The sequence below is a fragment of the Gigantopelta aegis genome, chromosome 6 (assembly GCF_016097555.1).
Source record: "Gigantopelta aegis isolate Gae_Host chromosome 6, Gae_host_genome, whole genome shotgun sequence".
NCBI lineage: Eukaryota > Metazoa > Mollusca > Gastropoda > Neomphalida > Peltospiridae > Gigantopelta > Gigantopelta aegis.
Window position 1 is genome coordinate 11550716 of NC_054704.1, and position 62636 is coordinate 11613351.

Sequence of the window (62636 nt, forward strand, 5' to 3'; positions counted from 1 at the left end):
AAATGTGTTGAGTGCGTCGTTAAATAAAACATTTCCTTCCTTCCATAATTATGGGAGTTGGATCCCCTTTCAACATTGCATAACCTAACAATCAAATCAATTCTCATTCCAACAACAACAACAAAAAGTTGTACTCTGTTCTGTGAATCTAAGAGGCTGCAATGGTTGTTTGATCCTTTCAAGAACAACATTTCAGAATTCAAAAAAAATATTGAGGTATAGCATCTCTTAATTAAAAATAATTCTAGGCTATAATTTATATAATTAGTTAAATTTCCTAATTTTATAATTTTAAACCAAAATATTTTAAATGAAGTTATAATTCAGGTTTGTTACACAATAACAGAAAATTACATTTGTCTTCTTGCTACATGCTCATTTAACATTTGTTTTTATTTCAGTTCTAAGTGTGTGCAGTTAGAAGATCTGTGTATTGTTCCTGGAAAGGTAAGAGTAAAGTAAGGGTATTTTGTAATATCACTTATTTGCTGTACCTGTATATATTTATTACATTTATGTCAGATGTGTTTAGATTGGTCAAAAGATGTGAGTTAACATGCACTGATGTTATTTGAATTAAATTATGTTAACAGTATTAACCTGAAGTAAGCCTTTGACACAGTATTTCTCTTACATTTCAATTAAGACAGTAATTATTCCACTTGAGATCATCATAGGTCCACCATTGTAGCTTATATATATATACAGGTATATGTACATAAAGATAATTTTGCTACATTGTCCTACATTATGTTCAATATTTAACAGTTTATAGGATGTTATAATTGATTGTTTATTTCCCAGATTCATACATATAACAGTGTAAGATTTGAGATTTTAACATTTATTTCCACAGCTTGTGTGGGTACTTCACGTTGATATGATTTGTCTCAACTATGATGGCAATGTCACCGACGCCTGTGTTTTAGCTTTACTTGCAGCTTTTAAAAATAGTGAGTATATGCCTCTTCAAGATTACTTTTTTATGTTATTTGTCAAGAGTTTTTTTATCAACAGTCTTGTAAGGCTTCCATAAATCCAAAATATTAAATAGTTTACAAATACAATAACAAATAGGCAGGACATAATACAGTATCAAATGTGGCAAAATGACGTAAAAATACAATTAAATGAGAGTGCTCTTCTTTGCACAGTTACTCGAGTCGACAAGAACCATTTAGGTTTTTTGCCAAAGGTTACTGAGAGTAAAATTATGTACCTTAAAATATTGACAATATTGACAGTGTGGTATTGTAATTATTACATCGATCATAATAAGGGAATGGTTGTTCAAATTATTTTCAAATTCCAAAACATTTCAAAGCCAGATCCACCCAGTTGCGACAGTTATGGTCAGTTTTATTTTTATTATGTATCCTGAAATAATTTTGTGGCAGAATGCTTGCTGGGGTGTCATTTTTTGTAATTTCAACAAAATGTTAATAATTAAAGTACATCTAAGTAAATTAATTATTGATAGAATCTTTAATTGCACCTGTTTTTTTCGAAGTTACAAAACAGATAGTGTTATTTTTTTTATATGAACTCGACTTCAAGATATTACAAGTTATCACATTATTTTATTAAGTATAACAAATGTGTATGTGTATTATAGACTAAAAAACGTCTGTAAATGTCATCACGTTGTTTTTTCAGCTGTCCTCCCAACCGTTGAAGTGAATGATGAGACACAGGCAATAGAAACAAAGTTAGACAAACTGCAGCCCCTCCGTGTTCACTCACACCCAGCGTCAACAACCTTCGCAATATTCGATGAGTTAGTGTGACTTAATTAAACCCATTGACATATTTGCAGTATACAAGTCAGTTACTAAGTATCAGTTAGTAGACAGTATTTAAAAAACAAGTAAGAAAATGTTATTGTGTCCATACTTTCTGACACACAAATAAAAGAAATTATGACAATTTGTGAGCTAACTCATATTATACATATTATTCTCATCATAGATTATTAGATCATCGTATTTGTGTTTGGTGTCAGAGTCAAAGGTTAAAGCATTTTAGTTTAAGTCTTTAAAATATTCTATAGGATATGGGAGAGGTTTCCCATTTTATTATGAATGTTTTAATGTTTGTACCTTGACTTTTTAGCACATGTACATGTAGGTGCTCTTACTGGGTGTAGCTAGTGGGATTATTACATGTAGTTTAGTTGGAAGACAGTAACGAATCTTGGTTCCACCCGTCATTGAATTTTTCTATTATGTCTAAATAGTTTTAATGCTTTAAACTGATGAGAACATTTCATTATAGCAACATACTGTTTGTGGATCCGACTGTTGACGAGGAATCTCTCGCTACCGGAGTGTTGACAGTTGTTACCGTGGACGACAAACTGTGCATGGTTCACAAACCAGGTAAAGTTCATCAAGTCAGGCTTCATACGGGTCATAGAATTTACTAATGTTCTTTTCCAGGTCTGGAGAGACATGGAATTTTGATATATAGTCCTTCCTAACCGACATGAACATAGTTTTCTTATAAAAATAATTTCAGTTTCATTTCACTGAAAAAAAAAAGTAAAAGCATTTTGGAAGTAACAAAAAACAACAACTATTTTTGTGTGCAATTTAAAAAACAATAGGTTCAGAAAATAGATAGATTGTAGTGCATACCGTAGTAAGAAAATAACGTTTACTGTTGGGAAGGTCATGGGACGAATGTTTAATGACACTACAGCACAAAATAATACATCAGCTATTGGGTTTCGGAAAAGGTTGGGAAGTTACAGGAAATTAGTTGCTTTTTTTCCCCCCATTTAAAAGAAATCCAGATTTAAAACATAAAAATATTGTAATATTAATAGTTTTTGTTGAGAAATCCTTGAAAAATGGTCATGGAAAATGTTTTTCAAAAGTTGGTAAATTTTGTTGGTAAAACAAATGTAGACATCAGTTAAGTGAGAGGCAATGACATCGTCTTCTGTAGATGTGCTAAAGTCGACGACAATCGCCAAAATGTGTGTGCACAGAACAGCGTGCTTGAACCTTAATTGGATATAAGCACGAAACAAAGTTGTCTTTCTGCTGGCAATTGGTAGTCTGAAACATGCATTATGCCAGAAGCCATATAAACGTATTTAAATGTGTTAAAGGGAGAATAAAACTAAAACATGAGCCTTGTGTGTTGGAAAGATGCATACACTGACCATCAACACATACTGACACTTTGACGCATGACAAACGCGTAATTGTAGCGTAAAAGGGACATTTCTGTGTTTGTTGCAAATTGTAAAATGTTATCGACTAACAGATACTTTTTAACGATTGTAATTACATATCAAATATATTTGTTGTGCATAAAATATTGGTGGCTGTATATTAAACGTGTTTCTGATCTTTCTAATATTTGTACTAGGTTAAATTTCATTTTATTTCCTAAAATTGTCTTTTTCGTACGTACGAAATTATTTGAAGACAAAATCCAGTCTGGACTTCTTACAAATATTAAGACTACCAGAAACACATTGAATATACAGACATTGATATTCTAAACAAGAAAATATATTTAGCATGTATGTTTAATCGTACATATATTTTATTTGTCGGAACTATTTTATAATGCAGCAAACCCAGGAATGTCCCTTTGATAAAAAAAAAACCGTGATTATTCCTGGCCACAGACCACAATTAATTTCGAAATATGTTTCTATATAGCTTTAGTGGCTATAACATTTTTATTAATATCAGCAGGCCCGTGGATTTTAGTATGTACCTTTGCCTGCTTGGGGGACACATACCCTGAAAAGGACAACATCTGTTGTCAAGCTGATTCTCCCAGGGTATTGTTTTAAACAAACACACCCTCTAAACCTGGCCGGACTACACCCATTTTACACAAAAGGCACTACTTTTGCATGGGCCGGAATTACCACAAACAAGTGTTCAATGTCAACAAGTTACACATGTTTACAAACTGCATGCTCTCCCCTGTCGATTTCAGTCAAATCGTTGCCACTTCATAGCTGTTTGCCATGAAATAATCACAGTCAAACAGCAGACTACTTGCGCGGACAAATTTCCTGCTAACTGGGGACAGCCATTTTCTTTTCTTTTCGATGCGTCCGGTACTGTAGCTTGGGGCGAAGGGAAGGGAAGGGAACTGTATTAACGTGCCCACATCCTTTCGGTTCAGGCACGCCCACCATGGACTCGGGTTCTGACTTCGCCAGCCATCGATTCCATGGCGGGGGGGGGGGGGGGGGGGGGGGGGGGGGGGGGGGGCTCGGGGCGAAGTGACCGCAGTTCCTGACCAACTCCTTTATGCACAGTGTAAACAAAAGAACTAATTTACGACAAGGCGCTTTTCTTTAATAAACCTGACTTGTAAAATAGCATAAATGACGTGATAATATAATAAACTATTTAAGTAAATATATTTCAAGCTGCATTAACGGAACGAAATGGGGTTATAGTATTTTTTCTCTCTTAAATAATCCAAAGAAAACATGTACAATATTAGGCCTATTGGTATGCTATGTTGGAGCATTATCTAGGTCAACTGCAAACCCAATGGCCAGCTTGTTTTTCTTCAATTAGCGGGACGCCAGTAGAACTGGGAATTTACGCGATTTGCGCAGGCTCTGAGCTTCTCACGTGAATTTGAACAAATTTAACTGTCTTGATTGAGGGGTCTTCTTATACCTCCAAAATATATTTATATCCATAGAGGTATGGTACAATACCTTTCCATGGGTCGGTGGGGTATTTGCCTTGAAATGTTGACAGTGGCCAGCGGTGGGTTTTTTTTAATGCGCGGTCGGTCTAGGATCGATCCCCATCGGCGGGATTGTTCTAGCCAGTGCGCCATGACTGGTATATAAAAGGCCATGGTATGTGATATCCTGTCTGTGGGATGGTACATATAAATGATTTCTTGCTAAAAAAACAAAATAATAAAAAAAAGTATTTTTTAAATGTAGCGGGTTTCCAAGGCGCGTGTGCAGGGATTTAAGCGGGGTTGGGGTTATAGACTGTGTTGAGCGAACTTTATATCGGGCCATGTTCCCCCAGAAAATATATTTCAATTTCCCAATTCCCTGTGCATGCTATTATTATATGGTAACCAGACACTGTAATTTTAAACAAACTTTTAATTTAAAACTGCAAGTTAACTGATTATTTTGAATTGCAGCATAAAGTATTAATTATGACCAGCATATTTAGTGAATATAGTTTCAATTTAAGTACATTAGAAATTTACATAATCGTGCCACCACTTAAAGGTGCTATATCAGAAGTTATATGTGAGCATCTGTTAGTGATAAAGATTCTCCAATAAAAATGTATTTTCTACTAGTAAATAAAATTATTTCCTATAATCATTTATGGGCATATAGTTAAAGGTGTAGTCTTTAAATGTTAAAGCAAAGTTTAATAAGAACATGATTTGCAATAGCTGTCATTATGCAACTTTGAGTTAGCACCTTTAATACCGGTGTAATAGATCACAAACTCAGAATAGTTCTTGACAGTTTTGCTCAAAAGTTACTTATAAATGTCTACAAATATTTAGTTTTGGAGAGGGATGGGGTAAACTGGCATCAGAAACAGTCCCTCACATATTGTAACAACAATGAAACTGACACACGTTGACCAAAATTTGTTATAGTCTGTTCCATTAAAGTGCACACATCACCTGTTTACTGACATGCGCAGTACCATATATTTTGCAAACGCATTCACCTGAACGCAGTTAGAAACGTTGCACCCTTTTCTGTTTACCGGAGGGTGTTTCACTTTTATTTATTAGAATGGATTTGTTTTACCACATTTGATAATCGACGAAAATAATTTTAATTCTATTTCCAACAGTACTTTAGTTGTAGTGTACTGGCTGGAACAAGAAATAGCCCAATGGACCAACTGACAGGGATCGATTCCAGACCGACGGCGCATCAGGCTGAGTGCATTAACACTGGGCTACTCCCCGTCCCACCACAGAAAACAACTCGTGATTAGCAGTAATGACCATTTCAGATTAACATCCACATAGGACTACAGGGGCCTAGTTGGAATGGGGAAATAATACAAAGGATAAGAAAAGGATTTTTTTAAACCCATCTCAGCACATTTTAATATTTGCCCATTTGCTGTCTAAGAATTATTATTTTGACACTACTGGTATATGTAAAGAGAAAAACTGCTTCTGCTAGACTCCTCATACTAAATAACAAGACAAAGGGATCTGAATTTATATGCACTAAATACAAACAGGATAACACATATCACAACCTTTGTGGTACATATCATGGAGCAAAGCTTGAGAAAGGTTAAAAAAAACTCCAGACGGAAAGTCCACAAAACACCTTATGGATACAGTTTTATTGTGTACTGGCTGCACTGATCTGTTACTTCCCTTTGGACTGGAGACAGCATTACAAAACCTAGCACCTAATATACAGAGGATTCATCACAAGTGTTTTTTAATGTGGAAAATATCAACCAAGTCTGTGTTTGTGTTAATCGGCATTTGTTGAGGCTTTGCATTAATTAATTTGATGTCACAAATTTAACTAAATCTTGTGAAAATGTTAGTCAGATATACAGGTCTTGTTGGCTTGTAAACAAATGACCCATTGACGGTAACACATTATTACCTAAAGACCTTGCAAATTTGTATATACCTTAAATTTGCATACCATTTTTACACAGGATAATATTCTAAATTATCAAATGGGTTTATGACATGGATATCATGGGTAAGTTATAGGATAAAATGGCTTATCAGATGACCAGAGCTGATGCAAGCTCTACCATCGAGCTTTAACCACTGTTAAAAATGAGAAAAGAAACTTAAATGTCCATTGTACCAGATAAAGCAATGTCTAGCTTATAAAACTTAGTCTAGAATTGTCTTTAATAATGTCTTGAGATTTTAATTTCATGGCAACACCATATAAATTGTGTGTGCAATATTATTAAAGACTTTGATCTAAGACTATAAAGTTTTACAAGTAGATCCTGAATGGCTAATTTAATTCAGCCTCTTACTATCAATACCCTTCACATTCCACTATATATTCTACATCCTCCCCACCCCCCACCCCCAATTAAAAAACAAAAACAAATCACATTGTCACATTCTGTTTTTGTATTCTTTAATAACAGCAAATTATCCAAGTCAAATTGAATTTCAATGACACCAGTTATTCAGTTTTGTTGATGCATGTTCTTTAGGTGATATTTGTAAATATCAAAATTGCAATTTTAAATAAAACTACTTGAAATATATCAACATAGATTAGATAAAATTAACAAAAAACACTAAACCTCTACACTACTACAAATGGAAATAGCCGAATGACCATGTAGAGGAAACTAGGTTATTTCACAACCAAGAACATAATACACCTTTAAAAAAAATGTAATCTAAAATAAAATAAATATATTTTAACACTTAAAACATTCCTATATTTATGTAGGTTTTTAAAAGCAGGCACTGGCTGTCATTACAGAAAGTCCCAATAACAGGCTCTAGGAGTTCATAATGTTTTAAACGTGGTTGTATTACAGACTATATTTATGTAGGTTTTTAAAAGCAGGCACTGGCTGTTATTACAGCAAGTCCCAATAACAGGCTCTAGGAGCTCAGAATGTTTTAAACGTGGTTGTATTACAGACTATATTTATGTAGGTGTTTAAAAGCAGGCACTGGCTGTTATTACAGCAAGTCCCAACAACAGGCTCTAGGAGCTCAGAGTGTTTTAAACTTGGTTGTATTACAGACTATAATGATGAACAAACCAATCAATTAAAATCTACATTGTGTTTTATGAACTCTATGTTGTACTCAATAATTAAACTGGTACTTAATTAATAGTTCAAAATTTGAACATCACCAGGTGTCTGAAATCTGATAAATGTATTTCTGACATTTAACTTTTGTTTTTTAAACAGTAAAATTTAAGAAGATCCAATTTTTAATGTTTAACGATTGATGTAACACATTTGTTTAAGCCTTTGCAAAATTATTTAAGCTTTGTACTGCAAGTATAAGCATGGTAAACACACATTTTAAAGCAATTATACTAACAGAATAATCGGTAGCCGTATTTCAGATTGCACAAATAATAGATAAACAACTATATTGTATTTCACAATCTATAACAGATCTAAACCAAGATTTTTTAAATTAACATTTCCCATAATATTCTAATAGCAATACAATTACTACTGATCTCTAAAGTTCAAATTTGTATAAAACAAAAAACATTAAAGATTACATCACAGGTATCTCATAAGCAACATGCTTTAAAAATTAAATTCTGCATTCATGTTAATATCTATTGAAAGAAAGCATGGTATTTAGATGTTAAGAAATTACTAGCTATAATCAAAAATAGTAATAGACACACATTCCAATCATAATCTGTCATGTTCCAATATTAATTGTATTATTTTTTTTTAACACAGTGTACAACATTAACTAATCTACTTGTGTATTTTAACACAAAATAGAGGCCCACTGGGCCAATTCTGACTCATATTAATGGTAACATTGCTTGAACCAAATTAAAAGTTCCACAGTCTATTGAATTGCAGAATCATTAAAATCCTTTGGTACCTGAACCTGATGAAAGACCTAAACCCAATTTGGGGCAAATCCTTAAGGAGACACCACACAGTACAAGTGCAAAGCAACTGATGAAGTCATAATGTTAGTCTTGTCAGTCAGACTCTTAAACAAGGCACTCAAATTGTGTGGCATTACCTTGACTAAAATAGTATTTTCACTAATAGCATTCTAACCCTTATCCTGCCGTTGACGTGTATACACGTCAAGCGTCATCACAATGACGTCACTTTGCATTGTTTTCATTTAAAAATCATTTTCTAAATTAATTGTTGACATTTTTGTCAAAAACAAAGTAAGAAAATGTCAATAAATAGTCTTAGAATGACATATCCAAATATTTGTTAAATTGCTGTTGTACATCTTATGTTTTTTTTAAAACAAAAATGACCCGTCAAATGGCGCGTGCTATTGTTTGTTATTGTTTCTTGTTTTTTTGGTAGCAGTTTCTTTTATCTCTACAAAGTTGTCATAATATACTATTATATATGAACTACATTATGACAGTTGCATTAAATTAGAAAAAGTATCACTTTTAATGCCTAAAAAAGGTACAAACACAATCAAATAATTGTAATCCGACGGCATAAACAGTCGTCGAAAAGCGCCATTTCCCTGTTTCTATTTATAAACAACAGGTCATGTGACAGCACATTTCCCGCCATACAATTTGACAGCAGTAGTACACATTGCTTGCATGTGCGGCTAACTGTTTTCATTAATAATTACAACGTGGTTACTTATACTACAGCAGACGATAGTCTAACTAACTATGTTTACTTGAACAGTTACGTCGACTATATGATCGAATACGCACATGTGCTCGGTGTTCGTCGTTGTTTTGTTGTGTTGTATTCCTGCCAGTTTTTCCTTTTCAACATTCACATTAGTATTAATCACTACTGAGTGATATATATTTGTTCTCATTTTTTAAAAATGAATTACAAACGATAGGTTACGAATATCTGCTGAAGTAGTCTGCAGAATACCGTGACCTACATTATTTTGAATAACCAATCACAAAACATTCTCGTTGCGTCACACATAATTATGTGGCGCCACCGGTTTTTTGTTTTTATTACTGTACCAGTCGCGGATCCAAGGATTTGGTGTGTGGGGAGGGAGGGAGGGAGGGGGTGTGTGTGTGTGTGTGTGTGTGTGTGTGTGTGTGTGTGTGTGTGTGTGTGTGTGTGTGTGTGTGTGTGTGTGTGTGTGTGTGTGTGTGTGTGTGCCGTGCATGGCTTTTTATGAATAAGCGTATATAAGCAGTGAATGTTTTGTAATAATGTTGTATGGTGGATGACAATCTTTTAAAAATCAGGCATGTGTGCTGGGATTTTAGGTAGGGGTGTCTGGAGAGCAAAGTTTATAGGGGATTTCTGTAATGCTCCGCCGGAAAAGGGGGGGGGGGGGGGGGGTCGACCCATTCCCTGCACACATATCTGCAAATGTTATAAAGATAAATTAATCATCATGAGGTAAACTGTAGTTGTGTTGCACTGTTGGATCTATTGTATTTTGATAAATTTATTAGTACCAAAATCTAAAATTTGGGCGAATATGACAAAGACATTCGGGCAAATTGAGCTGGCCTGAAACCTTTTCATCATGTACTAGTAGTTCCAACATTTCTCCCACAATACTAGTTGTAATTAAATCCATGTAAAATTGTGTAGTGCTTCGTTTGAAACCCTATATTATATACAGCTGGTTGGAAGTAACGCTAAAAGTAATAAATGTTTTTAGTTGGTGGTATTTTCGTTTAATTCGGGCACAAATTAGCCTGCCCTTCTCCCTCTCCCACCCCTACAAAACAAAACGGGATCCCGTACGCTTATGATTAGTACATCAGGCCTGTACGGTACCAATTGGTGTGGATGTGTCGGGGGTATACACCCCCTTACCGCGAGGTCCAATATTTTTTCCATGCAACAGTTATCAACTGTTTTTTAGAACATCGACACGGTCCTTTTTCGTGTTACGCAACACCCAAAAAAAATTCGTGCGGTAACTATATGGACCTATATAAAATGTGAAAATTACAGTAGGATAATGGTTTGCAATAGATTCAGAGTAAGTAATCACGTTTTTTATTTTAAAAATACGGTGATAACAATTTTTTATTTTTTATTTTAAAATAACAATTAAAAAGAAAAACATTCCACGTACTTTAGTAGGGCGGACACTGTTGTGTAGGCAACGACCCGAAACATTGTTTTTGTCTTAAAAATCGTTAAACAAATTATTTAATGCAATTAAAATGTTGTATTCTCGATCCTATATTGTTGATAAAAATATCAAAGAAAAATCGCAAAAACTTCGAAGTGTAGTTGACCTATATTATCGACCCTTGACCCAGATACAATACTTCGCGGGACCAACTGCCAGTGATTTCTTCTTCTTCTTTCACTCCGTCAATAAACATGTCAGAAGAAGTTGCACAAATATAAATTCATGATTCCGATAATAATGTTTTAAACATTTACTTGTGTGACATCTCAAGTGACCTATTGCAGTAGGGAGCACATTTTCTATGTCCGCTCGGACTACTGTGCGTCACGCGTTTCACGTTTTTGACTTCTCAATTTTTTTTAAATCAGTTCCAACTACATTTTGTGCCACACATAAACACATTCTGACCTCCCTCTCCAAGGGCCTAAGCGACAGGGCCCAAAAATAAAAAAATAAAAATATGAAGCGGCATAGGCCTAAGCGTACGGGCTCTCATTTGTGTTGGGCATGCAGGCACATTTCTGCCAGAGTTGAACGAAAATCCCTGAATCTAGATAACAACAACAATTATTATTCATATTAGCTTTACTGCCAAACAGCAGGGTCTCAGCTAACGGGTAGAGGCAATGGTGTGTGTGTGTGTGTGTTTTATTTTTTATTTAACGACACCACTAGAGCACACTTATTAATCATCGGCTATTGGATGTCAAACATTTGGTAATTTTGACATACTAGTAGTCTTAGAGAGAAAACCCCCAACATTTTTCCATTAGTAGCAAGGCATCTTTTATATACACCATCCCAAAGACAGGATAGTACATACCACAGCCTTTGATATACCAGTCATGGAGCACTGGCTGGAACGAGAAATAGCCCAGTGAGCCCACCGATGGGAATCAATCCCAAACCAACTGTGCTTTACCACTGGGCTGCATCCCGCCCCTGGTGTGGGAGGAATGCATGGGGGGGGGGGGGGGGGGGGGGGGTTGTTGTTAAAATAATAGAAAAATAGTTTATTGATACTGATGTTTTAAGTATGTAACCTTCTTGAAATGACTGCAAAATGGTGTCTTTCACCTTCCATGCTCATTGGTTCATTGTTTAAATCCTAGTTACAGCCATGAACAGCTATATAGGGTTGCAAATGAATCACTACATATTTTTACATGGATTACAACTAATATTGTGTCAGAGTAAAATGATGGAAATACATGGTTAAAAGGTTTTAGGCCAGCTCATTTGCCCGAAATGCTATACCTGGATAGAATTCAAATTATATATAAAGGCAAATAGATGACCAGTGTATATAACTTGTGAATGTCCCCTAGGTGGGGATGGAGATCACAATAGTTATATAGAAATTGCATATTCGTGACCCATTTCCTTGTGAATTTGGTCATTCTACCCCTCTCCTAAAGGTGGGGAACAAATAGGGGAAATTAAGCCAATTATCGTGTCCAGGAATACCATACAAATATCAATTTTGCAAATTTCATTAATGTCGTATCAAATTTATTTGATAGTTGCTCTCACCCATGGAAAACGCAAAACCATGAATTTCAGTGATTTTAATCACCCTAGGAAAATGGGTGCTCCGCACTCCATGTGTTTGGTAGTTGTGGTCAGCAATTTACTCAGGTGACCGTTTAGATCTATTTTGTATCATGCATAAGTGTTCAACACTGGATACACATTATGTATATGGTAAATATTGAATTTTAATTAGGGCTCACGTTTTGTTTTTTTTTACAATTGTGACCGTGTGAAGCACTATGGCAAGTATCTTGTGTCACAATAAATTACGGAAATGCAAAAAATCCTTTTTACTATTTCTATTATTCTAATATCAGTGTCCAGGGTTTCTGCCAGAGGGTATGGAGGGTAAAATTATGTACCCTAAAATCTTGGGAATTAATGGATACATTTTAATAATTTTTAGAATGATTATAGTAAGATAGCTGCTGCTTAAAGTGTGTACATGAAATATAGTGTCCAATTTAAAAAAGATTCCAAACCCCATAACCACCTAGTTGCGGCAGTTATGATGTGGAGTTTTCAAGTACCCTCAAATTATTGATTACTGGTGTCCTTTACTTTTGACCGTATGACCCAAAAGTTGCATGCACACAGCAAATAGTTTCCAGTTTTACATACCTTACCATGGTAACCAATAGTTTGCATTGGTTACCATGGTAACAGTTTCAATCTGGGTACCATGGTAACATAGTTTTGAACTGGTTACCATGGTAACAGAATTAATAAGCTTCATATATCTTTTCTACAGGCATAGTACAATTATGTCACTATACATTGTTGTTTTTTCTCAGTCCTTGAAAATGAATTTTTTTTTAGAAATTTTCTGTTTTGCATTGGTTACCGTGGTAACAGAATTCACAATTTTCACCCATCTCTTGTAAACAGCTGGGAGCTTATTATTACATCATTATACAGTGATTTGTATTCAAATAAATTCATTTAAAACATTTCATATGGGAAACGGTTCCTCTTTTTGCATTGGTTACCATGGTAACAGAATTAATTATGTTCATTTGAAAATGACAGGAAGTGAAAGGGCATATACCTTTTTTAAAATCTTGTGTCATTTGACAAAGATATATAAAGTAATAGAGATAGTATACATATTTTTAGTGTCTAGGTAATGTTGGACACAATGTCCACAAGTTACAAAAATGCGTTGATGGTAGTATGTGCATTTGACCCTATTATTCAAAAATAAAATTGGCTGTCTACTTAATTCTTTTTCTAAATCGAGTAGTATGGTTAATAGATCACACCATAGTCTTAAATTAAAAGCAAAATATTAATTTTTAATTAAAGTTTTCATAATTATTAATGAAAATATGGTATATTGAAATTTGCAGGTGTTGCCATGGTAACATAAATAATATAACCAGAGTATGACAAATATTTTGAAAAGTCACTAGCCACAGGGCTAATGGGTTAGTGAAAACCACTAGCCCACCAAGATAAAGCACTAGCCCAAATTCCTGATCAATTATAACTGGATTTTTATATAATTTTTGTAACATTACACATTTATGAGTGTAACAGTAAAATAAAACAAACACTTAAATCATGTTGTAACTTTCAGTTTTTTGTCGTGTCGTACGTTTTGTCTTTTGTCAAGTGTGATCCATCGTCATTGTCCCGTTTTTGTTTTTGCCCCCCCCCCCCCCCCCCCCCCCCCCCCCCCCCCCCCCCCGGAAAAATAATTGAGCAAACTCTTGGTTGGTATCTAAAAACACTATCAAAATAATTAAATTTAAATGAGGGTACGACAGTGTCGCCAGGAACGGTGATGCCAAATACAGGGCATTATTCCGTGTCAGACTGATATCAAAAGAATACAACGGCGACATCTAATCCGTTGTTAATTGATGAACGAAAAAGGTATTATCTTTTATCAGCAGCTGCGACGTTTTATCCAAACCGATACACGTAATAGGCCAAGCCGAGTCATTGCATATGCGGTTACCATTAAAGTCGTCGCAATTGGTGATTTCCAAGTTCTTAGCCTAAAACATGTGCGAGATTAACGACCACGTGACGTGTCTAACCAATCAAAACACGCATGTCATTAGACTTTATTTCCTGTGCCAGAAACTTGAAAGGGAAAGGTAAACAATGCATGCTGTAACTGTGACGATGTAGAGATAGCATGTTACTGCAGTTTGCAGACCTAGCTCAAGTGGATTATTATTATATACTCATTGCGTTGTTGATATTATTCGATGACAAACGTCACAATCAAATTTATGACGAGAGGAGGGGGGAAACCACTAGCCCGCAGGGGCTAGTGGTTTTGCGTTTCTCACTAGCCCGAACTTAAAAACCACTAGCCATGGGCGTCGGGCTAGAGGATTTGTCGAACTCTGATATAACTGACTATAAAATGTTAGCCTTACGTAGGTGGATATTCTTAGTATATATGTGTGTAATTTCATGCTGAAATGTCAACTGATTTTAATAATATTACCAGAAATGTATAATAGTTAATGTTGGAAATTATGTTCATAATTTACAAAAATGTGTTGATAGCCGAATGCGCATCTGACCCTATTTTTCAGAAACAACGTGGTTGTCAACTTAATTTTTTCTTTACATCAAGCAGTATGGTTAATAAATCACAGCATAGACTTAAATTAAAACAAAAATATTAGTTTTTAATTAAAGTTTTCATAATTATTAATGAAAATAGGGTATATTGAAATTTGCAGCTGTTGCCATGGTAACATAAATAATATAACTGATTATAAAATGTTAGCATTACGTAGGTGGATATTCTTAGTATATATGTGTGTAATTTCATGCTGAAATGTCAACTGATTTTAATAATATTACCAGAAATGTATAATAGTTAATGCTGGAAATCATATTCATAATTTACAAAAATGCGATGATAGCCGAATGCGCATCTGACCCTATTTTTCGGACAAACCGCGGTTGTCGACTTAATTTTTTCTTTACATCTTTTTCGTTAATAAATCACAGCATAGACTTAAATTTAAAAAAAAAAAAAATTAATTAAAATATTCATAATTATTAATGAAAATATGGTATATTGAAATTTGCAGGTGTTGCCATGGTAACAAATAATATAACTGACTATAAAATGTTAGCCTTACATATGTGGATATTCTTAGTATATATGTGTGTAATTTCATGCTTAAATGTCAACTGATTTTAATAATATTACCAGAAATGTATAATAGTTAATGTTGGAAATTATGTTCATAATTTACAAAAATGTGTTGATAGCCGAATGCACATCTGACCCTATTTTTCAGAAAAAACGTGGTTGTCAACTTAATTTTTTCTTTACATCAAGCAGTATGGTTAATAAATCACAGCATAGACTTAAATTAAAACAAAAATATTAGTTTTTAATTAAAGTTTTCATAATTATTAATGAAAATAGGGTATATTGAAATTTGCAGCTGTTGCCATGGTAACATAAATAATATAACTGACTATAAAATGTTAGTGTTACGTAGATGGATATTCTTAGTATATATGTGTGTAATTTCATGCTGAAATGTCAGCTGATTTTAATAATATTACTAAAAATGTATATTAGTTAATGTTGGACATTATCTTCATAATTTACAAAAAAGCATTGACGACAGTATGTGCATTGCACCCTATTATTCTGAAAAAAATGGCACTCTGCTTAATTTTTTCTTTAAATCAATCACTATGCTTAATAAATCACAGCATACACTTAAATACAAAAAAAATAGTAGTGTTTTATTCATGTTTTCTTAATTATTAATGAAAAAATTGTATATTGAAATTTGCAGCTGTTGCCATGGTAACATAAATAAAATAACCATCTACAAAATGCTATCATTACATAGGTGGATCATTATGGTATATATGGGTGTAATTTCATGTTAAAATGCCCATGGATTTGAATAAAATTACTAGAAATGTAGAACAGGTGAAAATTCTTTAAATTTAGCAAAAAGAATGCGGCAGGATAAGGGTTAACATATTGGTCCCATGTGTATTCCCTGTTTGTCCTACAAGTTAACGAGTGTCTTGATATCCGTGATTCTCTGGGCTCGTCTCTGCTCGGCGGTCTGCTTCTTGCCAAACGCTCCTTGCATCAACTGACGCTTCTTCTCTTGAAGCTCCATCATTCTCTCCTCGACAGAATCTTCAACCAAAAACTGGACACAAAGAAAAAAAACCCAATATACTCACTTTTGGTTTAATTTTGTTTTTTGTTTTTTTCAAACATACGATTGGTAAGCAGGCTTTACAGCCTAATAAGAAATCTCTTTATGTACGACAATAAGTTTCATGAGTTTTTTTGTTCTCAAGGAAACTTTATTAATTCTGAAAGTTTTCTTTCGTTTTTATTTTATTTTTTTTATTTTTTTACAAAATCTTTTAATATACTTTTATCATTCATGATAACAAAACAATGTTCCGACACATTTGCCAACTTCTTCTTGACATTTTTGTTGTAAATATATATATTTTTAAATCAGTCAATAACAATTGATGACCCAAATGACTTTCCAGGATTCCCATGATCTGTATAAACCCTAAATTTGGCTTTAGATATGGCAGGTTTTTGTCATTTGTGGACCATGATGCCATATACTCGTCATAAACAATTGTCTTTTGTCTGTCAACATTAAGTAAAACCTGACTGATAAAACAAAATCAGCTTTGAATATACCTTTGTGATGATGACATTTCTTGTTTGACCAAGTCTGTGGCAGCGGTCAAAACACTGTTCTTCAGTTGCTGGGTTCCATGCCTAAACATAAAAATACTGGATTAACACTGAATAACAACAATTAACATATTTCAGTCTGTTTTATTATCCAATTACATCTCCAATTTCAATTTTAAATAAGCCTTTTAAAGTGGATACTAGAGAGGACTGAGGATGAGGTGGCTAAATTGACAACAAAAACAAAGAAAAAGAAGAATAGAAAATGAAGACACACAACACAGGTCAATAACAAACTTTATACATGAGATACAATTAATTGGTAAACCGATCAAGCAAGCAATGCTTAATGAACATGATTGATCAGAACATCACTATGCTTAGAGCATCAATAAATATGTTGAATTATATGCAGTTGTTATATCGACAACCAAAAAAAAGACACCCACCCACCCCCCACCCCAAACTTACAGGGTCCATCAGGAACACTCTAGACGCAGCTGTCAGGTTGATGCCGACACCGCCTGCTTTCAGCGACAGAAGAAAGATTGTGGGAGTACCAGGTGACATGTCCATGAACTCTTCAATCGATTCCTCTCGGGCTCGCGCAGACATCCCGCCGTCAAGTCGAACAAAACTAAAGCCATTCAGTCTGAAAAGAATCAATGGTTTATACTCTGTAGTTATTGATATTCAAATCAAAAACAGAAGAATATTTCAAGGATGTACTTAATATTCAGAATTATCTATTAAGAACAATGAACTAAATATGGATGTTACTATTATGGACTTGTTCATGGAAGACGTTCTACAATTTAAGAATTATTAATGTACTACAGCAACAACAAAAGAACAACCCATTCTACTGTGAATCAACTACTGTTTAATACAATCAATGTATTGTAGCAACAAGAGAAAATCGGTACAAACTGACAAGGGCATCCTATCAATATAGCATAACAACAAAGAAGGAACCACCTATATTACTGTCAATATTGTTTTAAACATTACTTTAAAGGTATTTCCAGCAGTGTAAGCAGTGAGGTGAACTGAGACACTACGATGCTCTTTATGCCAGCGTCTTCCTCCCGCAGTTTGACCAGTGATTTCATCAGAGCATCTACCTGCAATAAAATAAAGCTAATCTTAGTACACTTGTCAGTCTTGACTTTTAGGAACATCTTGTAAGATACTTTAAGGTATCTATGGACACAGGTGCACCCGCTCAAGTACGATATAGTAAGAGGAATTTATCACATGCTTGGAGTGGGCCATAATTTTCTTTAAACACAACCTTCAATTTTTTTTTTTTTTAAACAAAGTATGCAAAAGTGGGGGAAATGTGATAGGGCCACCTGACAGAGTAATAATGATAAATACTCCCCTCCATATGATCAACTGTCATCAACTTCAAAAATTTAACATAAATACTCCAAAATGCTGTCATTTTGTAACACAATATTCTGTAAAAACATTTATTCTCTAAAAACCATGGGAGGACTTAGAAAAATAAAGTTCAGTAGGTTCTATGGTAATTTGACCAAGAAAATTCTGATTGGAAAACAGATAGACAGAAGTGTAACATGTTTAGATGGGATGAACAAGACTAATGATTCCTGCACTATTTGTGGAAAATCAAAACACTCGACTAACAATGGAATAAGAAAGTGGGACCATTAACAATTAATATTATTTTTCATTCTAATTTAAGACTTAGAGAATGAATATTACTGTTGATTTATTCGATTACCTTGGCACTTGACTGCCAGTTGTTTGGTGTGACAATGGGCTCCTCATCATTTTTGTTCATCTCTTCTGGGGACACCTCAATTAGTTCATCCTCTGCTATATTTCCCCGACAAAGTGGACATTTAGAATTTGGCTGTAAAAAAACAAAAATAGGTAAACTTATTAGCGACTAGGGGTGTCACGATACACCTACCTCATATATATAAGTATCATGATACATAACACGCGGTAGGATATGTATCACATTACTTGATTCGACATTTTTTCCCAGTAAAACAAGAAGTTGAAGCTTCAATGAAATAATTTAATAAATAATGATGATAAAAGCAACACACTGATTAAATACAGTTTTAATGTGGAAACACCACGTCATAGACATACTGACATAAGCAGGTACATATTCTGTCCACTTCACTGTTTTTCCTTGAAGGAAATAACTTGTCAATACATTCGTCTCAGTACATATTGGTGTTGGTAAATCGATAAGAAATTAAAATAGGAATAGATACATTGTCAAAATACGAATTGATACACAAGCATAGGTATCGTGTATCTATCATTGACTGACAGTGGTTTCTTATTTTCTCTGCAATACCAATGACATTAATCAGAGATTTAAGTTACCTGGTGACACAGACTAATATCAAAATTTTTAATGCTCCAATATTTTTGTTAAAAAGCTCCTACTGAAAAATTGAAATTAAAATGTGTCTTTTTAAACCAAGAACTCCTCTGGTTTTATTGCACACTAGGCTGTAATTAACAAAAAGGGATGCATTTCTCTATATAGGTACTGCTTAGAAAGGAAAAGAAATGGTTTTATTTAACAATGCACTCAACACATTTTATTTATGGTTATATGGCGTCAAATATATGGTTAAGGACCACACAGATACCGAGTGAGGAAACCCCGCTGTCGCAACTTCATGGACTACTCTTTTCGATTAGCAGCAAGGGATCTTTTATATGCACCATCCCATTGACAGGATAGTACATACCACAACCTTTGGTGTACCAGTGGTGGTGCACTGGCTGGAGCGAGTACTGCTTAGAGGTCCAAGAAACTACTTACAACTGCAGGAGTTAATTTTTTAATACTATTCATAGAAAACAAAGAAGAAATTTGTTAACACTTTTAAATTGGGTTGTTTTAGTATATCACTAAACCGCTAGCAAAGTCCCATTTGGGCGACTTAAATATTTTTTTTAAAATGGCATTAGTCGCCTAAATAATATTATTTAGGCAATCTTCTCTCTGTAATATATGAGCCACTATTAACATTTGTATGACATTTTGGTTCGCAAAACTGAACGTATTGGCTTACCATAATTTATCAACATTCATTTAAATTATAAACATGGAAGTTGTAGACCAAATGCAGTTAGGTATAGTTTTTATAAAACAAAGAAATTCTGATCTAGTTTGTAACCATTCGGAACATCTCGGTCGAATACGCTATCAAATCCGAACATTCTCAAATGCTGTTTTAGTTTTTGTCATCTGCTTCGTTGTGTTTCGATTTGTTGGGGTTTTTTAAATCTCGTTTTAATTAGGGCTTTTAATTGGCCAGTTAATTTGGTGCCTATTGAACAGACTAATGAAATGAATTGTTACCATTTATGAGTAAAATTACGATCATGATGTCCTCTGCCGGATGAAATTATCTTAAACACTGCAAGAAGCAAAGCAAAAAAGCAACCATGCCAAGAAAGTTTACGTTGTTTTTCAGTCCGGTCTAGCGCAAATGAAATTAGGTTCTGTTAGGATAAGGAGAACGTTACCCCCACTTCGTTTGTATCTATTTCTTAGAAATACTTATATAAACACTGAACACATGAACAACACTTTGCTAACATGTGAACAACAATTATGTAGCCCAGTTTGTACAAAATAAGTAAATAATTTGCTCAAGTCAAGTTTTCTTTTAATTTTTCATTTCAAGATCATATAGCAGTGTCGGGTTGGGAGCCCCGACTCACTGCTTTACATTTGTATCCATGATCTAAGCAGCAACAAACTGTTAAAAATAACAAAAGCTAATAGAAACTGATTCAGGCTGAAGTTCAATTCATGCATACAGATGCACATGGACAGTGATCTATAATATAACTATTGTTATGATCCGAGATTTAAACCGGAACAGAGAAAATATCGAATAAGGATGAGAATCAGAAAAGGATTTAGAAGAAGAAGAAGAAGAAGAAGAAGAAGAAGAAGAAAAATACAAGACAGATATAGATGGCATAAGAAGAAGGAAAGAAGTTGTTTTGAATTAAATAAGACATGAAACTCTGCGATCTCCAAACAGGCCACGCACTAAATCAATCACAATATTTATTGCTACATGTATATATGTATACATTATATTTTCTTAATATTAGTTATATCTATATTACTGTCACTCACTCATTAAAGAGGTTGAGCCATGGGGACCATTCTTTAATAAATTTTTCATAATTGCATTTTTTAAATAGAATATATCTTTCTATTTCAAATTTTTTATGCAATATGTTTTTAATGGCAGTGATTTCTAAGCATTTTTTCTGTATTTTTGTACAGTAAATATAGTATTTTATATTAATAATTAGCCAATTAAGAAAGTTATCTTTTTCATTACAGTCAAACCCGCTTATTTGCATACCCTCGGTGCTGCTCGATTTTGTGCAATTAACCGGGTTAGTCGATTAACCGATAGAGTACCGACTTTCACTTTGTAACAGCCATCCAACTACAAAGTGGCATGGGAGACAGTCTAGCATAATGCGGTACTTCATACCGGAACTATTACAGTTAACACATGTCACATACAGTTGGATATATATAAATGTAAAAAAATATATCTATCGATATATATAATTAGCATGGCGTTTTTGTTTTAATCTGCCAGACCAGAAATCATTTTCTAAAAAACCAACAACGTCCGTCACTGGGCGTCGTTTTCTAAAAACACAAACTGGCGTCGTTTTCTAAAAACACAAACTGGCGTCGTTTTCTAAAAACACAAACTTTGTGCATTAAAAAAAAAACCACTGACCATCCACTAGTGTAAACAAAGTGTATTAGCCATGTAGTTAATGAGATAAACTTGAAACAACAGAACCATCAAAAAGTTCACGTTTCATCGGTGCACGTGTTTACAAAATGATGTCAGTTTCCGGAATTACCGGGCTGTTGATTGACCGAATAGAATTACGTGAACTTGTATGCATTTGCTGGTATGGTGTTCTTTCCATCCCAAAAGATACGGCAAGCTTTGGTATTATTTGTGATCCCCAAATAATGACTTTGCTATTGTTAAGCAATTAAAGTTAAGCTCGGCTAGTGAGTCGTTATCAGTTCCAGCATTGCATGCATGACCGGTCTAACACAATTGACTGACCTTCATGGTGAGGTCCGACTGATTGGTGTCTAACAATATAGCAGAAACTTAGGGACGATCCATAAATAACGGTCTTTGTTATGTTTGTTTTTTTGACGACCTCCCCCACCAGTCTTTTTTTTTCCGCTACATTTTCCGGGAAGCAAGTGATAAATCATTTCTTTTGCGTTTAACAGATATAGCGTACACTGCATCTAATGAATAAGTGAACAACAACCCTTTCTCGGTCACATTTATTAAAAACATAACCGCCTAGGACGATTGATCTGTAATCTTTTAATTATTAACAAGGCTTCTCAACATAACGTAATAATTGATACAGAACAATGATTGCCCTGAACACGTCAATCAAATAGGGCCTCAATAGTTGAGTGCGCATGCGTACAAGCGCACAGGCGGTACTTCTAAAAATAATAGTCGGAGAGTTACTTGTTATTGAGATGGCCTCTGATTAACAGCAATATATTGCAAACAAAACATTAGGTCTTAGGTTTATTCAACTTAATTATGTCATTCTTAAATCTTGTAGTCGGGTATTGTGATTCACCAGTAGTAACGTGCACACCATCTCATTTGCATGTCACACGTCGACTCTGTAAACAGCGATTACACTTACAGTCGGCTTACCACACAGTGAGCTCAAACAAAACAGATTAATCGGTGATTTATTTGAGTTTTTTTGCCAAAGTTTGATAGACATTCTCAGTCATTTGTGACATTAATTTAGCACCCAAAAAAAAAAAATCGTTATTTATATGTGCAAATAACCGATATATAGCCTGTAGTCTGTGCAATTAACCGGATGTTTTGTAGTGTTATAAGGGCAAATGGTTCCGTGTTGGGTGAAAATAGTCGATTAACCGAATTATGCTATAAACCGATGTGCAAATAAGTGGAGTTGACTGTATTTATGAAACCAAACATGATATTATTTTTATTAAAAGTAATTATATTACACTCTACAAATAAATGTGATATGGTTTCAGGATAATTACTACATAAATTGCACATATTCGAATTGATGTAGCGAATCATATGTAAAAATGTATTAGTAGCTAAAATTCTTTGAAATAATTTGTATTGGAACCATAATAATGTTGAATCGTTCACGCATTGGAAAGGTAGCAAATAGTACTGTTCCCAATCACTTGGTGTAAAAATAAATCCTTGATTCGTGTATTTAATTTGTGATTTTGGCATTACTGATTTGAAGTTTATTATATCGTACATATCTTTACATCCTCGTCAGCTTTTTAACAATAGTTTTAGTTTAAATGGAAGAATGGGTTTATTTATTGTTGTGAAACTATCATCTTTCAAAGTATCCAAATTTTTAAGGTATGATTTTTACTGCTTTTTACCAGTGAAACATAGTACAAGAAATTTGTTGTTGTATGATATATATTTATAAATTTACCATAAGACAAAATATCACCTTGTTCATCGAATATGTCACTTATGAAAATAATGCCTTTGCTGGCATAATTTTTATATATAAATGGTTTTCGATCTATAAGTATTTCACTATTATGCCAGATGTTCGTACATAAAATATCGTTTACACTTTCAGGATTATGTTTATTTTCTATCTTTACCCAACAAAGTAATGTATCTCTCCAAAACTTATTTAGAATTTGGGTGGCTTTTCCCGTAATGAAATAATCTCCATGTATTATTAATTCATCTGTTGATACGTTTGTAACAGACTTAAAGAGATAAACCCACTTTGAATTACTTACAAACAATCTTCGTATCCACGAACTTTTTAAAGCGATCATGAAGTTACTTACATTTAACATTTTGAGTCCTCCTACTTTATAGTCTTGAGTTATTAGATCCCGTTTTAACTTTTCAGGTTTATTCTGCCAAATAAATTTAAAAAATAGTGTGTTTAGAGTTTTTAAGAACATTTCTCTTGGGTTCGGTAATGATATTAGAAGATGTGTAATAATTGGTATTATTAATGTTTTAAGAACTGTTATTCTACCTAAGACTGTTAATTTTCTTATAGACCATCTTTTCAATGAATTTTTAATTTCTAGTAGCTTAGGGTTAAAATTAAGTTCATTAATATTTTCCAAGTTCACAGGAAAGTTGATACCAAGTAAACTGAATTGAGAGCCCCATTCTAACTTCCATCGTGTATGGTGATAAACATCTTTAGAAAACTTTTTACTGCCTATCCAGATAGCTTTTGACTTGAAATATGTTCATAATAATCTAATACCGTAAGTGTACTGTACAGGGACTCAAGGGATCCATCTAAAATAAAACTTGTATCATCTGCGTATTGCGATATTAGATATTCCTCACCATCTATATTTATGCCTTTAATAGTTGGATTATTTCTAATAATAATTGCAAGGATTTCAGCACATATTATCAAGATATATGGCGACAACGGGTCGCCCTGCCTGCAGCCCCTTTCTAACAGAAGTGGTTCGGATAAGAATCCATTTTGTATTACCCTAGAAAAGGACTTATTATAAAACGTTATAAAACGTTTTAATCCAGTTTTTAACAAATGGTTTAAAATTAAAAATATCAAGTACTTGGTCTACGAATGGCCATAATATAGAATCAAAAGCTTTTTCAAAGTCTATTAATAACAGTAGGCCAGGAATGTTGTGCGTTTCGGTATGCTGCATAATATCATATATTAGTCTTATATTTTCTCCAATGTATCTTCCTTTTATGAAACCAGTTTGGTCTTTATCTATTATTAAATCTAATATCTGTTTTATTCTGTTAGCGATACAACCTGATGCCATTTTGTAAATACAGTTTAATAATGTTAAGGGTCTCCAATTTTTAAGATATTCTTTTGGTTTATTTGCTTTTGGGATACATGTAATTATACCTAACTTTTGGACGTTAGACATCTCTTTAACATAATAACTATAGTTAATAGATCGAACTATGAAATGATCCAGATCTATCCTGAAAAATTTAAAGAATTCCGTCGAAAAGCCATCCAAACCTGGGCTTTTTTCATTTTTCATACCTTTTAAATATGTTAATACTTCCGAATATGTTATTTCGCCTTCTAATTTGTTTGCGTCGTCATCACTTAATTTATTGAATTTTAAAATATCATGTTTGTTGGTATGTAGAAGTGGTTCTTCAAATCAATATTCTTTTATTGAAGTACATTTCATATGCTTACTTAAATATTTCGCTTAAAACCTGAAATATGAATATTTCGTGTTTGGGCAACCTAAAACAAGTTTGGGACACTGCAAATGAAATTTTAGTGGCCCAGATATTTGTTTTGGGAGAGTTTCGAGCCCTGCTAGCAACATTTATTTTCTAAAGGCCATCACTGTCTAAACCATTTTCATTGTTTATGAATTTATATACCAAATTTAAAACATGCTGAGGTGTCATTGAAAAAACATTCCTTTTCTTTCCACCAACCTTTTCGTTGTTGATGACGGCTTGGATGCAGGGTCGACAGTAGACATGGGCACACGATGTGATAACGGGGAACCGGAGACTCTCGAGACACACGGAACACTCCTCGTCAGACCCCGAGTTCAAAACCTCGAGCAGGCTCGCTATCAACTTCTGCTTCTTCTCCTCATCAAGACCAGAGCTGACACTTTCTTCCATTGCATCTGTGCAAAAACAGTTATTTTTTATATAACTACGGTAAAGTATTCTTATATCGAACTGCAAGGGACCATGATAGATAGTTCGTTATAGCAGTAGTTCGTTGTACACATTTGTATAAGTTGGTTATTAATGTATAGGGAGATAAAACAAGACTTTACGATCAGTTAGTTCATGCTAAGCATCTTCATTCAAAGTGTACTTTACTCTAGCTACAGTGACTGTGACCTTTGACTAAAGTTTAGTAAATGGAGAAAATTTAAGCAAAGATTACACATGATTGCAGGGCTGTAGAAATACATTTGGACGTTGCTCATAAAAATTCCTTTTGCAGTTAGTTTGAGCTGAAACAGAGTAATCCTTTACAGTTCCACAGAATGATGAATGACTGGACAAAATGAATTAATGTACAATGAGACCCGTTCAAAAATAATAGCCCAGTGTCATAAAATACAAGAACTAAATATTATTTCCAGGCCTGGAATAATAGACATGCCCATGTGGGTTTTCAAAAGTATCTAACTCACTTTCACTCGTCAGATACCTTTGGCAACCACTCCAGTGGGTACTCATATATTATTCTTTATAACCAGTGTATTAGTGGATGTATGGATGTCACAAATAATCACTATGTTTTAACTTGATTAAGGACAAATTGCTGGAAAGCAATTCAAGGTATGCAAAATGTCTTCTAAGAAAAAGATATCTGATCTTGATATCAATTAATGATGTACTGAGTTACAAGAGACTATGCTTATTTTAATGCCTATGACCACCAATTGAAGGTAAGCAAATTGGCTTCTACGATATATTTATCTTGACATCAGGTATGTGATGTACTCAGTGATGACCTACTCATAGTGTCAGCAACAGCAGCAGCAGCCTTGGCGACAAGTAGAGGATGACAACAAAGCTGTCGGAGTCGCATCAGAATGGCCAACACCTGGCCGTAGTGGTGAAGAAGAGTTCCTTGTTGGAAGTATCTGCAAGAAAGAGAATTAAATAACTATTACATACTGTCAAAATCACATCAGACTGGCCTGCTAAGAGAAATGCTGAGGGTGGGAGATATAGTGTTTTTCCTAGTTTGTTTTAGCATGGTGTGGCTCCACACCTCAATAGTCCAGCACCATCTTGCCTTAATCAGTGCCATGCTGCCCTTAGATTAAACAAGCCTTTTTCAATAATTAATTCTAAAATTGCCTGAATAAAACACCCAGAAAATTTACTATTAATTAACAACATAAGCCTGTTATGTATTTTACCATTCATTTATAAAAGCAAGCACATTAATTACATTCATTTAATTTTTTGTTTACAGTAAAAAACAAAACAAACAACAACCTGAAAATGGTGAAAATGCCCCAAAAGTGTTTAGTCTACCATGCCTTGTTATATTTAGGGAAAACACTGCTGTATGTACTTAACACATTTAGAATAACAAATGAAAGGCTTCCAATTAAAATGTATTTATGGCCATTATAAAGTAAATGCTAGATTTTCATTACAAATATTTTTGAAGGGTGGGTGGGTGAAATTTTATTTTTTATTTTATATATTTAAGGCATTAGAAATATTGCATATCAATATTAAACAAGTATAATATTGATCTGTAGACCTATTTGTCAAACATTTTAAAAGCTTGATATAATTTTTTTCAAATTTATTAACGTCAGTTTTGATTCGTTAGAAATGAGAAATTCTGTAAAATGCTATTCATAGTAACAATTTTCCCATGACTGTGGCACACCGTGGTGCAAGTTGTATATGGTGCAATGCTCTTGTGACAGGCAAACTTGGTGTTAAACTAAATCAATCGAACAGTAGCTGCACAGGTACCTTCAGATGAGCCAGATAAGGCTATGTATTGGTATGCAAAGTTAATATTAGTGATGATTTTGTCCGACACTAACAGTAGGTAATAGTTGTTAGAATGCCATCGCGTTCACTATTAATACACCCAATTCAGTCTGAAAGAAGCTATAGAAGTGTCGAACTACATGGAGAATTCACAATCAGACGACTTATTCTGATTGGCTTGAAATAGCTGTTAGAGAGATTTTCATGACACCCGTTGAAATTAACATTTTGTTTTCATTAGTTTCATTAAATTGCATCGGTATATAATATAATCTTCTATGAAACTACCCATAAAGGTTCTGTGACGTGCTTCACACACCGAATATCATAACGTCAGGACTGAGAATTTCAGAAAACTTCCATAAATTGTAAATATGTCGGTGGCATGATAACGCAAGTAATATTTTTTAATGAAAATATTCGGTGGTCGTGAAGGAAATAGCTGTTTAGAACATTACCATCAAGCACATATGACGTACATCTAGGTCAGAGATTTCCCACTGCACGCAGCTAAAACACGTTTGTTTGGATTTTCTAACGAAGGATTACAGCTTTTGCACGAACGTCGTTTATGTTGATATTGGTTTTGCAGTATCTTTCTCACATCAGTAACGAAGCCTTATTTTCTTCCAAAAACAGTGATAATTTTTTTAAAGATTTTCCGACAAATGATTATAGCTTTTACACAAACGATCTGTCATTTATGTTGATATTGGTTTTGCATAACCGACAGACGAACAACAAAATCACACATGCCAAATTTTATGCCCTGCACACACCTGTTGATGATAATCCTGCCCTCACTCTGCATGGCTGTGTAGATGTCTCGCTCCTCCTTGGACAGTGTGATGTGCTCTATGGCTATCGTCTTGTCCGGTAGACTGATCAGCGGTTTGCCATCCACCATCTGCGTCTTCGTTCGTCGCATGGCAATGTTGCCCATCAGGTGCTGAACACGTCTACAAGCAGAAAGCAAAGAAATAGTCAACAACACCTCAACATATTATAAACTATGGCTTTCTGGTGGAGTTTTTACTTATTAAATGAGTGTACTTATTAGGATAGATATCAGAATAGTTAGATTTAGTAGTGTACTAATAATGAACAGATAAAGATATTTATTTGAACAAATTTTTTTAAAGTGCACTACCAAAACACCACCCAACAGAATGGAACGAAAATAATGTAAATTAATACAAAAATAAAAGACAAAATCTTTCATCTTGTTTTACTTGAACCGTCATTACATAATGCTATATCCCTGATAGTACAGGCTATGCGAAGTGTGTGTGCGACATGTGCTCTAGTGGAGGGAGGAGAGCACAAGCACATTTATGCTTTAAAAAGTAAATAAAGTAAATGTTTGGACCACAGGTGTGTGTGTGTGTGAGGGGCACAACCCCTCCCATCCAGTTCATGTTGTAATACCTTTCCTGAGTGATCTGCAGTGTGTAAGAGTTGGTTTTGATGGATTATTGCACTTCACTTACTTAATGCTCATTTCTCGCTCTAGCCAGTGCACCACCACTGGTAAATAAAAGGCTGTGGTATGTGCTATCCTGTTTGTGGGATGGTAATATAAAAGATCCTTTGCTACTAATAGAAAAATGTAGCAGGTTTCCTCAATAAGATTATGCAAAATTACCAAATGTTTGACATCCACTAGTCGATGATTAATAATCAATGTGCTCTAGTGGTGTCGTTAACCTTCTGACTACTGCAGGCGAGATATCTCGCCCGACGTCACGTCAGTCGATATACTGTACACTGTATACAGTGCATTCCCCAATTCATATTTCCCGCCGTTTTGCACACGACACTCACCGGAAACGGAAATATAATTAAAGAATTGTTGTTGTTTTTTCAAAATGGTGGCTTTTGTTTTGATTTTTTCAATTGAAAATACCTTGAAATTTTGAGTTCAAAAAGTGGTTTTCGGCAAGTATTTTCGCTTGACAACAATGGCGGCACGTCGCGGTCTTTTTCAGGGATCGATAGCTGATTGTGACAGCTAATTTGATAATAAATTTGATCGTTTTACCAACAACGAAAATTACCAAATATTGCAATATGAATCTTAGTTCGGGTTTAAAAAAAAATTCTGGTCAGAAAACCACTGTTATCAGGAATAATGGACATAAATACTGGACAGCTGGCCACAAATGCCCGTAAGTAAATGCAACTTTTTCGATTTTTTGCCTAATTTTAATCACCATTAGCCGATCTAAAATAATAAAAATTACAACAAAAAAACACGAAAATAATACTTACCGATTAATATATGAACTTTATTTCATGTTTTTATAAAACATTTAAGTGAATATATGTGAGTAAAAATTATAAACTTGTACCCACTCAACGTGGTTTTTGTTAAAAATTAATTCAGTAGTCTAAAGGTTAAACAAAAAACAAACTTCTTCTTCACTTACTTAATAGCTGATTTATCTCCGTATCCGAGAGGTCTCTCGATGGTGCGGTGCCACCACTGTTTCTCAGTCAGTGGGGAGATGTTGAGGAAGTTCACAAGAGACCACAAGTCCTTCATGGAGTTCTGAATTGGTGTGCCTGAAATGTAGAATAGTGCATTGGAGAAATAGAACACAGGAAAACTAACGTTTTCAAGATTTATATTTTAAAATATGAAAATTTGATTTATCTTAAATAGCAGTTGTATCAATGAAGTGGGTCCAATCACATCAATAAACTGAGCCAAGACAAATAACTTAATACTGCAAGTTCTAGTGCAGATTTACAACATCATGTACTGAATGTGAGCCAAAGTATTGAAACATTTGATAGGAACAAAATTTAATGACGCAACCAACACATTGTATTTATGGTTATATGGCATCTGACATAGGTGAAGAACCACACAGATATTGAGGGAGGAAACCCGCTGTCGCCACTTCATTGGCTACTCTTTTCGATTAGCAGCAAGGGATCTTTTATATCCATAGACAGGATAGCACATACCACGGCTTTTGATATACCAGTCGTGGTACACTGGCTGGAACGAGAAATAGCCCATTGGGCCCATTGACTGGGATCAATCCAAACATTTGATAGAGACAAGATGAAACCACAAGAAGATCTCAAACTTTCATATTCCATGGTAACTGGCACACAAATGTAGTGAAAGGTTTGAGATACGACTTTGAATATGGTTTCACTAATTTGTTGAAAAGACATTTTGTAAAGTAAAAAAAAATTCCTGCCTCTTTTCCGTATATATTTTTTCTATGTTTTCTATTTCAAAGATATTATTGAAGCAAAAGAAAGTGATCCAAAAATTACAAGGGTAAGCTCATACCTGTGAGAACCCATTTCCTCTCAGCTTTTAATTCCATGATAGCCTTAGTCTGCAATGCATTTGGGTTTCGAATCATGTGACCTTCATCGAGGACAATTCGTAACCAATGGACTTTTTTAATTGGCGACTTATTCTGATACAACTGAAACCAAATATTAAAGTATAAAAAGACAAAGTTTTAATGTATTATTAGTCATTTGAGATTTTGTGTATGCAATAATACAAACATATAACTATTATAATAGCCATTTTCTAAAAAAGCAGTGCCCTAAAAACAAATAGGCAAAATCAAAAATAAAGTCCAAATAGGGTTAATAAACTGGAGCAGAACATTTAAAAATTAACATTTTTACACATCAAAAACATTAACATTTTACCGAATTGACCCAGAAACACATGGAAGTCTGTATCACATAGTGCAGGACCATTCTATCAAATAACCAATTTTCAGCCATATTAAAGTCTCCACTCATTCACATCAAGAAATTCAATACCACAAACAACATTACAGACCAGGCACTTCTCCACATTAATCTGATGATGTTAATTGCCAATAACTTCACAGAATTACGCACCTTGAAATCAGACGCTACCGTTGAGTAGGTCGTGATCACTATGTCCTGCTGGGCGAGGACGCGACTGTCGCGTTTCCGACTCGGTCCATAGTACGAGTAGATCTCCAGGTGAACGTTGGGGTGAACGTGCTCATTCAGCTGGGTCTGGAAGACAAAACAGTCATTTTAGGACAATACAATCAATAATTCAACCATGTCTAAAATCCTTTCCAAAATGCGATATCTTTTCATCTTTATAAGAAAGCATTTCCAAAATGCAATATATTTCCATCATTTTAAGAAATCATCTCCAAAATGCAATATTTTCCCATCATTTTAAGAAAAACACAATTTTTACTGCATAGATTGCATTTTGATGGAAACTCTATTGTCGTATTGCTGAGTTGTACTAACATCAGTATGCCTTCACTGTTAACTCCAACATTTGGAAATTGGTGTATATCACATTTTGAGTGTTGGCCTTAAACTGACATAAAAAATTGCCCAGAATAGTTATTCTTAAAAAAAAAAGCAAAAAAAAAAAAAGCAGTAGAACATTGTTTAATTTTTAAAGACAAGAATCATGTATGTTCTGATTATATGAACTCTATAAAAGCTACTAAAAATCATTATTTAATTGTTTTATATTAATGTGATTTATAAAATAAAGTGAAATATTTAACTTGCTGAAAATATGTGTTTGTTAAATTAAGATGTAATGCTGGTGGATATGTAATAAATTTATTATCAGATTCTGACCACCCAATTGTTCATCACAGACAGAGGACAGATGATCAGAGTAGGCCTGGGACCATCACAATTAGACCTTCCCGTCACCGCATCACAGTCGCTCAAATCTGAAAATACTTAAACATTAGTTTTATTAATATCAAAAGTTGATAAGTCAGTGTTTTCCTAGCTTGTTTTAGCATGGTGTGGCACCACGCCTCAATAATGCCATTTTGTCTTAATCAGCGCCATGCTGCCCAGAGATTAAACAAGTCTTTTTCAATCATTACTTCTAAAACTGCCCATATAGAATATTCAGAAATGTATTATTAATTAATAAAATATGCCTGTTATATATTTTTTTATTCATTTATTTGAAGCAAGCACATTAATTACATTTATTTTAATTTTAATTCTTTTCTTTTTTTCTGTAATGAATAAAGGTGCCCTGAAAATGGTGAAAATGCTCCATACCGTGCCAATTTTTTAGGAAAAACACTATAAGATATCTCAAGCATATTATATAGCTGACAATAATGAGATGAATTGTGAAGCTGTAATATTTCCTTTTTGGTTAGAGTTAGCTCTGTCACTCGCCAAATTCATCAGTTGCAAATTTTAAAAACAAGTGGCCAATTTTATTTAATTTAGCAAAAATAATTCAATGACATGTTAAGATTGATATTTTTGAAGTTTAACAGATATTTAAAAATAACCTTTTGTTCACCCAGACAATATGACAAGGCCAGTTGAGCTATCTCTGTATTACCCGAACTCCTGGTACAAAAAACCTGTAAATTAGTGTCATGCATAATCACACCCATGAAGTGGGTAAAACTCAAGGTATGTGGCCTAACAACTGTTACTTTCCATTGAGCACTCACTGTGGGTTCCAGAACTGTAACCCCCCCCCGCAAATGTTACATTACTGATGTTACATGTTGAACATCCATGTTTGGTTTCCCAGTAATAATGAGGACATTACAACTTGAATAAAAGAAAACACTCACTGGCTTCATTGAATTTCAAGGGCTCTTCAAGATCAGGAAGATCATCATCCGCTAAAAACAGAGTTCAAAAGTTACCAGCAATCTTTCATTATAGATGGATATTTAAGATGTCTATAACTAAACATGGATAAAATATTCATACAAACTATTCTTGTCAACATATGCATACTTTTTCTGCATGCAAAACACAAAAGCGAGTGTTTGAACAATAAATTACTCCTAAAGTTACTGGTATGTCACCTATGAAAACTCCATTTCATTTTAGATTACACACGAGTGGGTATAGAAACATTTGTCACATTAAGAAACAAAGAGTACCGGTGAGGTACCTTATACACCCATCAGGAGTTTGATGGAAAACCATATCTATATTAATGAATATGTTATGGGTATGTTAACAGAAGACTTAAAGGTTTTCATGTTTGCTAGCACAAGTTATAATCTTGTAAAGAATATCAATGATGTAAATTAATTTTGTTTAGAGTTTACCCTTTTGATTTTTGATTTTGTTTGCCTGTAGGTTAGTGTTAACAACTTACAGCTTTCATAGGTTGTAGATTTCTGACACTTGACTTGTGAACTACCAATGTCTGGCAAATATTCAGGATCGTCATCAACGTTAGACACCATTTTAGTCTGAAACAAATATCTGGAATTACAATACTGCATACACTGTTCTATACTGAGAGACAATGGCGGAAATCTTATGCAGAAAATGTGAACTGCCAATATCTGACCGATATTCAAGATTGTCATCAACAACGTTAGACACCATTTTAGTCTGAAACAAATATCTGGAGCTACAATACAGCATACAGTGTTCTATACTCTGAGAGACAATGGCGGAAATCTTATGCAGAAAATGTGAACTGCCAATATCTGACCGATATTCAAGATCGTCATCAATGTTAGACACCATTTTAGTCTGAAACAAATATCTGTAACTACAATACAGCATACAAGTGGCTTGATTATATATATATATATATATATATATATATATATATATATATATATAATTATTGTGACAAATATAGAATGAATGATGAGATGTTAATACTACATTTAATTTTGAACCAGCTACTGATTAAGTTTAACAAGCATTCTGAGAATACTGCTAAAGCTATACATGTCCCCTACCGAGCCCAACCAATTTTCAAATCTCTTAAATTCAAGGGCCATAACTCGGGGGAAAATGGGTAAATCGCCATCAAAGTCAAACTTGATCTGTAATAGAACATCATAAAGCTATACACAAAAGCAAAAAGTCCAGAATTTTTTTTTTCACGTCTCCTAAGTTCAAAGGCTATAATCTGTCAAAAATGGGTAAATTACCATGAAAGTTAAATTTAATCTGTAACATAACATGACAAAGCTATACCCAACATTTCAGCTCAGTATCTTGATGCTTTACAAAACAAAAATCCAAGGACCATAATCTGTCAAAAACGGGTAAATAGCCATAAAAGTCAAACTTGATCTGTAACAGTACATAATAAAGCTATACACACAATTTCAGCTCAATATCTCAAGGCGTTGTGAAGAACATCCAGAAAACCATAAGTGGGACAGACAGAGATAAAACCTGTAATCCTCTCAGGTTGGACCAGCAGGGGACTGATAACATACATGCTAATAAACAGTAACAGAGATGCCAACCCTAGTTGGAGTGTCAAAGGAATCCAGGCCTTCAAAAATAGGAATCCCACCCCCAAAATAGGAATGTTATCAGTGAGGGCGCAGGAGTGCGTTTTTCGACATTTTGGTAAAGTCAAGTTCAAGGCCATACCCAATCGGCAAACATCGGGGCTGTTCGGAAGACACGATTGCTAGACTGGTTTATTCTATATCACCACGCCCTCTATGCTCGCTATTCGGAATACATAAGTTTAAACAACAAGGCAGGAAACCAATCTATGATTGTTGATGGTGAAGAGGGGAAAAGTTCCATTTCTCCAGTGTTAACAACATTTGTGCTTTCCAAAATATGATCCAACACCAAACATGCGAAATTACGATTTTCTTTCTAAAAATCGGAATTTCAAACAAGACATTTGTAATAGTGTAATCTATGCTTTAAAGTTGTAATGATTCCGCCAAATCCGTAATGGTTGGCTTCTCTGCAGTAACATAATTACATCTCTAGTCTTTTTTCTAAAGCAGATATAATAGTGAAATTTTATATATGTATAACACATTACTTTAAACTAGTCCCAACACCAAACATGTTCATTGACATATCACAAAATGTCTTGCACGTGACAATAAAATGTTGTCAAAGAAATCTTTTTATAAACCGAAAAAATAACAGGTAAAGATCTTCAGGACTTCTAGAATTTTTATAAAATCCATTAGCCATAGGATCAGTGATTTTAAAAATTTACTAGCCACGTTTAAAAATTCACTAGCACTACTTTAAGTTGATATAATTTTACTAAATACTAGTAATAATCAGATATGTCATCTAAAAAGGGAGATAGAGCTTAAAACACTAACATTGGGGGTTGGGGCGGGGGCAGGCTATTTATACATGTATTTACAAAATATACTTGATTGCAACATTTTACTATTTTGTTTCAGTAGCCGTCGGGCATGGCAATATTAGTTATTTACTAGCCCAACATTGAATATCACTAGCTACCATAATCTAGAAGCCCTGGAACTTTATATACTGGATAGGATTTTTCTGTGCTTAGCAATTTAATCAAACCATAACTTGACAAATGCACAATAAAAATTAAATAATATTTAGTTATTAATCAATTTAATGCTCCACTGCTTGTTATTAAAATTACTTCAATCAATCATTAATTATTTCCTGAAGTTCATAAGCAAGTAACTTAAATATCTTACAGGCACTGTTTTAGCAGCCAGCGACTTGCCTTTACCCTTTCCTTTCCCTGTAATTCTGCCTCTTCCACACACTTTGCCATTCTGAACCGGATGAGATGACAGTTCAAGTGTCCGAGCTGTAAGAACAAAAGAACTTCATATTTAACATGGGTGCATTTGGAAATGGCCAATTGTTTAAAATGGCATTACTCTATATGATCAAACTTCAGCCATACATAATCAACAATTTAATTTGACAATTTTGATACACAGTCCGGGATTGTAAATAATACACAGTAGAGTATTTTAAGTAAAAAACACAGTTGAGTATTGTAAACAACACACAATGAAGTACTTAAGTCATACATAGATGGAATTGTAAATAATACACAGTGGAGTATTGTAAATAATACACAGTGGAGTATTGTAAATAATACACACTATGGAGTATTGTAAATAATACAGAGTGGAGTATTGTAAATAATACATACAATGCAGTGTCGTAAATTTAATTTTTAATTCTGGTCCTGAGGGTGTCTGGTTTAGAGGAGTTTCAGTGTATATCTGTCTCCATTAGTTTGTGAATACAGCCTCAGAGAATCATAGTATCAAGTTTCTCATAAAAAGTCTAGATGGTAGACTATAAAATTTTCTATTTAAATTTTAAAAACATTTAAGAAAACTTCAAAATCTCTCTATTAGATTATGAAGAACTACCCCAAGAATACTTATGCTATGTTTCAGAACTATCTAATCAAAACTTCAGAAGATAAAAACTAGTACATTTTCAATGTTAAATTTCTATCTAAAATGTTTAAATTTGATACAGAGAATCATAGTACAAATCAAAACTCTAGGAAAAGATAGATTTTCAAATTTTCAAATTTTCAAATTAAATTTTAAAAACATTTAATAAAAATTCTAAATATCTCTATATTAGTTTGATACGGGTGTCCCAGAGGATCATTGTACCACGTTTCAGAACAATTAAATCAAAACTGTAGAAGATAATTTCAAACGATGGACAGATGCCGGTCAAATTGGTGTTAGAAAAGTAATGCAGACGAACGTCATAGGGGAGCTAAAATATATTTGCCTTTTTTTCTTGGATGTTGTTCTTCATCTGAACCAGAGTCTCCAGACTCACTAAAAGTATATTTGATTGGTTTCTTGACAGCCCTGAAAGTAAAACATTAAAAAATACAAAACACTGTATATTTGTATAAAGCTGATAGTCTTGAATGTGACAGCACGAAAGTCTATTAGCTCAGTGTGCAATAACCATACCTACCAGGAGTATGTTTAAGCAATAACTGACTTATATCACGTCCCTAAGTGATGTTGCATCACTCAAGGAAGTTTGGCTCAGTGAGGGGTGGGATTTAAAAAGTGTGTGGTTATACAGATTTAGTGCATACTTTTGTCAATGGGGAAAACAACCTAAGCAAAGTACAAAGTATACAAGCTTATTGCCACATGAGTTTGTGTAATTTGTTATTGTAATTTTAAAATATTCAGTCTGTACTCATAACACACAAACACACTAAAGATAATTACACACATAAAAAATATTCTATATATTAAACAACTAAACAAAGGGTGGGTTACCGTCTTAGTCTGGCAGTTGAGCTTGACAAGGCAGAATGTGCAGTAAGTGGATTGTAATCTGGATCCTTTTCACTGAGCATAACTTTCTTATCAATCTGAACATCTAAACAGAGTAAAAAATATACAACAGTGATCATTCTAAATAAACAACTTTCGAAATATTTATATGATGACAAGTCACTCTTCGCACCCTAGTTTTGACTTCGTACACCATAAATATAGCACATCTAACAGTAAATTTTTATATAATATATTTGACAAAAGATCATTTTTATTTCTTTTAAAAACTTTAATGTAACACTTTGTCTAATATTATGAAAAATAAAAACAAACCGACTTGTAAATATTGGAACTTGAACAATTTTGACAGGGTTCAGGGTAAGTAGACAATTTTTTATTTTAATGTGGCAAAGCATTGCTATAATACAGCTAACGTTTGAATTTAAATGATCTCAGTATTCCAACGACATCACTTTGCATCTCTTTACAATAACAATAAACTGGGTATATGACATTTTTGTTTTTAGAATGCTGGAAAATACCCATGCAAAACTGACATTGAAGATTTTTTGTTTGAGAATTACTAAAGCATGCGACTGTATTTGAAAAACCCCCATTGTAATTTAAAAATCATTCTATTTACAAAATATGGATTTGAAATGAAATTACAGTAAGATGTTATATTTATTGTGTTTATGCAATAACTGATTTGCATCACGTCCCTAAGTGATATTGCATGACTCAAGAGCATCATCAATGTTAAGCCAAAACAAAGGTTCAAAAAGTGACTGTCGTCGACCTTAATTTCACGACTAAGTTGTGGGGTTTTTTTGCTAAAAAATTTTAAAACCTGGAATGTATGGTGAAAAAGGCAGTACTTAAGTCTAGTATTAATGAAGGTACAAAAAGGAAATAACCTTCAACTTCTTCCTCATCACCAGAAGACACACTACAGTCTGACAATACTATCACATTGTCATCGTCCTTCGCGTCACTGAAAGAACACAAAAAACTGTCACTTTTCTCCATTTTCAGGGTCGGTAGGGGTGGAAGTTTTTTACTAACTCTGTTTACCGCACTGGTTGAGGGTTGAGGAAGAACAAATTTAGAAGGAAAATTTATGAGTTTTTTCTCCACAAGTTCATTATTTTTTTCTGGAATATCTGCAGCCAGGGAATATTCTAATGCAGCCATTTTGGTTTCCAAGCTGACACTTTCAGGTTTAGTAATCCCTTCCAAGGAAGATTTGTTGTTGATTTCAACATTACCGTTCTGTTTATTTTTCAGCAACTTCTGAAAAAGAAAGCCAACTTCTTTACTATAAAGTTAATAACTAATATACACACTTTCCGAAATAATAATTTTAAGAGGCCCAAACCAGGTTTCAATGCCATACAAAGGAATACTAATATCTCCACATTCCATTCACTTTTTATCACTCGGACACATCCAATAGCTGAAAATAAGTATGATATTTTGACTGTTTAAAAGTTTTTTCTGTCAATTTAAGCAGTTGAAAACTCTGGGTTATCATGACATAAGACTCAACAATTTGAATGCTAACAAGAATAAAAGAATGTTTTGTCCCCAAACTAGATACATATTGCTACAATGTATAAATAGAAGATGCAATAATTTAAAAAAAAAAGTTAGTCCAACCTTTTTTCTTCTGGGAGCCGACTGTCTAGATCTGCCTGGTACCGGCACGGCCAGTGGTTTCTTATCTACAAAATTTGTTAGGATCAATGCAATCATCTCCAATGTCTTTCCAAGTCCCATGTCATCGGCAAGAATACCTAAATTAAAATGGCAGAATATGAGAAATAGAGTATCACCAAAACCATTTACAATACATCTAATACCTAAAATTAAAATGACAGAACATTTGGAATAAAGTATCACCAAAACCATTTACAATACATCTAATACCTAAAAATAAAATCATTTGGAACAGTGTATACAATTTACAGTAAATTCAATAAAAAGCATTATTTATATATGCTATACAAACTATGTGTGTGACATCAAATGTTACAGATATGAGTCTACATTTGTAAGTTTGATAAACACAGTCAGAAGTAGATACTGCTGATAGAAAGATTATAGCTATTTAATTAGCTGTTACGATGTCAGAACCAGTCCATGGAATAAGGGTTGTGTTAATGTATGAATAAACCCACAATGTATGCTCTCTTCACAACAGCATCATATAAATATATCAACCTACCTCCATGAACACTACTTGGTCTTGTGTTGCTGGTGAAAACTGTAAGACTGTTGTAGTAAGTTCCATTTTTTCTTTCTTCCCAAAATGGTGGCAGCATGTTTCCATTTTCACGCGATATCATCCAGTTGAGGGCTTGTTTTTGGTGAGGATACAAGGAAGTAATCACAGCCTGAAATTCACAATTCAAACAAAATTGTTAAAAGCCCATTTCCGACTTCTTCTACTTGGCATATGAATTTTGTTGACAAAAACTGTTAAACTAAGTTTTAACTGCTGAGAAACAACTTACACCACTGTACATCTTCTGAAGTTCATGAATATATTAGTTCATTTTAAATTGCTACACATAATCAATCTAATGTTAAACATCGTAGCTACAGTTTCCAAACTATACACTAACCGGTGCTTTTTCTGCCATTGACGTCTTGTCACCCTCATCTAGAGTTTCGAACAGTCTGTCTAGCTCATTCATAACCTGAATTCAAGAAATAATCAACCATCATAGAGAATAAATTAAAAGTTCAAATATGCACATACATATAATAAGGAATTCTCAAAACGTTGAACACAGAAATATTGTAATAAATAAATGTTTAATTTTGACAGAAATATAGACATTTTTAATTAATGATCACAATTTTATGTGGGGCAAATTCTAAATTTAAAAAAAATAATTAACACCTTTAGACCTCAGGATTTCTATTTTATTGTGAACACTTTTTCATCATAGGAACCCATCATAAACTGTTTTTATGTAATCATTGTTAATAGCAGATTACATCATAATGGATAGCACACTAGTTCATTGATTTTGCCGACAAAGGGAGAATAGTCTTGTCTATTAAAAAATCCCAGAATAACTTCTTTTTAATCAGGTGTAAAACATACATAATTCCCTATACACATATCGTCTTCTTCCAGTTAGCAGTAGTGTCATGCATTTTATATGGCTAACGTGTGTGTATTTATGCATGTAGGTCTATGTATGTATTTATCCAGAGATATTTATCGTTCCAGCCAGTGCACCATGACTGGTATATCAAAGACTGTGATATGTGCTATTTTGTCTGTGGGATGGTGCATATAAAAGATCCCATCCTACTAATGAAAAAATGTAGCGGGTTTCTTTCCTAAGACTGTCAGAATTACTAATTGTTTGACATCCAATGTATATATATATATATATATATCTATATATGTATATATATATATATATATATATATGAGGCAGCTATTTGAGAAAACAAGGCAACTTTATCTACTGAATGCAGTGAGGTGTATAACTGTAAGCCTGCAATAGATGATGTGTGGATGGCTCTTAAAGACTGTGTGTATGTCTACCCACCTCACTGGGAGTGAGCAACACTCGATTGGTGATCACATGGCTGTAGTCTAGACTAGCTGGCACAGACTGACTGCTGCCTGGCACATTTAATCCTTGAGCTTCTTTTACTGGAACACCATGAGTTCGGAGAATCTTCATCACCTGTTCCTTTTTCTCTGGCTTCCCCCACACAGTCAGATCAATACTGATACGGTACATGTTGTTCGCACCAAATGGAACAATACTACAAAATGGTAAAAGAAAAAAACATAAACATAAAAAAGAATTCTGAGGAATTAAACATCTTGCCTACCATAAACTTATTCGGTGATGTTCATCTCAATGTATGTTAAGAAAAATTAATTAAAAAATAAAACTTTTAAAAAAATCAATCAATTTGTTTTTTTCACATACAATGTGATGAATACCCATAGATGCAACCATAAACGAAGTTTCATAGAATTTTTAAAAATAATAATAATAGTTGATAGAAATAATCCAAATACATGTTATATGCCTGGATATAAATCAACTGATGTTCCTTACAAACTTTCACTGTGTGGAACACAGCTGTCAAGGAACATTTTGTTTTTAATATTTTGATTATTGACAGTTAGTGATTAGTTAAAAATTGTGTAGAGATCTCTGAAATTTGGGTAGCAAATGGTGAAGCGATACTGAACAAAATGTTTCCTGAACTATAAATTGCTGCAGCTTTACCAAACATCTCATATTATCATCTAGATATATGTGATGTCCAAACCCCTCCCCCTAAAAAAATAATTTCTGTTACATGATTGTGGTACAAATAACAACATCTGTCAGTGTTACCCCTCGATCCGACCCAATCCACCATCTAGGATTTGTGAAAGTGGTCTTGCCAGCTCCTTTTTTATATGTCCAACTTGGTCACCATCCACGTTGTTAACTTTAATGGCATTACGATCATATTTGTTGTACGGCTCTCGACACAAAGCAACCATTTCCTGGTTGTTAACCTGCAGATATAAAACATTCACAACTTAGACTAGATAGCTACTGAACACATGATTTAATTTCAAATAAATCTAAAATATGGTCTCCTAAATACTTGTAATGATCTTTTTCATGCATGTACTTTCCTACAGACCAAATTTTGTAAATTTCATTTTTGATTTAGCTTCATCAGGAAAAACTCATGCCTTAAAATAATCAGTTAGATGGTAAGTGTTGTATATCCAAATGAGGGGCAAAATAAAAAAAATAAAAATAAAGGCGAGTCTTGCTATATACAGTAATAATAACGAAATAAAGAGCACATGTACAAAAAGAATCCCTTTGTGTTCAGATATGCTTGAATATTTATTATAATATGAATTCAATATAATCTTACAGTTCCTTTGTAGTACTGGATTCCAACAATGTCGCCCCGAACACTTCCCAGCAATACTTCATCATCAAGATCATCATGAGGTATTTCGTTTTCGTCAACAGCGTCATATGTGAAAGTTCGGGGACGATCCTGCATCAAATCTGCCAGCCAATCAACATCAATTTCAGAGATGTATGGCGTCCATGGCTTTACAGTGTCATGTTTCCTTTTCTTATGTTTAGAGCTTTTGCTACCGTGGAATCGGTTTGTATTTCCAAATGCAATTTTTGACAAGCCTTTTCGACCCATCTAAAACACAAAGTTAAAAGTTAGTCTTTGTTAATGGCAACACCACTAGAGCACACCGATTTATTAAACATTAATATTCCTGACGTTTAACGACTCATGTGCACAGCTCAAACTTAACAACATCAATGGCAATTGCTGTAGCTGTTATATGAATTGTCATAGGTCAAAGGATTTACCATTGATGGCAAATTTTGCTGCTTAATCAAAATTTACTACTATTGGTTGAAGTGATATTCTGGGATTTTAGTTTTGTGTTAATTTGTAGCTAAAGTTAATACAGGTTTAACACTGGTGTAGGCAGCTTCAAAATGGCTGTACTTGAGCATTTTGTCTATGGTTAAGTCCATAAGACTGTCCAGCACACCCGTATGAAATAGTAGGACAAAAGTAGGACTGAAAATATAGAAAAAGTAGAACAAAATAAGGAAAATAGAAGGAAAAAAAGTAGGACTGAAACGGTATGTAGCAAAATTACTTATTTATCTATGTGTAAATGATATTGAACAGGCAATGATTAGGCGTATAAAAATTAATACATGTATGTGTATTAAGCAAACAAAGTTGAAAAATATCTTTCATGTTGCTATTTAAAAAATCACAGTTATTACAACTGCCCCCAATTCACTTGGGCTTTTAATTAGCACTAATATGTGAAGTAAATTAATTACTCTAAAAGTCTGTCAGACATAGAGATACATATCCTTATGATAAGACAGGTACAAAGTGATCAGGTAACACCTCCCAGTCTCCTATAGAAATGTTATTGCCCAAATTATTAATCCTTTTGTAACGTGATATCTAAAGACTTGCAGTATGCGTGAATTGCAGAAGTTAATATCACATAAATGATTTTAGTTCATTTAATCAAAATACATATACATATGTTTTTCAATTTGGTTTTATCACACAAAGTTTTTAACTTGTTTATCTAACTAAAATTTTAACCTTGCAAATTAACTTCAGAGCAAACAACTCATTTTAGAACAATACTAAAATAACACTGATATATCTCTGCAATAACACTGTGAAATATCTTTGCACTTAGAGATTCAGTCTGTCTGGTGGTTTTGAATGTCTAGTAGATCTGCGAACCAGAACTGGAGGGTTGACAGGGTCTGGAGCGGCCTGCTGCACATAATTGAGCACAATGGGTTGACTGCGCTGCACAGGGTTGAGCACAATGGGTTGGCTGTTTACCGGTGTGGTATGTTGAGTGGTATCCATGGAATCCAGGATAACATCAGAATACACAGTTTCATTTGTGTAACTGTGTTTTAAATGGTTATGGTGTCTACGAATAATCTGACTTTCAAGTGTTTTTAACATGGATACCAAACTGGTTTGACTTATAACGGTGCCTGGAATCCAGCGAGAACCTCTACCAAAATTTATTGCAAATACTGTGTAATCAACAGAAAGAGTTTTGTTTTTGCAGTGTGTATCATGGTAAACTTTGTTTTGATTGAACCTTTTTATTTTCTGCAGTCTCATCAAGGTGAAGGAGGTCAAGATGAGTTCTTAACTTCATCCCCCATTAAAAGTTCCGAGCTGCAAAAGGTATCCTACATTTTTGTGCCTCTACTGTATTGAATAGTATCCATAATCCATTCATAACAATTGTAAATAATCTTGTGTATAAATTATGTTAATTAAGAAGCAATTTATTTTTAAAAATTATATTTTACAAACCATTCATTGGTATGAATGTGATGTCTATCAGTACTGACATCACGATTTAGCGATGGGTGTTGGTAAAATGCAGACTGCACCAGAACGCTTGACAAACTGAATTTTACCTTTAAATTTTTTTTTAAACAAAGTGTTCATCAACTGTGCATAGTTAAGAAAATTTTTTTTTTTCATGTAGTGTTCTTAAAAATGGAAAATGACGAACCACACATATGCGGTAAGATATGTTTTGCAAACTCATGCACTTGCAGAGTTAGAAACATTGCACTCTTTGCTGTTTACCGGAGGGTGTTTCACTTTAATTTACTAGAATGGATTTGTTTTGTCCACATTGTTGATTTTTTATGTTAATTGATTGCAATCTATTTTGTTTCACAGATCGTAGCTAAAATATGTGGAATAGTATTTCCGTAAATATCGTATTCGTGTTTTTGTCATTAGGTGAACACAGTTTAGGACGTTGATGGTATTATCCTAAACTATCGAATTCTGTCCCCCATTGAATTTCGTCGTATATAACTTCCGCACTCTTTCTAATCACAATGCACAAGCACACACTTTAATTCTACTGCATATGTATCATACTGCATATGTATCATACTGCATATGTATCATACTGCATATGTATCATACTGCATATGTATCATACTGCATATGTATCATACTGCATATGTATCAATTGACCAAGCCTAATATGAGGATGGAAAAAGTTTTTAAAGTGTGTTTGTCCCTTGTACAGTAGCGGTAATTCTATTATTGCATACAGAAACCATATCCACTGTATAAACGAAGAGACTAGACTTGACAGATCGGTAATGACTGTCGTCTGCATTAGTTTTGTCTATATTTAGTTAAAAAGTCACATGACTGACTTTTAGTGGGGGATGTATGGAAGGCTGTTTGTGTCAGATCCACAATTGTTATTGAGAAACAACAAGTCGATTTTTCTTCTTTATTTTAGCCACCTATAAAAGTTGTTAGCACAAGAAAAACATTTTCCTATATTCATTAAAATTTGTTGACTACTTGAATTTGAAAAGCCATTAAGAGTGGCACGACTGTTTACATAGCATTTAAAAAAAAATCAAATCTAAAACAAATTCTAAAGAACAAAAAAGCAAGGGGAACTTTCTAATCTCGAACAGTGGTGCTAGTTGACAACCAGTGTTCATAAAAAACGTGTAGATATATTCACAATTCATTTACATTTGTTTCGTTGACAATTTGTTGTATTTTTGTCTTCCATACATTCCACATTTGTGACGTTCACATGGGACGGATTTTGATGGTGCATATAAAAGATCCCTTGCTGCTTATCGAAGAGTAGCCCATTAAGTGGCAACAGCGGGTTTCCTCTCAATATCTGTGGTCCATAACCATATGTCCGACACAATATAACCGTAAATAAAATGTGTTGAGTGCGTCGTTAAATAAAACATTTCCTTCCTTCTGGTAAACAATCATTGTTACAATGATATTAAATTTATCCGGTTGCTGGACTGAACGAATGCCAGACAACTCGGCCCACGTCGAGACAACTCAGCCCAGAGTTCCAAGACAACCCGGCCCACCGCGAGACAACTTGGCCCGGAGTCCAGGGACAATCTTGTCTATTGTTGGACAAGTGTTGTTTTTTAAATTAAAGTATTCTCACTGAAATAAAAGAATGTGTTTTTGTTAGTATTGAATTAGTCCTACCTTAACCTAAACGTCCCGAAACGAAGTGTCATGTCGGATTGATAAATTGCTGATCCATTTATCTTTGAAGATAGTTTCCACTGTTCGAATAATTTTGTTTTTGTTCTACAGTCGGTGACCTAAATATTGGAGTTGATCCCAGAAAAAACATGCAAAAGTTCTTTATCGTACTTTATTGTAGTAACAACACTCGCGGATATAGCCTCCTGACTTGTTGTTGTAGTATGAAGTATTTTCCTTCCAATTTCTGACTCAGATTCCACTTCGGCACAAAGAGCAAGCAAATGATATCACGTACGACATGCACAATTATCATTCTTAATGGTGACCATATAGTTAGCGGTATCTATCAGTATAATGCATTATTATTACTATAGTTATAATAGTACAATACTACGACATGGCCAACTATCATACTTAACACGCATATAATGTGTCACAGCATGCCCCGTCTATCAGTCTAATAACTCGGCCCCGAGGCCGAGTTGTCCGAGACAACTCGGCCACGGGGCCGAGTTGTCCTCGGGGCCGAGTTGTCTGGTCCCCGACTGAACATGCGCAGTAGCGTTTTCCTGTTAATGGGATGTAATTCGATAGGTCCAGGATTAGCATTTAGCATGAACCAACAGGAACGATAAATCATGACGGCATGAATTGCATCTGCGCAAAAACTGGCTCCAGATTTGTCTCATTTAATGGGTACAAACTCCGTCTGAAAGCTCTTTTCTGATAGGTTCTGACACGGGAAACATAGCCAATGAGAAAAATTAATACATTAATCTGCTAAAACATTCTATTTTCACTTAATTATGCACACATTTGCCTAAAATAATTCAGTGTGAAAAGTTTGCTTCAGGTAAAAATGTAGTTAGGAGAGGTGTTCTACATCGTGGTTTGGTAATATGAAAAACCATCCATACCTTGATTAGTGTAAATCAGAAAAAATACTTAAAATGGGCGTAAAATTGTTGATTTTGGAAGTTTAACAACCCAATGTGACTATTTCCGAGCGATCACGGAAATCAACGGAAATTTCCGATCAGAATCCAAGATGGCGGCACCCATCTCCAATCAGTATTTACAAACTTTTAAACATGTATTCCTTGACAATGCAATCAATTCTACATGGATTATTACAAGTAATTTGGGGACATATATCATATAATCAATACTTCGTATATATAGACCTCGATTATTGAGTAGAAATCGTTGCAAATGTTGAAACATTTATTTTGTAACTTCCTCCTTATACCACTTCGCACCTTTTTCATACTATTTAAAAAAAAAATACTATTGAGACGTTATAATCAAGGTACAAACATCATGTCAACTTCCCCAACCCATTCAGAATATTGTAATGCATGTTTTCCATGTCCATGTTGACAATGATACATCCACTCCGGCTCTACTCCATCGGCACCCGGACACGTCCAACAAACTTTACAAAGATTATTCCAAATCATAGTCCTACCAAGTCAGTTCAGTATTTGGTTTGGTGATTCCTGATGGTGTATTTTGTGAGATCTCTGACTGACGCCCTCTGTCTCTGAAGGAAATATTTGATAGATTTTGATTGGTCTATCTATTTATTACTGGCTTCAGAGGTCCCACAAAAGACACTACGTCACCAGCAAAAGTATTTCATGAAAACAAAAAACAAAAAATAATTTTCAGACATTGGTGGGTGAATATGAACATGACTATTCTCATTACTGACCCTAGTTGTGGACACATTACTGTGCCAAAACTCCCGTAATATCCATAGCAGACACAGTACAGGAGTTTTTGCTGAGTTACGTGCCCACAACTATACATACCAGTTCATTTTTCACATGCATTCTATAATCATAATGCACTAATGCATTCTATAATCATAATGCACTAACATCAACATGGAGGAACCAAAGATATAGACGTAAGTAGTCTGTTTTGCTGAAAATGGTGACTTTTTGCTTGCATATATCGTTGTAAAACGATACTTAAAACCATTTTAATTCTGCTTTATATTATTTGTTTCCATTTTCAATCAGGTCATATTACATGTAAAAAACAAAATAATCACCAGTTATTTGGATGATTGCCCTGTTACATTCATTATATTCATTATACAGGTTTTTGGACAGAAAATGAAAAAAAATATTTAAAGGTTCGTCAACTGGCCGTATACAAAAATTTGTTAAAAATTAATTTTTCACTCTTTTTCATTAAAACAAAAAGCATTCATCTTCTAAAACCCATACTATTATGTATGCAAACAATGAATGAGTTTTCTATATTGAATTTTTTAAAAATCATTGGTTCATGCTACCAGGATATTTAAAAACACTTTTCACCGATGAAAAATCAAATGTTAATCACGTATCAATTTATTTTTTATTTTAGACATATTCTTTTAACGGACCAGGAAGTGTTGTTGTTTTAATTTGTTGATAATGTAACGTCACTGGTTCGCGCGTGCTCACCAGCTTTAGAAAAAATGTGACGAGCGCGATTACTCTACGAATCGTACGAGATAAAGTATGTTAATTAACAAATTGTGGGTCTTAGATTATGCAGAAGAAGATTAAAAACCAGAGAATATATTTATAATTAATACAGGAATGATTGCTAATGTGTTGACTGTTAGCAACTACCTTCAACTTCCAAATTTAAAAAACCGACTGTGGCCTACACGTCTGACATGTCTTCTAAAAAAAATATATATATATATATTTCCGCGCCAAAATGTACTTCCGGTTAATATGACTATCTCCAAATGCCATAAAGAAGTCATTTGTATATTTAATAATAATTAAATAATAATAATTAAAAATAAATAAAACTAATTTTCATCGTTAAAATTGATCTGCAAAGTAAATAAACAAATGTTGAAGACAAATTATTATTATATACCACATTATTAAGGCTGCTACCAAACGAAACATTATGTTTAGATAAACTTCCGTTTACTCTAAGTCATAGGCCTAACGTAAAACACAGATGCACAAGCGGAAAAACATATGGCTAAAAATTAAATATAATGAGATCAAATGGCAATTTCTTTTTAAAGAGCTAGACATATATACCGGTATTTAAAAATAGAAAATAAAAAAGTAGCGTGTTATGTTTATGGGATTTAATGGGACCTCTACTTTCAGTTTCCGCAATCAACTGGTACATTTGGTGATCGGTACTTAATCTGAAATTTCAGTCTAGGTTTCATCAGGCACGAAATGAAATGTTTACAGAAATAATTGGTAGGCTAACATTACATATAATTAATTATGGCATTTTATTATTGGTATTTGGTTAATTTTATGTGTAAAGAATTCCAACAATTTTATTTCGTACAATAACGGGCTGCCTTGCTAATATGAGGGGACGAATCAGAGAAAATTCGGGATCCATGTCATTTCGCCCCCGAGTTGTTTCGCCCAAACTTCAATCATGTTTAATTTATTCTGTAACAAGCATCCAATAAATAATAACAAGCAATAAAAAAGGCACTACGCATCCAGCACTATAATCACAGACATACGCATTCAATGTCAGCATCACAAATAAATATTTCATATTTTATGATGTATCTTAGGTCATAAAAATAAACTCGAATGTAAATACTAAATGCACATTACTGATGACACAGTGATGTGCATTTACATTCGAGTTTATTTTTATGAACTAAATGTATCCATGTGGGACTGGGCTATTCCACCCTCGGGTACATAATTTGATGTCAGGGGCTGACCAAGTTCACTGCATATGAGTAAGTCTTCCATATGAGTTCACTTGTGGATTTCCATACGAGTTCACTGCATTTTCCCCCATACAAGTAAGTTTTCCATACGAGTTCACTGCAAGCCGTTACACACAGTTCGAACTTACGAGTTATGTTGAAAGTCACAGTGTGGTTCTTTCTATGTCAGAAAATGGTTGTGCGCCATCAAAGAAAAGCATAGTTCATCAAGGTAAACATCTACGGTCCGTTTTTTTCATATTTTGACATTTATTGGACCTCCAATGTTTACAAGTCTAAGCCACAAATCAAGGCTTGCAAATTCTGCTCACTTTTCAAAGTGGATTGATAAAATCATTTTATCAATTATTTGGTGGCGAAAAATTATATGTGCCAACACATATAAACATTGTATAAAGAAAACCTTCCGAGTTATGTTTCTCTTATAAATAGACAGTTTGTCCAAATAGTAATCAGGGGGCTTGCGGTAAACTTGTATGGTTAATTGTATTGACTTATGGTGAATTTTACAACTGGCACCGTAAACTTTACAGCCGTTCTACAAAACAACCTTATGGTAGTCGTATGTGCCCCTTTAATGATTAAAATATTCTTTAGGAAGAAGTACGAATTAGTTACCGGTAAATAATGAATTAGTTACTGACTTTTCGAAACATCTAGGATGTATTCATTGGTATCGGACATCCATGAAGTAACTTTGTCAGTTTATTTGCCAAGCGATAATTGCCGAATGCATAAGACATGAGAGTTATCTCCCGTATTTTCGTGTTACGGTTATATGGCCTAGAACGCCAAGTTTTATAAAAGGTATTTGGTATATATTAGATCCATTTTTATACAAAAAGTTAGTATCCTCCTTAGAAAATGACCAAATCATCATTTAACTGCCATTTGTCAGCTGCATTAGTGGCTTACATCTGCCTTACCTATTGTACATTTTCACTTAATTTATGACGATAGTAAGCTATGCTGGCGATCGTAGAGCAAAGTTAAGGAGGTGATAGTAGGTATTTACGGCGATAGTAGTGCTAAGATAATTTCATGGAATGGGGCCCAGGACTGCATTAATCCAATATTCAGTTACAAACAAAATCTCAGATATTCCCGCAGGCCATTGTAAGCAACTTTAAAATGTGATTAAAAACTGTTGGCGGAATAGGATTATTTTTACAATTATTTGTTTCGGGTTCACAAGTTTTTTCCACAGTGGACGATATTAAATGGAATATCACATTTAATAATAATAATAATAATAATAATAATAATAATAATAAATAAAGTAATAAATAAATAAATAAATAATAATGGATTAATGCAGTCCTGGGCCCCATTCCACAAAGTTATCTTAAATTAATTAATACTTAATAATAATAATAATTTACTGAATATTAATAATAATAATAATTTACTGAATATTAATAATAATAATAATAAATTACTGAATATTAATATTAGTAATTATAATAAATAAATAACCTAATACATAAATTATTTATTTAATAATAATAATAAATTAATAAATTAATTAATTATTAATTAAATAAAAACAAATGTTTATCAGATTTTTCATTTTCAATGTTTCCTTCATATACATATATACAAAATTCACTAGCCCTACTTTACTTTAAGTTAATACAATTTTACTAAATAACAGTAATAATTGGATATTTCACCTAAAGCGGGACATAGAGCTTAACAACACTTAACATTGGGTTGGTTGGGGTGGGGGCAGGATATTCATATTTATAAAATAGACTGAACTGCAACATTTGACAAAAAAAATTCACTAGATGTCGGGCATGGCAATAGTAGTTATTTACTAGCCCAACATTGAATATCATTAGCTATGGAAGTGGGGCTACCATAATCTAGAAGCTCTGCACACACAGACACACACACATGCACACACGTATATACAGAAACATACCAGAGAGAGAGACAGACAGACATAGAGAGGTGGAGGGGTATGATAGACATAGGGGATGGAACGGGGTGGCAAAAGATCATGCATTTGCTTGTTTCTTGTTTTCTTGTTCAATTAATGTGAATTATTCGTAATTTAGTGTGCTTATTTAACACCTAGTAGTAATTACAACAAACAGCAGTTGTCACCAAGTCATTATATCACATATTAAAGTTTGTTTTGTTTAACCACACCACTGGAGCACATTAATGAATTAATCATCGGCTATTGGATGTCTAACATTTGGTAATAGTGACTCGTAGTCATCAGAGGAAACCCACTACATTTTTCCTAATGAAGCAAGGGATCTTTTATATGCACTTTCCCACAGACAGGACACCACATACCATGGCCTTTGTCCAGTTGTGGTGCCCTGGTTGGAACGAGAAAAAAAATCAGCTGAATGGATTCCGAAGTGATTCGATCCTGCGATGCAAGCACCTCAAGAGAGCTCTCAACTGACTGAGCTAAATCCTGCTCCTATATGACACATTAATTCCAATAAGTGTTCATATGGTTGCAAGGCAGTCCTCAGCAACACAGTTAATGTTATATCAGTTAAGGTTGGGTGTTGTGCGGGGTAATTAAAAAATATTTATAATAATAATTTTAAAAAAGTGAATAAAACCCTTAAAATAACTAATGACCTAGTATAACTAAAATAATAATAATAATAAAACAAAAAAGAAAAGTAAAAATAAATAAATAAATAAATAACACCCTTAAAGTAACTAATGGCCTGTAATAATAATATTTAAAAATAATACTAAAGGAAATAATAATTAAAAAAAAGAGTAAATAAATGAAAGCCTTCAAGTAATGACCTGTACTGATAATTAAAAGGGGCGGGATGTAGCCCAGTGGAATCGATCTCCGTCGGTGGGCCCATTGGGCTATTTCTCGTTCCAGCCAGTGCATCACGACTGTTATATCAAAGGCCGTGGTATGTGCAACCCTGTCTTTGGGATAGTGCATATAAAAGATCCCTTGCTGCTTATCGAAAAGAGTAGTCCATGAAGTGGCGACAGCGGGTTTCCTCTCTCAATATCTGTGTGGTCCTTAACCATATGTCTGATGCCATATAACCATAAATAAAATGTGTTGAGTGCTTCATTAAATAAAACCTTTCTTTCATTTTTTGGTAATTAAAAAAATTTAATAATAAAAAAGAATAAAAATTCAAAAACATTTAATGGCATAAATATTACTAATGCATATAATGCAACCCACACAGCACACATAAAAACATAAATAATTAATTTCATTCAGTTCCGAAATATTTCTTTTTATTGGATGGATATAAAATGCTTGATACAAATAATTGTCGTTCAGCCATTTTTGCATTTCACATTTTCAATTTTCTCTTGTACCGGGCTAAAAATAACTTTCAAATGTGTCATCTTCAAACATTTAATCCTAGAAAGGTATTGTAGTTAATATTTTAGTCTAAAATTTATTCAAATATTTTGTTGTACTTGTTGTTGCTCTTAAATGAATCACATATGACTGATTTTATTAAATCTTGATTGCAAAATTTTGAAAATGTTTTGCCATAGGCAAAATGCTCACCTATGGCAATTTTGAGTCTGCCAACAGCAATTTTAAACCATCAGTTGATGGCAATAATATGTATCCAGCAGCAAAAAACTGTCTTTGGTAAATCCCAGTGATGTTCCAGAATTGTGTTGGCAAAATGTTAAAGGAAGGGACAATTAAGGCATTTGGCCAGGTATGCATATTCAACGATATATAATGCACATTATTGCTTAATATCAACAAGTATAATCGTATTGTTAATTAATAAAACGGTTAAATGTGACCGCTATTATATATAACGGGCGCAGCCATTTTTTACCATCACAGTGAATACGCCCTCTGGCGAGCTGGTGGTTACGTAATACCTAACATGTCACGTCAGGAATTAGTCTTCGAACTGAAGAAACAAAACATACCTGATTTTTGCGGATGCATCACAATGGTCTGTAATAATATCCATCTCAGTAAGCCGACAACAAGTATATATCATTTTTCAATACAAAATAAACCACCATTGACAAAGTTTTGTACATTAATTAACCCACGTACTAAAATAATAATCGGAGTGTTTTCTTGGTTAATTGGTCTTTTCTTTCCATGGCCTGTACCTGTGGTTCCTGATTGGCAGGTGTATATTTAGATGGTTCCCAGACACTGTGTCTAGACACACTAAAAAGACGTGCCTCTTTTATTAAGATCACATGTTATTGTTTGATAGCCGCGCGAACACCCCTCAAATTGTAATGGATATTATCAGCTGTCCTGCTTTATTACTGTAAGTTATTCTGTAAAACCCTTTATTAAGAAGACTTTCCCATCTAAAATCACAAAACTGACCAATTACGTAGTCCCAAAGAAAAGAAAATTATCACTTGGGTGGTCATTTTTGCTCAAACATACCCTGCCAATAGGCCTAATAATGAAATTTTTTTCTTTGGACTTTTTTAAAGAGAAAAATACTACAACTCCATTTCATTCTATTGATGCAAATTGAAATATATTTAGTTAAGTAGTTTATATACTATCAAGTCATTTATGTTGTTTTACAAGTCAGGTTGATAAAAGCAAAGCGACTTGTCATATATTAGAGCGTTTGTTTACACTGTGCTTAGGGGATTTGGATGGAGCTGACATCACTTCGCCCCAGGCTATACCACCGGATGTCACAAAAATTAAACAAAATGGCTGCCCCCAGTTAGCAGGAATAATCATGGGTTTTTTTTATTAACTCTAAAATTATGCGTTTTTCATTTGTTAAAGTGTCAGTATGTATTGGTGGTTCGGGTATGCATCTTTCCAACACGTAAGTCTCGGGTCTAGGTGTATGGTCTTTTTTTATTCAGGTCCTTCTTTTGTTCATATAACTCTTAACCGATTGTGTAATTGAAAGTTGGGACCATTGGTGCTAACTGATTATAACTGATGATCATGTTGAAATGATAACCGATTCCCAACACTAGTAAACACTGTCCTATGGCAGTTCATATCACAACTATGGCAATTGCTGTTGGTGTCATTTTCAAGTTCATGCCCTGAAATATTTGTAGGATTTATTCATTAAGTTAACATGTTTTGTTTTTTAGTTAAGGAAACAACAAGTCAACAGCATGCCAAGTAATGAAGATTTTACCTTTAATCTGACCGTTGGGGGTGTCAAGTTACCGGAGTATGAGAAAGATGGGAGTTGTTATGTAGAGTCATGTCTCTTTACTCCCTACAGCTACAACATGACAGTGGAAGAACAAGTTGGAGATGAGAAAGAAGTTCAGGTAAATGTTATATAGGGACGGAAGATATTTATGTTTATATTTACAATCAGTTTAGACACACTTAAAAAGACCACTGACTGTATATTCCTTTTAGTTTCTGGTTGTCATGTTTACAGTAGCTCAAACTGAATTTTTCTTCCTAATTCAATCTTATCACTCCTTCTCCCCTCAACACTCACCTGGAATACCTTTTAGGAGAGTGGCGATTTGATTGGTTTGCAATAAAAAAAAAAAAGTAAAACAATAGCCTAACAACATTTCAGGAGAGTGATCTTCAGCTCACCTTGATTTTGCTCACGTCAGACTGTAATCCATGTTGTTCTATACTTAAAAAGTTATTGGAAGGTACTCAAAACATTAGGTTGATCACAAAGTGACATTAAAAATGTATTTAATGTATAATTTTAGTGCTTAAAAAGTCTCTTGGCGGCAACTCAGGACAGTTTTTAAAGACTTGCACACATTTAAAATTAACGGCATGGTCATCTGTCATAAGGAGTAAGATTTAGCTCCGTAGGCTGAGTGCTCGCCTGAGGTGCTTGCATCGCAGGATCGAACCACCTCAGTGGATCCATTTAACTGACTGGGTGTTTTCTCGTTCCAACTAGTGTACCACAACTGGTCAAAGGCTGTGGTATGTGCTTTGCTGTGTATGGGAAAGTGTATATAAAAGATCCCTTGCTGCTGATGAAAAAATTAAGTGGGTTCCTCTGACGACTACGAGTCAGAATTACCAAATGGTTGACATCCAATAGCCAATGATTAATTAATCAATGGGCTCCAGTGGTGTAGTTAAACAAAACAAACTTTAACTGTAACTTTATTGGGAGGAAAAATCCAATTTGGGGTACTGAAAACAGGATGATCAGAAACTGCATATATTGTACATGTATATCCTGAAATTAATGTGTCCCTAAATTAATGCGATGGTGGGCACACTAAAATGTGACATGAAATTAATGTGAGTGGCCTCCCTTTGAAATATTAATGTCTATGTACTTGTTGGTTAATTCCAAGTTACAATGAGGTCAATTCACTAACATGTCAGTGTACACATCAGTTAACCTGTTTAGTCTTCTTTTTTTGTGAGATCAACTCAAAGCATATTTTTTCAGCAATCATTTATGTAATGTGTATTGTTACATAAATCTGGCTAAACATTAGCATGTATGTACCATTACATGTACAACTGTATGCCAACACATTTGCTTGGAACTTGAACAGTAAAGACAAAGCAAAGATTGACCATAATATTAGCATGCTAAAACCCATTCACGCATGATGGATCATGTCAGCTTTTGACAGGGTGGCCAAAGACCCTGCAATTGTCACTTGTGGTTTGCAGCGTGCTTGACTATTGGACAATTAGTCTGTCTCGTTTTACAATGAATTGTGCTCCAGTTGTTTTATAAATGTATTAGAATTTTAATCTTTGTTTGTTTTAATAGCATGTGACACATGACTTGCTGGATTATTTAATCATTAGTCAGTCTTGCAGAAAATGAATTGTTTTTTATTTCTGTTTTCTAAAAATATTAGAATTTTAATTTTTTATTAATTTTTTTCTTGGGGGGGGGGGGTATGTTTGAATAATGTGGGACACATGTACAAAACAGAAATAAATGCATATTATTATTAATAAGAATAACACAAACTCGCATTTTTAGCATTAATATTATAATTGCATTAATGTCAGGATCTACAGTATTCCAACTGTTGTTTAATGGATGCAAGTTTAGGATTCTATGAATAGTTTATCTCATTTTGAAGTTGGAATGATGTGTATGTATATTTAATACTAACTTAAAAGTGTCTGTGTTTAAACAAAAGTCTGTTACTGTGAAGTGTTTTTTTCAATTCAGAGCTGGCCGGTTACACTGTATCAGTTAAAAATAATGGCCAACCCATGTTACTGTGAAGTGTTTTTCATTTCAGAGCTGGCCTGGTACTCCGTATTAGTTAAAAATAACGGCCAACCCATGCTACTGTGAAGTGTTTTTACATTTCAGAGCTGGCTAGTTACTCCGTATCTGTTAAAAATAACGGCCAACCCATGTTACTGTGAAGTGTTTTTCATTTCAGAGCTGGCCAGTTACTCCGTATCAGTTAAAAATAATGGCCAACCCATCGAGTCCTCGTTGTTACTACCGTGTGTTTGTTGACGGTCATCACGTCAAGAGCTGCAGTATTCGTCCAGGTGAAACCAGGTGAGGCTCAGTGTTGTTATCATGTTGCTGTAACGCTGGCAAACAGAATAGTGTTCACATAACAGATATATCAGAAACAAATCAACATAAATGATGACAGCATTCCACAGATTACAAAAATTATCATTTGGTTCGTGCATCGGTTATTATTGTAGTGTTGGGAATTAAAATTAAATAATCGGTCAACTTTAGATTATACGATCAGAATTATATGAGCTTAAGGACTTTGCATCTGTTGCCATTATTATTTAAAGTATCCTGTAGTTGACTAGGCATTTTTATTGTTGACTGCAGTGTTATGACTAATAACTGACAAATAATTCATGTTAAAATAATTTGTTTTGAGTACATATTTTCTTTTCTAATTGTAGAGTAATAACAGGCTTCCGGGATGGAAATCTGCTGAAAGAATTTCTTTTTTCTCTCCCACGTTTTCCAAAAGATGAGGTATGTTGGTAATTTCTTCTTGATTTTGGCTCTTTAGTCAGAAGATATATTTAAGCTGAAGGTTTAGAAATTTAATATTTCTAACAAATGCTCTTGCAGTTTATAGCTAAAATTAATACATACTATTAATTAATTTGTGTTGACATTTTGTTATGAGATTATTTTTAGAAATCAGCATTTAAGGGTTCACAAAAGTAAATTCTTCAATAAACCAATTCCAATCAGTAGTTCCAATAAGTGAAAATTAAAATGATGCCATGCAATTTTCAGTGTGCTGTTTTTCTATCCAGTATATAATAGCCCAACTTGTGCTTTGTTTGATATTCCAGCAAGACAGAATTGACAGTGAAAAGTGTCCCAAGGTTGGCACAGTGGAAGTGTTGTGTTTCAATGCAAGACTTAAAAACACCAAGATGACCATTAGAACCCGACGACTCCGCTACTTACAGGCAAACAAGAAAGATAGTGCTGCTGTTACCCAGGGTACTACAATACTCATGACTCATGTTAGATATATTGAGAATACTACATGTGTGGCCATTAGATACCATTTATCTTACAAGTTGTTTAAAAACATGTCTAATGAGTGAAGGCAAGATGGTGACATTTTTAAACAAGTTGTAAGATAATCAGTATCTACTGGACATGAATGTAGTATTCTGTTGCAAACCTCAAAAAACAGATTTAAAATAAATTTAAATATCTTTTCTAATTTAGGATCCTTGGCTTGTAGCTGACATATTGGTCACAACATAACCAATTATTTCAGGTTCATTTAAATATATCACATCGATTTTGATTGTGCTTTTTTTTCATTGAATGGTATGGCTGTTGCAACCAGGTCATCACTTAGGAGCAGCCATTCATATGTCTTTGAATCGATAACACACGTGTGTTACCATAAATAATGAATGGAATTCTCACAAATGGATGTGTAAAAAAAAGACTGTTATTGTATGTGTTACAGTGCAGCTAGAAAACTGCATTTCTTCTAAGTGTGTTTCCACCTAATACCTTTGGATTGGTTCAAACATTACAACAGACAATCAGTGACTGTTGTCTTCCACAATGCCTAGGATATCCATTTTCATTAACTTATGTTCAATAAAGACTAAGAGAGTGTGTTACAAGGTAACTTGCTAACTGTATTTCTTCTAACTAAATACATTTATCCCAAATACCCATGTATTACTTTAAACCTCCCGACAGCCAGTCAGATTGCTATTACCTTCCACAATATGTAGAATATCCATTTTTAGTTATGTGACTACCTCTTCATTGTTTCTTCTTTGCAATTTTTTTTATCAACATTTTTATTCAAATCCTATTCAATTCTTTATTTGTATAACATTTATAATTTTTAACTATTGGTGAAAGAAAGGGGGACAACTGTTAAAATTCTAGAACAGGATGCAATAAACCTACTTTTTGTTCTCTCTTTTTTTTAAATGCACCTGTTAGAAGTCTATTTACAAAAAATGGTGAAGTAAAACAAAAAAATCATTGCAGTAAAATTAATCCATTTGTTAACAACTAATCTTTTGGTGTCATTTTTTCACAGGGAAATATGGAATGATAACAACAAAAGCAGGAAGAACAATTCGTGAGAAGTCGTCCAGAAAGAGAACAGACTTTTGGCAAATTTTAGACCTGCGGAAGGGTTTGGCAGTGAAGTATGTTACAAAGGACACAATAAAAGAAATGGGTTTTGACGTGCGTCAGGTCCCCTTTATAAATCATACAGAACAGATTGGTTCATACTGGAGATCAAACCAGCACAGTACACAGACCAGGAACCAGCAACATTTGTCGGAATCAAAGCCTGGTACGAGCGACTTAAAGAATGAACATTCCGAGGTGATAGATCTGCAGGACATTAAAGTGGAAACTGAGCCAGTTGTTGTGCAGTCTTCAACAGAAATTATTGTCATAGATTAATAGTTTTACAGACCTTCTTCAAAGATTGAATGACCTTTACACAGTCATTATAGACCAAAGGAAACTGTTCTACTAGTTAAAATATTAGCATTTTAATTTTTATTAATCTTTTTTTTAAACAGTTTGTTAATTTGTGACATCATGGTATAAATTCAGACAAAAATTATAAATAATCCTAGTTTTTTTTAGGTGACTCTAATATGTCCTTTATTAACCAAAGGAAACTATTGTAGTATTTAAAATAATATAATTTTTAGTGGATTTTATTATGTAATTTTTATTCTTTGTTTTTTTGTTTGTTGATATCATGACATAAATTGAGGAATGTAGTATTAATACATTTAAAAGTTTGACAAGTTATAAATAATCTGGGGTTTTGTTTTTAGTCTATTACTTGACTGAGACTCACTTGAATGTTGCAGAATCATTAGAAACAAAATGAAACTATTCTGGTAGTTAAAATACCTATTTTTAGTGTATTTTAACATGAATTATTAGTACACATAGAATTTTGACAAAAATTATAAATAATCAAATTTTTAGTGCTTTTGGATAATTACGTTTAGACTTAGACTTAGATTCTCTTAAATGGGCTTTTTTAGAAACCTTCAAGAATCAGTATTTGGAACTGAGAAATAATAAAAGTTTTGTTAAGCATGGACCTCATGGAAATACTGCAGACTTTTGTTGTTCTTTTAAAAACAAGAGAGTGAAAAATGATCCTCTTCCAATCTCAAGGGGAAATCTTACTTTAAATTATTATCAAGAGGAGAAACAGGAGACATTCGTTAGTTACCTCCCTTTAGCACTAAAACAATAGGTGGTGCTGCAATTAGATCGAACTCTACTCCAGTTTTTGTTTTTACATTATTAGTATGACATCAGTTTGGGTAGTTACCAACTATAAAATAACTACAATTCAGTGGTGGGTTATAGCAGGAAAACAGGGAGCATTTATCCTGAGCCCTGGGATGTCGGTAAACATACATTCATTCATTCATTCATTCATTCATTGTCCTGAGCCTCACATGCAGGGTTCATATAAATTTGAAGAGTGCTTGAATTTATTAAAATCCATGATAAGTGCTTAATTTGAAAAAAATCATCTTAAAAGGATGCTTGAATTGCATATTTCTGCTGATAAATATTAAAATTTACCTTCCTCAAGTTTATTTAAGAAACTATTTTTTGGTTTATGCAAGTATGAACTGAAAACAAAACCCATGTGCATACTTACATGAACCATAAAATTAATTTTTAGGCAAATTTTAATATTAAATTTATATGCAAATTTTAATATTAAATTTATATACATATTTTAACAATAATTGTCTGAATTTGTTTTGTTTAGCTTTAAATACACCTGTAGTATTGTTTATATAAACTTCATTGATACTTATGTCATGTAAGAATGCAATTGTATCGATCGTTCACTATTATTTGAATCAGGTGATTGCCAGATGTTATTTGATAAATGACGTAATTTTAATAAGCGACGCCCTTTCACCTAATCTTTGTTATGTGCATTTAGACGGCTTGTTTAGTTACATCGGAAGGCATTTGTGTTTAGTTTATATTTCATGAATGTGAATGAAGGGAACATGTCAAACATATACACTGTGTGTGGGGGGGGGATAGATTAATTTTCGTCAGTAGCTGTAGAACAATGCTTACAAGTTCAGACATGAACTTTCCTATATTTGTTGGCTACCACAGATACTGAAAATTGTTGGATATGCTGTTATGAATACTGACAAACGTTCTAGCATGCTTGCTAATACTATCACTAACCCTAACACTAAACCCGAATGAACTGAATGCTTGAATTTTCGGAAATCTTGCCAATGAATGAATGAAGGTGGGGGGGGTTCCAGGTGGATATTTTGCCGGAATGTCTCCTATAAAGGAAGGAAATGTTTCATTTAACGACGCACTCAACACATTTTATTTACGTTCATATGGTGTCGGACATATGATTATGGAGTACACAGATATTGAGAAAGGAAACTCACTGTTGCCACTTCATGGACTCTTTTTCGATTAGCAGCATGTGATCTTTTATATGCACCATCCCACAGACAGGATAGTATGTACCAGAGGCTTTGTTACACCAATGGGTCCACCTACAGGAATCGATCCTAGATCGATCGTGCTGTATCACCGAGCTACGTCCCACCTGTCTCCCATAAAATGCCTAAGCATGATTCTCAAATAAAATATTTACAACCACGTGTAATTTCAGATTGAATTGGAGGTGCACTCATGCCCTTCAGAAGCTGAAATTTATTTTATTCTATGGGATGTCTATGAATATTAACATAAGATTTATGACTGTCTTACCTGTATTGAATTCACTTGGCCACATTTCCATCGGTCAATTAAGTGTTGAATTTACAAACTATATAATATATCAAAGTATTTTTTCTCTGGAGTGTTTTTCAAAACTTTTACCTTTTTGTTCTTGTCCTGTGCTTATAAAATGTCATGGCAATGTAATACATGTATGAGACTTCATTAAACATTTGCTTGCTCAATGTGGGATCGATCTCAGTCAGTGGGCCAATTGGGCTATTTCTCGTTTCAGCCAGTGCACCACGACTGGTATATCAGAGGCCGTGGTATGTACTACCCTGTCTGTGGGATGGTGCATATAAAAGATCCCTTGCTGCTGATCGAAAAAAGTAGCCAGGTTTCCTCTCAATATCTGTGTGGCCCTTAACCATATGTCTGATGCCATATAACCGTAAATAAAATGTGTCGAGT

The 62636-nt window shown here is 33.9% G+C and overlaps 3 protein-coding genes across 3 annotated transcripts in view; 2 read left to right on the forward strand and 1 right to left on the reverse strand.

The window, feature by feature from the left end:
• LOC121376259 (exosome complex component RRP43-like) overlaps nucleotides 1–2440 on the forward strand; it is a 12150-nt gene extending 9710 nt beyond the window's left edge. Inside the window, exons 7-10 of the mRNA XM_041504088.1 lie at nucleotides 402–447; nucleotides 857–953; nucleotides 1657–1777; nucleotides 2275–2440. Coding sequence (XP_041360022.1) covers nucleotides 402–447; nucleotides 857–953; nucleotides 1657–1777; nucleotides 2275–2425 — 415 coding nt within the window. The 3' untranslated portion in view covers nucleotides 2426–2440. The remainder of the gene's footprint in view (nucleotides 1–401; nucleotides 448–856; nucleotides 954–1656; nucleotides 1778–2274) is intronic.
• Nucleotides 2441–16227: 13787 nt separating this feature from the next.
• Nucleotides 16228–48955, reverse strand: LOC121374370 (helicase-like transcription factor). The gene is made up of 25 exons (XM_041501472.1): nucleotides 48911–48955; nucleotides 42603–42890; nucleotides 42062–42228; nucleotides 41252–41474; nucleotides 40307–40381; nucleotides 39907–40075; nucleotides 39339–39475; nucleotides 38597–38972; nucleotides 37680–37782; nucleotides 37168–37250; nucleotides 36093–36208; nucleotides 33779–33875; nucleotides 33240–33290; nucleotides 32260–32357; nucleotides 31522–31665; nucleotides 30947–31088; nucleotides 30066–30201; nucleotides 28416–28595; nucleotides 26632–26759; nucleotides 25582–25781; nucleotides 18786–18917; nucleotides 18047–18159; nucleotides 17507–17687; nucleotides 17039–17119; nucleotides 16228–16520 (listed from the first exon to the last, which is right to left on the reverse strand). The coding sequence occupies exons 2-25, from the start codon at nucleotides 42888–42890 to the stop codon at nucleotides 16371–16373; spliced, it is 3570 nt and encodes a 1189-aa protein (XP_041357406.1). The 5' UTR covers nucleotides 48911–48955; the 3' UTR covers nucleotides 16228–16370.
• Nucleotides 48956–49439: 484 nt separating this feature from the next.
• On the forward strand, nucleotides 49440–60545 carry LOC121376049. Its single transcript, XM_041503827.1, has 6 exons — nucleotides 49440–49513; nucleotides 55096–55281; nucleotides 57364–57488; nucleotides 57860–57935; nucleotides 58265–58418; nucleotides 59497–60545. Exons 2-6 carry the CDS (start codon nucleotides 55120–55122, stop codon nucleotides 59871–59873), a joined length of 894 nt encoding a protein of 297 aa, XP_041359761.1. The 5' UTR covers nucleotides 49440–49513; nucleotides 55096–55119; the 3' UTR covers nucleotides 59874–60545.
• Nucleotides 60546–62636: the final 2091 nt, after the last annotated feature.

Bases quoted from the DNA above. Each gene is read 5' to 3' on its own strand.
- LOC121374370 (XM_041501472.1), bottom strand. From the start codon at position 42,890: ATGGGTCGAAAAGGCTTGTCAAAAATTGCATTTGGAAATACAAACCGA. The intron at 40,382-41,251 runs GTGGGTAGACAT...TCTTGAATTCAG, and splicing joins TGTTGCTCACTCCCAGTGAG to GTTATGAATGAGCTAGACAG. The intron at 40,076-40,306 runs GTTAGTGTATAG...TGTGAATTTCAG, and splicing joins CAATGGCAGAAAAAGCACCG to GCTGTGATTACTTCCTTGTA.
- LOC121376049 (XM_041503827.1), top strand. From the start codon at position 55,120: ATGCCAAGTAATGAAGATTTTACCTTTAATCTGACCGTTGGGGGTGTC. The intron at 57,936-58,264 runs GTATGTTGGTAA...TTGATATTCCAG, and splicing joins CACGTTTTCCAAAAGATGAG to CAAGACAGAATTGACAGTGA. The intron at 58,419-59,496 runs GTACTACAATAC...ATTTTTTCACAG, and splicing joins TAGTGCTGCTGTTACCCAGG to GGAAATATGGAATGATAACA.